This window comes from Rhinopithecus bieti, unplaced genomic scaffold, assembly GCF_001698545.2.
Source record: "Rhinopithecus bieti isolate Rb0 unplaced genomic scaffold, ASM169854v2 scaffold_9383, whole genome shotgun sequence".
Taxonomy (NCBI): Eukaryota; Metazoa; Chordata; class Mammalia; order Primates; family Cercopithecidae; genus Rhinopithecus; species Rhinopithecus bieti.
In genome coordinates, this window is record NW_016806471.1 from 51155 (window position 1) to 105229 (window position 54075).

The window sequence follows — 54075 nt, forward strand, 5'->3', positions numbered from 1 at the left end:
CTGACACATATTACTTAACACGTACTCTATTAATCAATAAATCAAAGCAAGTAATAATAATGTAAGCTAAAACATATCTAGCCCTGCTGTTTGCCAAATACTTTGCATTCTTTATCTCTTTTAATACAACAATTTTATGAAGATAATATTATTATTCTCATTTTATAAACTAGAAAAACGAGACCTAGAGAGAATAAATTTTGTTCAAAGTCATAGAACTAATCAACTCAGGACTTAAACTAAGTTTGTCTGACTTCAGAGTCCATACCTCAAGCCCCTGATAAAAGAAAATCTTCAGGTGAATTAAATTTAAAGGCGCCTAATTGAGCAATGAATGATTTGCGGAATCAGGCAGCCCCCAGAATCACAGCAGATTCAGAGAGACTCCAGGGATGCCTCATAGCCAGAACAAATTTATAGATTAAAAAGGGAAGTGATGCCGGGCGCAGGGGCTCACGCCTGTAATCCCAGCACTTTGGGAGGCCGAGGCGGGCGGATCACGAGGTCAGGAGATCGAGACCATCCTGGCTAACACAGTGAAACCCCGTCTCCGCTAAAAATACAAGAAATTATCTGGGCGTGGTGGCGGTCGCCTGTAGTCCCAGCTACTCGTGGGGCTGAGGCAGGAGAATGACGTGAACCCGGGAGGCGGAGCTTGCAGTGAGCCGAGATCGCGCCACTGCACTCCAGCCTGGGCGACAGAGCGAGACTCCGTCTCAAAAAACAAAAATAGGAAGTGACCTACAGAAATCAGAAGTGAGGTACAGATAGAGCTGGATTGGTTACAGCTGGGTGTTAGCCTTATTTGAACACATTTTGAACACTCAGCAGTGTATAAGCAGCTGAAGTACCAACTGCTGCGATTGACCAAGACTCAGCTACTGTTACAGGCGCAAACTCCTAAGTTAAGTTTTCAATTTTGTCTACCTATTAAGTTAGGTTGCAGTTCATCCACAAGGACTCAAATACGGAACTACAGAGTCCTTCTCAGGCCATATTTAGTTTGTTTTAGCACCTCTTCCCTTAATATTGTGCAGGCCCACCCACCTCCAGGTGATACTCTCTCTGTGTGAGTATATGTGACTTTTGGATATTTAATACACATTTTAGAAGAGAAAAATATTTTTCTTTCCAAATTGCAGCATCAATTATTGACATTGCTGCAGAATTTTCTGCTTTTTACCAATGTACGAACGTGTTTTACACTATTGCAACTGGTCTATATCTGTGCTCAGGTTTCACTCAATATTATTTTGTATAAATAGTTCCATATACTTAAATCCCATCAGCTATATATCATATTCATGTCAGTATCTATTAAATATACACTACTGGTGCAGTTTACTATTACTGGATATTTAGGTTACTATTCCATTTTCACTGTGATGAATAGCATTGGTATAACAAGATATAAACATTTATTCCTTTGGTTAATAATCCCATCGTTGAGATTACAGAATCAAATTATTGGATCAAACTGTGTGAACAAGTTTATGATCCCTAACCTATACCAGGTTTATTTCCAGAAGGCCTGGCCAATTTCTAAAGCTATCAGAAATGAGCTGGTGCAACGCTTAGCCCTGAATCCTGCCAACACTTAAAATAAATCATTTGGTCAGTTTTATTAATTTAACAGATATAGTAGAACCTCGTGATTATTTTAGTTTGGATTTCTTCATTACTAGAGAAACTAGAAATTTTCTATATTTTCCTAAATGTATTTTCTGTGCATATAACATTTTATTTATCCTTCATCTTTCTTACATATTAAGGGGATAATTTAAGTAAAAAAAAAAAAAAAAAAAACAAGGAAAAGTGTTTATATAATGTTGCTGTAAATAATTCTAAGAAACTCTCAATTTCAGTTGACTAACAATTTTGGGTTACTTGCACTTTGCACAGGTACCATCATAAGATCCAAATAAATTACACAATGTTTAAAAATGTAGTTGTCTGAGAAGTTAGAGATGGTGTCAAGTAATACCAACTATCTGACACAACTATTTGGCAATTTGATTAAACACTTGTGATTCCATAAATGGCAATACCACTCTCCCAATTCGTCAGTGATGCTTACTTGATTTTCTTTAAGAGTTTCAGGCTCCTTTGACAATCTGATAGAAGTCTGTGGGTTATTTCCACGGAAAATGTCCATATGCACACATTTTGCACAAGGTTTCACAGACTTCCAAGGGTCCCAAGTTAATAACCTCTGTTTTATAGCAATCTTGGACTTATTGCTATCATTTTTTTTTCATTTGAAATGTTTCTTGCAGCTGCACTGTGCTCCACATCCCCCTTGCCAATCCTCCATTCCATATCTAAGGTTACAGAGCGGAAAAGTGAAGGAGAAAGATATATAAATGGTCGCTCTTTAACGATATCACTATTGCGATGAGTTCTGTGACAGAGCTGAGGCCAGTGTGCTATGTAGGAAAGCCATCATCTGGTTTGAGTCTGTGTTGCTCTCCCAGACAATCACAATAGCTTCCTAACTGGTCTCTCGATTTTTCTCTTGTCTTCTGCACTAGTTCATATTTTGCCCGGTAGAACAACATGTCTCTTTAAAGCCTGATCAGATAATATTCCTCCTTCATAAAATTCTACAATCACTCTAAGAATATAATTCAAACTCCTATCCGCATAGCCTCCAGAGCTCTACATGACTTGGCGCTGCCCTCTCTCCTGCTGCTTTCTGCTTAGCTGTGTCCATTCTAGCCCCACTTTCCTTCTTCTGCCTCAGGACCTTTGCACTTGCAAAATCCTCTGCCTGTGCCACGTGTCTCCTGGAGCATCTCATGATCTGCTGCTTTCTCTCTCCATTCAGATCTCAGATGACTGAGAAGTGCATTCCCTGATCACATCATCTAAAATCTTATCTTCATCTTGATCACTCTTTTCTCCTTATCCTGTTTTATTATTTTTCATCATACCAGGCACTTTATTTACATGTTTGTTTTCTGACTTTTCTCCCTCCAATAGGTGGCATGAGGACAGAGACTTTGTTTATTTACAAATATATCTCCAGGACTTAGAGCAGCACCCCATATACATGTATATTTTCTCAACAGATGTTCATTAAATAAATGTTGGGGTTACCACTCTACTTATACACATTAGACCACAACTAATTTCTATTACCAGAGTAAAAAGTTTAAAAAAGGTATTTTAAAGTAAAAGCCATGAACTACTCCTAAAATAATAAGATAAAATTGTAATAACTAACAGTCTGATATTCATTTATGAAATTTACCTACCAGTGTGAAAATTGACATGAGAAGACTAGATTTGTAATATTTACTTTAAAAAAGTTGCCATGCATTGTATTTGAAAAAATTAGTACAAACACATGTTAAAGGAGTGAAACTACATAGAAAGATTATTAAATTAAAAATAAAATTTCTCCTGCCGTTTACATATTAATCTACTTTACATGGCATTTTGCAATTGCTTTTTTATTTTAAACCTGATAATGTGTCTTGGGCTTTAAAAAAAAAAACAATCTCAACATTTGAGGCTCCACTGAATTCTTTTCAAAAGTTTGAGAAATACCTTTGACTTAATAGGCTATAACTTATGAATGGGCATTTAGATTGTTTCTAGGTTTATGCTATTACATAAATGTTTCGTTGAATATCTGTGTGTATGTATACATAAATGTATATGTCTGTAGATCATACATAATAATATATACCATATAGTGTATGATGTAATGTATTATATATGATGGAAAATATTTGTCACATATACTGAATGGATAGATAGATATAGATATATCTACAAAGAGAGAGAAAGATAAGTTCCTAGTACCAAAATGTTTGAATGAGATAGCACCGAATTGTTCTTCTAAATATACCAATTGTGCTCTTATCAGTACAGTATTACAATTCCTGTTTAATTTTACTCGTGCCAACTTTGGACATTAAACTTAAAAATTATAATCTGCTGGGTGCAGTGGCTAACGCCTGTGATCTCAACATTTTGAGAGGTCGAGACGGCTGGATCATTTGATGTCAGGAGTTCGCGACCAGCCTGGCCAACATGGTAGAACCCCGTCTCTACTAAAAACAAAAATTAGCGGGGCGTGGTGGCGGGCACCAGTAATCTTAGCTACTTGGGAGACTGAAGCAGGAGAATCGCTTGAACCTGGGAGGCGGAAGTTGCAATAAACGGAGATTACGCCACTGTACTCCATCCTGGGCGACAGAATGAGGCTTCCTCTCAAAATCATCATCATCATCATCATCATCCATTCCGTTGCTCCGGCTTCCAGCCTGGGCTGTCATCCTACACTAGTCCCACCCCTTAGACAGCTTCCACATCTGTTCCTATTTTTCACACCGCTACGCACATCCTATAACAAGCCAATATATGTTTGTTGAATGGATACATGGGTGAACGCATTGGTAGGGAGTAAAGTGAACTAAATGATGCCACGTGTGTTAATAATCACTGAAACATGTTTTCCATTGCTTCTGTTTTTCAAAGCGGTTTTCACAGCTTGAATTCTCTCCATTCAGCGTCATGAAAGCCCATTCGAAATGGACATCAGCTGACGTTTGCCTGCACGCATTTGCCTTCCTCCCCTCCCGCTTGTCCGCCTCTCTTTTGGCTGGTTTTCCTCTTTCCTGCAATCTCCCCTTTCGCTTCCCTTCCCTCTGAGCCCGCGCCCGCCTCCCAGCACGCTGGTCAGCTCCTCTCGCCCGCAAGTCAGCCTGGCCCCGGCAGCGCGAAGTCACGAGGCTGGGGGCGGCCGGCGGCGAAGGGGGCGGGGCGAGGCCGGGGCGCCGCAGCGCGCATGGGCGGAGCCAGGGGCGCGGGCCGCTTTGGTATATCCGCGCGTGCGCGGCGTCGCTGCTGGGCCAGTCCGGACGGAGGAGACAAGATGGCGCTGCGGGCGATGCGGGGGATTGTCAACGGGGCCGCACCCGAGCTACCCGTGCCCACCGGTGGGCCGGCGGTGGGAGCTCGGGAGCAGGCGCTGGCCGTCAGTCGGAACTACCTCTCCCAGCCTCGCCTCAGTGAGTATCAGAGAGCAAGACGTCTCCGGTCTTTGCTCCCTAGCCTAGCCTTTGCTCCCACTCACCTGCTTAGCCAGCTGGTAGGGTGCAGGATTTATTTTTCCCTCCAGGTCTCCCCTCCGACGCTGACCCACTTGTCTCTTTAGAAGGAGATTTGCCTGTACCTAATATTTCCGGGAGGTGGGCTGAGGGCAAGAGCACCAGCAGGAACTTTTTCCTGGGGTTGGTGGGCTCCTGGCTATTGCCCTACACCCTTACCCCCTCCCCTCCCCAGCTTCCCTACTGGGGAGCATTCTCAGGCACTTGCTTCCCGTCCCCGAGGGCCACTTCTTGTCACTCCGATCTTAATCTTCCCCTGACTTCATTTGGATGTCTAGGGGTCTAGGGAACGCCCCTTCTTCTCCCCTTCTCCTGGTGAGGACCTCAGTGGGGTCTTCAGCTACTACGGAGGGCAGACGGTAGAGCCATCGCTGGCGTCTCAGGCCTTTCGTGGATGGAGGTCAGGCCAGTTAGCCAGAGGGAGATGTGGCTTGGTGTTCGGTGGAGGGGCTGCTCCACAGAAGGACACCTAGATATCAGAGAACGCTAGAGCTGAAAAGTACCTTGCAGGTCATCCAGTCCAACCCTATCATTTTACAGGTGAGAAGCCTAAGGTTCTGGAAGGGGTAGAATTTGCCATGCTTCAGACACTTATTGGCAGAGCAGGGACTAAAAATCCAGGTTCTTAAATTCCCGCTGGGCCTTTTTCTACCCTTGCCTCTTCATTTACTGACCAGTTAACCGAACTTGGTTGAATGCAAGGTTCTTTGGGGAAGCCAAGTGGCTTTGTCCATAGATGGTGTGTGTGCATAGGCTTGTTTAAGTGTTGTGATTATTTAAATAAAAAGACCTTAATGAACTAGGTTTAAGTGGATAGCTCAGCAATTCCGAAAGAAATGGTTCTTGATTACTAGAGAATGCAGTTGTGTAGCATCTAACTTCACAGCTTTCTTGGGAACTGGCAATGAGCCCTCGAAATAGACTTTTTTAAAAACTGGGAAAAGCACATGATGTTTCCCCGGGTGGTGAGGCTACATTTTCACTGGTTAATTGCCAGAGTGCCTGTCTGTAGGTGGCCGATTGGTTAAAAAGGATTTCAGATGAAGGGTGTTAGCCTGGGCGATCTGAAGCCTGACTAATCCACATCCTGATCTGTCACTGGGTCATGTGATGGCACTGCAGTGTGAAGAAAAAGGAAAACACTTGATTCGGTGGATTGCTGAGATGTGCCTTTTACCCTGGGAATTGTTCGAATTAGAAAATGTATGTTGGGGCTTATCTGAGCTGAAGTAGCTACTTCAGGAAATCGGCAGATGTTGCATTCTTATGCAAACCTTGGCAATAAATTTATATCTACGAATTACAGATTCTCTTTTATTAATTACGTTTGTATGCATTGCTTTTCTTTGGGCAGAACAGATGGACATTAGTGGTGCCTCTCAAAAGAGGTTGTAAAGGTGCAGTAGTCAGTTTCCATATAATTAATCATTTCAGAGAATAGCAACTGAAATAATGTTGTTTAAAGATACTCCCTGATTAAGATTGTAAACCTTTAAGAGAGATGAATGTGATTTCTCCATAGTTTGTACGTACTTAGCCAGTTGCTGAAGGATTTTTCCAGACGTTATTCTTGACAAAACTGTTGTAGCATAGGGCTTCACACTGAACTGTTAGAGGTCAGGGACCCTTTTTATCCCCACTGCCTAGCACAGTGCCTGACACATAAAATGTGTCTTGTAATTGTGTAACTTGCATTTAAACTCCTTGCTCGAATAATTCAGTGGATAGATTGTGGACATGGGTGGAATCAGAGCAGGGAGTTGAAATGCCTGGTTGAGTTTCACTTGTATATCCGTGTTATTCTAAAAAGCATAAATGATAGATATCATACTTAGGCTAGCAACTAACAGCATTTGAATATCTTCTTTTGCCATATTTTTCATTCTACTCAAAAGTTGTAATTGCTTCTGAGTAAATACTGATTAATGTCTTAATGTTTGTGGTTTTTTTTGTTTTGTTTTGTTTTGTTTTTTGACGGGGTCTCACGCTGTTGTCCAGGCTGGAGTGCAGAGTGGCGCGATCTCGGCTCGCTGCAACCTCTGCCTCCCCGGTTCGAGCAATTCTCCTGCCTCAGCCTTCCGAGTAAGTGGGACTACAGGCTCGTGCCCCCACACCTGGCTAAATTTTTGTATTTTAGTAGAGACCGGTTTTCACCGCGTTGCCCAGGCTGGTTGCGAACTCCTGAGCTCAGGCAGTCTGCCCCACTAGGCCTCACAAAGTGCTGGGATTACAGGCATGAGCCACCACACCTAGCCAACCTCTTAATTTTTGTAAATTGATTGATGATATAATTTAAGGGGATATATAATTATAGTTATTGTGTGTGTGTGTGTGTGTGTGTGTGTGTGTTAAGACAGGATCTCACTCTGTTGCCTAGGCTGGAGTGCAGTGGTGTGAGCTCAGGTCACTGCAACCTCCACCTCCCAGGCTCAAGCGATCCTCCCACCTCAGCCTCTCCAGTAGCTGGGACTATAGACGGACACCACTACCTCCAGCTAATTTTTTTTTTAATTTTTATTTTTTATTTTTGGTAGAGATGGGGTTTCCCCATGTTGCCCAGGCTGGTCTCCAACTCCTGAGCTCAAGAGATCCGCCTGCCTTGGCCTATCAAAGTGCTGGGATTTCAGGTGTGAGCTACTGTGCCCGGCCTAAAGCTTCACAATGAACCTTTAGAAGTCAGAGATCCTGGTCGGGCGCGGTGGCTCAAGCCTGTAATCCCAGCACTTTGGGAGGCCGAGGCGGGCGGATCACGAGGTCGGGAGATCGAGACCATCCTGGCTAACACTGTGAAACCCCGTCTCTACTAAAAAATACAAAAAACTAGCCGGGCGAGGTGGCGGGCGCCTGTAGTCCCAGCTACTGGGGAGGCTGAGGCAGGAGAATGGCGTAAACCCGGGAGGCGGAGCTTGCAGTGAACTGAGATCCGGCCACTGCACTCCAGCCCAGGCGACAGAGCGAGACTCCGTCTCAAAAAAAAAAAAAAAAAAAAAAAAAGTCAGAGATCCTTTTTGTGTCCCCACTGCCTACCACAGTGCCTGACACATAGAATGTGCCTTGTAATTGTGTAACTTATATTTAAACTCAAAAAGTGGTGGTTTTGAATGAAGAAACGGAGTAATGTTGACAGCTCCACTGTACAAATTAGATCCTTTTTAAAAAATAGCTTCAGCCGGGCATGGTGGCTCAAGCCTGTAATCCCAGCACTTTAGGAGGCCGAGACGGGTGGATCACGAGGTCAGGAGATCAAGACCATCCTGGCTAACCCAGTGAAACCCCGTCTCTACTAAAAAATACAAAAAACTAGCCGGGCGAGATGGCGGGCGCCTGTAGTCCCAGCCACTCGGGAGGCTGAGGCAGGAGAATGGCGTGAACCTGGGAGGCGGAGCTTGCAGTGAGCTGAGATCTGGCCACTGCACTCCGGCCTGGGCAACAGAGCGAGACTCCGTCTCAAAAAAAAAAAAAAATAGCTTCAAGATTATAGGACTTTTAACAAGAGATAGAAAACATATTCAGGCTTGAAATTAGGAAATTATCTTGAGCATTTTAGTTGAATTTCTGAAGTCACAAGGAATGAAAACTTGATTTTCTCTTAAAAGGAAAGGTTCAACAACATACGTAGAGCTTTTGGATGCTATATATTTTGAATTCGGTCGTCTCCATTTTTCTTGAGACCCTAAATCAACTGACCTTAAGTTTCTTATAAGGCAGAGCTAGCCCTGCAAAAAGTCAAAATAGGAATCTTCTCCTTGCTTTTTTTCTAGAACCTCTTCTTTAGGTGCCCACTGCTCATGGTGTGGATCTTTACTCTTCTTTTACAAGAGAGGATGATTGCTCTGGGGTTTTGTTTTGCTAATAAGGTGGAGGCTAAAAGACTAGGACACTTATTATGCAATGGCTGTCAGCTTTTTTTCTGAGTGTTTCATAATCATTAAATGGTGTTAGTAGTGTTGAACAGTCTCCTATCCTGCGGGAGGAAGAGGATGTCGTCTGACAAAATACATGCTCCTTAAAACCTGTGTAGATTTTGGGTTTTAAGTGTTACTTCATAAATACTTGTTGTCTGCCTGATATGATAGTTCAGAATCAAAGCCAAGACATTTTGGTTGTAAAATATGTTAAGAATGTAATGTATCTTCTGTGTTGTCAGAAGTTCTGATTATCCCCCCTACACCCACCTGCGGACTCGAATTCTTGTTCATTTGGAGAGAAGTGGTCAATATTTTGGTAAATAGAAATATTTAGGTAATTTGCAAATCGGTTTTTGCCTTTTTTGAAGGGCAACTTAATGTCTTTGACAGCCATGCTCTAAACTGGTATCTCTGTTTTGGGGTGTTAATGGTAATGATGAGGAAGTCTGGAAAATACTGTTGAGAGATAAAAGGTAGTGTTTGTTATCATTCTGCTTGGTTTTCTCTGCAGATAGTTTTAGTACCATGGAACAGAGCTGTAGTTTTATATAAATTGTCTTTTAGTTTCCACTTGTCGTCCAAGTGCTAGAAGCTGTATGATCTCCATACTTTTTAATTGTACTGGAGACTAAGGCCAGAAATAATATAGGGGTCATAGAGTACCAATCCTAAGATTAAAGGAAAACAAAACAGTTAGAAGCCTGGCTCCCCCATTGAAAAACAAACTTATCAGGACCTTAGTTTCCTTAGGGTGCATCAGCCTTGCCTATTGTGTTAGCCATTTTCTGTTCCTTTTAACAGAAAACCTGCAACTGGATCATTTATAAAGAAAAGGAATTTATTTCTTAAAGTTCTGGAGTCTGGGAAGTCCAAAGTGGAGGGGCCGCATCTGGTGAGAGCCTTCTTTCTGGTGGGACTTGAAAGAGTCCCAAGGTGGTTCAGGACATCACATGGTGATGGGGCTGAGAAAGCGGAGGCACTAGCGCAGGTCTCTCTCCCTTTTGTAAAGCCACCAGTTCCCTTCAGAGGATAACTCATTAACCCATGAATGGATTCATCCATTGATGAGAGCAGAGTCCTCATGACCCAGTCCCCTCTTAGAGGCCTAACCTGTCAATACTGCCACATCGGGGATGAAGTTTCAACTTGTTTTGGAGTTTCTGAGGGGATATTCAAACCCTAGCACCCACCTCATTGTGTTCTGTGAAGGTGAAATCAGATAGCCTATCTGAAGATGCTCTGTAAAAGCATGAAGCTCTTTACAGCTATAAAGCTGGGTCACATTTTTATCTTATTTGGATTATAACATGTCTTAGCTTCGTTTTTATGTCAGTTGAATTTAAACCAAACATGTTTAACCTCTGGTTTGTTTCGAAGTGTCTCCTCATCGCCTCATGTTTTTCATGATGTTCGATGTAGGAAAACGGCTGAATCACCTCCACCAGATATTCCGTTCTCTACTTAAACTCTTCCAGTAGCTACAACTCCATTGGAAAAAGATTGTTTTGCGATGATGACAAAGCGTAGACACAGGGAAATATTCGCTGGTGTGAACAGTAAAAAACTGTTTTTCATAGCTAAAATTGCAGGCTTGCGAAACTGTTTTGGGTGGTATCGCTTCATAATTCTTAGAAGATACCGTACCACAAGAAATGGACCGGTTCAGTTTTAGAATTTGGGCTGTAGTAGAATCAAAGAATAAGTGGCCCTGGAGCTAGAGTGTACACGTTCAGATCCTTGGATTCTTTTGTGTCCTTGGGCAAGACACAATAATTTCTCTGAGAATAATTTTTCTCTTCTGAAACTTAGAATAATGATAGCTAACTCATATGTCCGTTATGGAGATTAAATGAGAATTCCTGAAAAGTACTTACTAAATGTATGTTGGTGTTATCAGTTAACCTGCAAGGTTACTTATTGGCTTTTTTAAAGGCTAGATACATTGTTGCAAATTTAAAGACTTTTGAGGAAGTAGAATCTTGCCTTCTGTTAGTAGAAGTCAACTTGATTCACTGTTTCCAGGAAAAGCTGTGACTGGTGTTTCTTTTTCTTGGTCATACTTTTGCTCGTGACTGGCAAAATTTCATAGTTTGGAATGAGCTTGAATTTTAAACATGAGATTCTGAAGCTTTATTGTTGTAGAAATTAGATGTATAAAGGAGATACAATCTTGTCAAAAAAAAAAGAGAATTTTAAGAACCTGATGTATTTTACTGATGTTTCATTTTATTCAAAACAGTTTATTGTAAATCTCAGTACCATATCCCCTCCCCCACCCCAGCTGTTTGGTAAAGGTTTGGGAAAGGTCTACGTTTCTGCATTTCTGAAAACTGGTTTCAAGAAAACATATTTCTAATGTAGCTCACTTTCCATTTCCACTTGGCAATCTTAGAAAGTCATTGAAAAACAATGTTGGGAGTCTTTTTAAAATGAGAACAATGAAGAAATCTTTTAAAGGGTTGGAATTATGTTTTTTAAGAGTATTCGATCATTTTAAAACAGTAGGGATAGTTTTCATAAAAGTGGCAGAAAATGTGGCAAATGGGGTCTTTCTAGTAATCTAGGGGCATGATTAATCCTTTCACATGACCATCCCTCCAAGTAGCTTGCTTTTATCTAAAGTGAAAAACAAAAAACAGAAAAACACTTCCGCTGGGGGGCCTCTATTGAGACAGTTACAGTACAGTTACGGATATATCCAAGCAAATATGTGATGTCTGGATTTAAACGTCCTGTTAGCAGGAAAGATGGAAGCCCTGACAGCGCCGTCTGCTCCGTCCCAGCATTTGTACCAGGGCTCTGGCTTCCCAGCCTGAGGCTGAAGGAATTGTAATTTTAAATTCCAAAGCCCCTTGAGTGGACAGACTGGTCAGTAAATGGTTTCCTCATTCTTGGGAGTCCACATCTGTGCCAGGAATCTCTGTGCAAGCTCATTATAAGACCTCAAAAAAAATCTAGCAAGCGAAAAATTCCCAGTTGCTAGACAGCTTCATATTAATTATTTTAGGCCTTATAGTAAATTTTCTTCAAAACTTTGGTTCATGTATTTTTTTCAGTTCTGCTTATGAAATTTAGTGAATTTTGTAGGTGTCTGGTAGAATTACTGTCCCCTGAGTGTTCTTACACCTGATCCCCGTTTCACTTGCCATGCAGGTGTGATAGGTGAGGGCTTTGGGTAGGTAGAGTAGCAGTTTATTCTTAGGGCGCACTTTGCAGTGGAAAACAACAGTTTCTAACCTGGCAGTAACATTTGACTTTTTTTGAAAAGGATACTTTTCTTATCTTGTTTGACCCCTGGCCTTTCTTTCCATTGCCTACTCCCTCCTTCAAAAGCTCTTTTCCCTTAGTTTTTATGACACCATTTAATTGCGGCTTTTTACCTTGCAGGCTACATACAATTTCTCCAATTTCCTTTGTGACTTTGGTCACTTCTGCTTAACATTAAGAATTCCCTTTCCTTATCTACTTAGCTAAATGCCACCTCCTCTATAACGTTTTTACTTTTCTCCCTGAGATAGGAACTATTCCCCTGTTTCTGCTGTGCTCCCACAAACCCTCTACAGGCCATAGTTAGAGCCCTTATCCCATCACATTCTAACTCTACCCCCTCGGGAAAGACCGAACTTTCAAAGGCAAGCAGAGTCTGTCCCTCTGTGTCTTGTTTTTGTATGCTGGGTGCTTAGAACAATGACTTACTCTTACTAAGGATTCAAAATATTTTTGGTTGGATGACAGTGAGTTATGAAAAGTTCTATAGGCACAGACATTTTTATAAATGCATTGAAAATTTTGTAACTATTTGAGTGTTGCGTATTCTAATAGATATGATAACGTAGAAAGGATTTTTGGTAATGCCAGAGAGCTGATTTAAGCTTTTGTGCTGTTTGACTAAAGCTGACTCTTTTGTATTTTTTTCCAGCATACAAGACAGTATCTGGAGTCAATGGTCCGCTAGTGATCTTAGATCATGTTAAGGTAATACCACTATCTGTTATGGTCTATTTATGTAGTTAAAAATGTGGCATTAGGTCCTATTTAGTACACTTTAAAATTTTGTTATGATTTTTAAGCCATGCTTTAGACTGAGTGTCATTCACAGTAATTATACATTGGTTACTGGGGTAGGTCAAGGAGAGGTATACAATTACTAGTTTGTCGAGAGAGGTTAATGATGCATTTGTGCTTGGCATGTGACCCCTCTGGAAGCAGAAAATACATCGAGAAACATTTCTTAAAAGAAAGAGCAAAGTGCGTTGCCTCTTCCGCTTTATCACTAAGGTATTATCTTTGTGTGTGATAAGGTACCTGTAGAAACTAATCTCAAGATGAAACCTAGCGAGTTTACCTCCTGACTGCAGTTTGATATGTGCTGAAGATTGATTCAAAGCCATAATCAGACTTAAGTTGTACAAGATTTAGGCAGGTGCCCATTAACATTTTGTGAAAAAATACAGCCTACTCTTTTGTTTTTTGAGGACAATGTTAGGAAGCTTTGTTTGTTTCTTTATATTTTAATTGTTTTCTATATTCTTTGTTAAATAAACTTTTGGACTCATTTTAAAATACAAATTTTAAAATATTACTAAGTATATTATTCAAACAGCTCAAAAAATATTTGGGCTCAGTAGTGTTAAGTGCTGAGCCCAGTACAGAAAATAAAATGGTGAACAACAAGAATGGGGTCTCCCCTAGTTGAGCATAGTATAGTGGAGATGCAGATATGGTATCAATGTCTACTTGGTACGTGCTGTGAAGAGTCAGGTGGGTGCTATGAAGGATTCTACTGGGAAGGACTTAGAAACCGTCTCTGAGGAAGTAAATTTTTTTTTTTTTTTTTTTTTTTTTTTGAGACGGAGTCTTGCTCTGTCACCCAGGCTGGAGTGCAGTGGCCAGATATCAGCTCACTGCAAGCTCTGCCTCCCGGGTTCATGCCATTCTCCTGCCTCAGCCTCCCAAGTAGCTAGGACTACAGGCGTCCGCCACCTCGCCCGGCTAGTTTTTTGTATTTTTTTAGTAGAGGCGGGGTTTCACCGTGTTAGCCAGGATGGTCTCGATCTCCTGACCTTGTGATCCACCCGTCTCGGCCTCCCAAAGTGCTGGGATTACAGGCTTGAGCCACTGCGCCCGGCCGTTGAAGTAAATTTTAAGAGACCTAAAAAAGCTTCATTGACTGTTACATTGGGGTATAGTTATAGGTGAGGGAAGACTGGTAAATAAATTTTATGTAGTTGTAGAAAAATCCATTCAGACCGTGAGATTTATAGTGATTTGTTTTGATTTTAGATTTTGGCTTTTGTTTTTAACATAAAACATACAGGATCAAGGAACGGATAGTCTCAGGCAAATTATATCAGAATAGAAGAAGATGAAGCACTGCTGCCAACTGATTTTGTGAAGTTAGCATATCTTTGACTCCAAACCAGGAAAAGGGTAGTATTAGAAAAGAAAAATAGCTGTTCTCACTTATAAACACAGATGCCAAAATTCTGAATACATTCATGTTAGATATTAGCAAAAATACCTATGTAAAATATCAGCAAAAGTAGATAATTTGATGTTAGAAAATCTAACAGTGTAATTCAGCACATTCATGGAATAAACTAGAAAAAGCTTATATTCTTCTCAATAAATACAGAAAAAAAATTTGATGAAATTACTCATTTTTTAAAAGCCTCTTTGAAAATAAGGAATATAACAAACTTTTAACCTCTTAGTGAGTATCTACCATAACCTGCAGCAAATCGCATACTTAGAAGATTCTATAAACATTCCCATTAAAATCAGTGAAAGGAAAACAACCGTTTCCTCTCTACTGCTGTTCTCAGTATGTACTTCACTTCTGACACCAGATGTGTGTGTTTTTCCTGTAACAATTCAGTTCTTTGGCAAACACCTATTGGATGCCCTGCAATTAAATCAGTTCTGACACTCACTGCAAAGAGTTGGTGTGTACCCCACAGGTTAAGGCCTTAGTCCCACAAGACTGCAGTCCACTTCAGATGCCAATCAAAAGTAGTGGCTCCCCAGGTTACCCACAGCTTCTGTCCAACTTGGCTACAGATTGAAGATTCCCTTCTGAAGTTTGGTAATTCGCTAAAATAGGTTTCAGAACTCAGAAAACCATTTACTTACTATTACTGATTTAGAGTATGTTAATATATTAATATTACTATTACTGAATAAGAGTATATTGAAGGATACAAATGAATAGCCAGTTAAAGAGATTATCGTAGAGTGAGGTCCTGAAGAGTCCCAAGCACAGAAGCTTCTGTCCCTGAGGAGCTGGGGTGGACCACCTTCCTGGCACGTGGATGCATTCTTGCTGCCCAACCCAGAAACTCGACAAACACCCTCAGGATTTTTTTTGAAGACCTAAGCATGACTGGTCAAGTCCTTAGCAGCGATGATTAGTCAATTTCCAGTACCACTACTCTATCAGGAAGTCAGGGGATGGGGCTGAAATTTCCAGTCCTCACTCAGCATCACCTTCCATCTTTCTGCTAAAAACCCAGTGCTATGGGGAAAAGAAATTAGGGTACAAAGGGAGAAGAGAAAAGGAACCGCCATCATCATTTCTTCATAATCTGATTAAAGAATCAGAAAACCAGGCCGGGCGCGGTGGCTCAAGCCTGTAATCCCAGCACTTTGGGAGGCCGAGACGGGCGGATCACAAGGTCGGGAGATCGAGATCATCCTGGCTAACACCGTGAAACCCCGTCTCTACTAAAAAATACAAAAAACTAGCCGGGCGAGGTGGCGGGCGCCTGTAGTCCCAGCTACTCGGGAGGCTGAGGCAGGAGAATGGCGTAAACCCGGGAGGCAGAGCTTGCAGTGAGCTGAGATCCAGCCACTGCACTCCAGCCTGGGCCATAGAGCGAGACTCCGTCTCAAAAAAAAAAAAAAAAAGAATCAGAAAACCCAAGTCATCCAGTAGCAGACAATTAGAAACAATGGTAGAAAACAAGGTACTGGATACAGGATCAGTTTACAAAAAGTTCTAGTGTGCTGTATGCCAGAGTAACTGTTTACAGAAAACTGTAAAACATTGTGAAAGACCATAAAAGAAGACCTGAAATAAGTGAAGATTTCATGCCCATGAAGGAAAAGACTCAATTCTCCCCAATTAACACAATCAGAGAAGAGTAATTAAAAATGAGGATTGGGTTCAGGAATAAGCAGATATAACAGTGGAACACAGTTAAGAGCCCTGAAATCAACTCTTCACGCACAAGAATTCAACTTGGTGAGTTCAACATTACAAGGCCGTGGGGGACACTGTGCTGCTCAGAATATTGTTAGGGCAATTGGTTTCCCATATAAAAATGAGAAACATAAAATTAGTTACCAAAAATAAATCCAGATGGATTAAAGATCTAAATATAGAAAACAAAACATAAGTCTAATAGAAGAGAATACAGAAGACTGTTTTTATGACTTCAGACTGTTTTCCAAACAAGACACAAAAGGCAAAAATTCGTAAAGGACCACAGTATGTTTTATTACATAAAAGTGTTAAAATTTTGTATGACAAGATTCCATAAGCAAAGTCAAAAGACAGAAAGGAAACTAAGAGAAGATATTTGCACAAGGATTAATATAGAGAATCTATAAAACTTCTATAAATGAATAAGAAGGATTTACTGGATAAGTGAAGAAAGGATATTAATAAGCAGTTCATAGGAAATGAAGTAATATGAATGAATAGTTGACAATGATAAGCACGGAAAATTCCTCAGTATTGGTAGAAGTCAGGAAAATGCAAACTAAAAAGATGCCATTTTTATTAAAATGGCAAAAATTACATTTAAAAGCGTAGATGGGCAAAGATGGAAAGGATACTTTTTTATACTGCTAGGGAGATTGTAAATTAATAAGGTTCCTTTACAGAGTTAGTTTGGCAGAAAAGGGGCATGGCTTGTATGTGGCCCAAACTAAATTTTGGCTTGTGTGAGGAGCCACATGTAAGAATGCTCATTGTAACATTTTTGTGCTCGTGTAAATTTGGAACAACCCAGAACTCCACTGGTAGAACTGCTGAATAAAATGTGGTGTAGTTATCTGATTTAACTGTACATCTTCTAACATTAATTCTAAGGTGCCCATATCTCCAAAGGGTCTTACAACCAATGGCACATCATAGTTTAATTGGCAGTTTTTTATTTTTCCACATCACACAGAATAATGAGGCATCTTTCAATAAATTATGTTGATAAAATAAGTATTAACATGACGGAATGTCACGTTAATATCAGGTCAAGTGGAAAACAAATTGCAGAATGATAAGTACATTGCCATTTATGTAAATCACCAAACTACATTTTTTGGAGACATGTCTTTTTAAAGAGTAAGAATGGGTTAGAGGAATATGTATCTTGTTAGGAGAACTAGATTGAGGATGAGACTTAAGCATTATCTTATTATAATAGTAATTATTATTTAGTAACTTTTTTTTTGAGACAGAGTCTTGCTCTGTCAGCCAGGCTGGAGTGCAGTGGCGTTATCTTGGCTCACTGCAACCTCCGTCTCCCCAGCTCAAGCAGTTCTGCCCCAGACTCCTGAGTAGCTGGGATTACAGGCATGTACCACCATGCCCGGCTAATTTTTGATTTTTAGTAGAGACAAGGTTTAACCATGTTGGCCAGGCTGTTCTCCAACTCCTGACTTCAGATAATATGCCCATCTTGGCCTCCCAAAGTGCTGGGATTACAGGCGTGAGCCACCGAGCCTAGCCTATTTAGTAACATTTTATTCTTCCCCTATCAACCGCACCTGAAGCACACAGTTGATTATACACACAGCCTAGAAAACAATCATCAGTTCTAGGTGGTGGGAAGATGTTTATCTGTACCTTTCTGTAGCCTCAAAACTATAAAACATGCATGCAGAGGAAAAGCAATACATTTAATTGCCATGTTTTCAAGGATTTAAGACCCTTCTTCTGTACCTTATGCTTTGTTTGCTAATATACGTGTCAGTGATGTGTGTTGTAAGGACTTAAACTACCTGAGGATATTGAAAGCTCTCAGCCTAAACCTGTATCTGTGGAGAGTAGGGGGTTGCACATTCAGACACACCATGGTACAGACAGAGCATGTGTAGTAATTTGGAGGACTTTTAAAATGGGGGTTATTGATCCTTTATTTTTTTTCTCTTTAGTTTCCCAGGTATGCTGAAATCGTCCATTTGACCTTACCAGATGGCACGAAGAGAAGTGGGCAAGTTCTGGAAGTTAGTGGTTCCAAGGCAGTAGTTCAGGTAAGTTTCACCTGGCCAGCTGAACTGTTGCCTAGCTGCTGACACAGGGAACACTACTTGTTTCTTTCTGTGATGATCATTGTGTAAGTGTTTTTAGAGTCTTTAGAGATTGGTTACCGGCTGCAGGGAAAAATAATTATCATTGCATGTTTTGTTGTTCAGTGTCAGCCACCTAGCTCCACTTAGTCCAACAGCAACACTAAAAAAATGGCTTTTTTAAAATGGATAGAATTAGTCATGTAGAAGGAGAGAGATGAAAAGCAGAATTCAGTGATGATGTGATGAAACCAAAAGAGTATCTGTCTGAGTCTCTTCCTTTAAATTGTCTCATACAGTTCCTAGTTTTTAATGTTACCTCACTATGGGTGATGGCAGTTTTCTCAATAACATGTTCCCCTTAAAAATAGTCTAAAGCAGGGATTGGCAAGATTCCTGTAAAGGGCCAGAGAGTAAAGCTTTTAGGCTTTGTGGGGCCAACTAAATTCTCTTACATATTCTTCCTTCTTTTTCTTTCTTTTTTGAAACAACCCTTTAAAATACATATAGTAAAAAATTTAAAAAAAAAAAAAAACATGCTTAGCTTGTTTATCAGACTTGGCCTGTAGCATGAACCCTTGATCTACAGGTTGACAATTTGATTTATTATATGTCTTTGCTCATTATATCAAAAGTAGTATACATTCGTGTATTTTATTTTGTAAGGACTGTTTAACAGATGGATAAAATGTAAATGCCCATGATCTAAGTTACTTTTACTCTCCTGATTAATTCTTTTTCTTGATAGGTGTTTGAAGGGACTTCAGGTATAGATGCTAAGAAAACATCCTGTGAGTTTACTGGGGATATTCTCCGAACACCAGTGTCTGAGGATATGCTTGGTAAATGCATATTATTCATTCTAAGCTGAGATCTGTTTCCTTTTAAACATATTTCCATAAGGTCTTTTAAAATTATGAACGTTTGAAAGTCAGCATCTACTTTGTCCTGTCTTGTTACTGATTTCTAGGTCGAGTATTCAATGGATCGGGAAAACCCATTGACAGAGGTCCTGTTGTACTGGCTGAAGACTTCCTTGATATCATGGGTAGGGACAGTAGATGGATTTCTGTGTTTGGAATAAAATAGCCTCTCTCTGTCTTGTACCTTTGCCAGATAGAGAGTGGTGTTTGTGTTATCATTTAAAGTAGATAAGCAACACACTGCATAGGTTATAAATTATTTTATTATTTAATTATATTTTCTTAGAAATTATCTTAAAGTTTTATGTATTAATATTTTAAGATACTGTAAAATATCTAGGATGTGTCTGAAATGTATATGGTAAAAATGAGGTAAAACATGAATTTGAATTAGATTCTCGGCAGGGTGCGGTGGCTCATGCCTGTATCCCGCACTTTGGGAGGACGAGATGGGCGGATCCTAAGGTCAGGAGATGGAGACCATCTGGCTAACCGGTTGATACCCCATCTCTACTAAAAATACCAAAAAAAAAAAAAAAAATTAAGCTGGGCTGGTGGCAGGTGCCTGTAGTCCCAGCTGCTTGGGAGGCCCAAGGCAGGAGAATGGCGTGAACCACCGGAGGGCGAGCTTTGCCACTGGCCCCCCGAGGGTGGGGGGGGAACACTGGACTCCAGCTGGGCAACAGAGCGAGACTCCGTCTCAAAAAAAAAAAAAAAAAAAAAAAAAAAAAACAAAAAACAGACATTAGGACTTCTCTCTTATTTGCTATACCTTTATTTTACTTTAGGAACTTGAATTCTATTACCCTATGTTTTGTGCGTCTACAAAAGAGTAAAGGAAAAAATTATTTCAAGTTTCGTATTTGAAAACTAACTGATTTTTTTATTTTTTTGTAATAGAGAGCTGCTTTATGTAGTTCTGGTCTTCTGGTGCTTTTTCTTTTCTTTTAATTTGATATGATTTCTAATTTCATTCATGAATATTGTGCCAACATGTTAAAATTTTCCTTTCTGGAAATACATTAGGTCAGCCAATCAACCCTCAATGTCGAATCTACCCAGAGGAAATGATTCAGACCGGCATTTCAGCCATCGATGGAATGAACAGTATTGCCAGGGGGCAGAAAATTCCTATCTTCTCTGCTGCTGGGCTACCACACAATGAGGTGAGGACTGGGATCGGTTTGCTATGAAATGTAGCAGGCAAGAATTTCTAAATGCTCCACTGTTACTGAGAAACCAAGTAAAGGGTTTTCAAAATAAATACTCAGTGTTATTATTTGTATAATCCAGTTACCTTAAATCTTTATTTATGCACATGTCTTCTTGCTTACTCTTGCATATCTTTGCAAAAAGTACAAAATAGTTTCATTGAATAAATCCCCTAAAATGTCCTAGTTTCATTTATGATTCAATTCCAAAAAGTTTACAGTAAAAGTTACTTTGTTGTAGAAATGTTATTTTAGATTTCAACTGAATTATTCTACTTTGCTCATCAGATTGCAGCTCAGATCTGTCGCCAGGCTGGTTTGGTAAAGAAATCCAAAGATGTAGTAGACTACAGTGAGGAAAATTTTGCAATTGTATTTGCTGCTATGGGTGTAAGTAGATTTGTTTGTTTTAGTATGATATATAAAATTTTGCTTGTGTTATGAGAACAATGTAGTAAGCTGTACATATATTGTTGAGTTTTTCTTTAGGTAAGGAATTTGCAGTCTGGCATTTTGGCCAAACTAAGGACTAAATTTGGCATTTGACTAATTTGAAATTTAAAAATAATGTTGTTTGTGCCCCAAACCGGCTTTTTGTTCTATTGGCTTTTGTGAAAACTTTTGGGGTACTTGAGATTTTAAAAGAAGGAACAATTCAAATCTGTAGCTTGGCTTTTATCACAAGTAAATGTTAAGGATTTTTCTTCTCCCAGCACTGATGAAGTTATTGTTATTTAGGTAAACATGGAAACTGCCCGGTTCTTCAAATCTGACTTTGAAGAAAATGGCTCAATGGACAATGTCTGCCTCTTTTTGAACTTGGCTAATGACCCAACGTAAGTAAACAGAGCTATTTCTTTCTGTGGCCCAGACTCGGGATCAAAAATGTTTCTTAAGGTTGGGGAGGTAAACTGTGGTAATAACAGCGTTTGGACCTAGCGGTGAGGTAACCCTGTATTTAAAGTCCAGCCCTGCTTCCTGATAGTTATCTGGCATTGGGCAAATTACTTAGGTTCTGAAGCTTGTAAAATGTGGCAACTGATACTTGTCTCATGGAGTTGTTTTGCATATTAAATGAGATCATACTTAACATATTACCTAATACACAATCAACTCTCTGTAAATGATTTCTTCCTCTTACCTGAAAAATCTGGCTTTCATTTGTTCCCTGTCTTTCTCCTTCCTGCGCCCCGCCCCATGACGGTGTTGAGAAACCATACAACTGAGAAATTTGAGACATTTATAAATAACTGTTAATACCTTACTTAAGAATTTGTAAAGTAACAATTGCTTTACTCTCCTGAATTTATTTAAAACTTTAAAAAGGGGAATTGTACTGTTGTTTCCAGAATCATTTCTTTTGTCTTTTCTTTTGGTCTTTTGGTTTGAGTGGCCTAAGACTTATTAAGTTCCCTTTCAGCATTGAGCGAATTATCACTCCTCGCCTGGCTCTAACCACAGCTGAATTTCTGGCGTACCAATGTGAGAAACATGTATTGGTTATCCTCACAGACATGAGTTCTTACGCTGAAGCACTTCGAGAGGTAACTTGTTCATGTTTTTCCCTCAGTTAAACAAAATTGATTAATTTTCAGGGTTAACTTGTCGCTTTGCAAGTTTTCATTATTCTTCAATTATGGTTTTTTAATTCCACTGTTCATATATTAGTAGAATGGCTTAATAAATCAGAAAGGAAAATACTTCCTTTTTGTCAACGTGGTAGAAGTGATTAGAGGATAAGATTTAAATGGTTAGCCTGTGTATCATACTGTCACTATCTCCATGGATTAAGAAATGATTGTAAAAGGGAGTAAAAAATTCAAGCTGTTTATTCAGTTACTCTCCCGGGAAGTTCTGTTTCTGTCCAGACTGTTAATTTTAACCCTTTTATAATTCCATTTTTAATGAAGTTAATATATTATAAAGACCATACTCTGACAGTACTCTCTTCAGCACTTTTTTCTTCAGAAAACCCAATGTTTAGGAACAGTATTAAGATTCTAGCAGGCTGGGCATGCACAGTAGCTCATTCTTGTAATCCCTGCACTTTGGGAAGCCAAGGCAGGAGGGTCACTTGGGATCAGGAGTTCACGACCAGCCTGGGTAACATAGCAAGACCCTGTCTCCACAAAAAATTTAGAAATTGGCCGGGCATAGTGGCACACACGCTTGTGATCCCAGTTGCTCAGGAGGCTGAGGTGGGAGGATAGCTTGAGTCGAGGAATTCGAGGCTGCAGTGAGCTCTGATTGTGCCACTGCACTCCAGCCTGGGCGACAGAACGAGACCTGTCTCTCAAGAAAGAGATTCTGACAGTTACCCCTAGAAGTTTTGGGGTATTTTTTCTAATACAAGTTACTGAAATTTTGAGTAAGTTACTCTTTTAAGCACATAAAAAGACTTCTGAAGAGACAGGCTGTATCAATACCTCGCTTCTTAAAATTCCCTCAGTGCTGTCACCATATCTTGCTCCGCTATATTGCTGTTTTAGACTAACTCTAGTCAAGGACTAACTTTTCTCCCCCATCCATTACAGACCAGTACTTTTGTAAAATACAATAAAAATGAGTTATTACAAAAGTGAAGTTTTAAATAGATATATAATTTACAAATGCAGATTTTAAAATTAGTAGATTCAACAGACATAAAATTATTCTGCCAGATTGCCCTGAAAGTTTCTAAGTGCTTATCTTGTTTTCTCTGTGATGATTGCATGTTGATAACAGCTGGTCTGCAGACCGCACTGCGAGGAGCACTGCTGTAGCAGGCTCCTTTGAAGATGCTAGAGTAGCACTTAGAAGTTGCATTTCATAATGCTTTAGGGTTCTAGTTGATTGTAGATTAACATGCATGCCTGTAGTCTAGTATCCATGTCTCTAAGGGAAAGATCGTTTATCACCATTCTTATTTTGTGCAGTGAAATGGACTCCTGACTTTGTGACCCTCAGAAATTGTTTAATTTTTCTGACCCTTGATTCCAACTGTAAATTGGAGGTAATGCCTTCCTCATAGGGTTGCTGTGAGGATTAAATTAAATAATGTTGTAAAGCGCAGCAGATGATTCCTGGTGTACATTTCCTTCCCTTTTGACCTTTTTGGGATTAGGTTAGATAAATATGGCTAGTTCCACCACGTGGAATAAATCTTGTGAACCAACAATCTTTTCTGTTTTAAAATTAACTTCCTTTGATTTATAAAATTGCAAACAGATTTTCTTCTAGCAAACTATTTGAAAACTTACATTACAGAATACTTTGAATTCATGTTGCCGGGAGATTTTTCTAAATCATTCTTAAGGACAGTATTTAAAATGAACATGATGGGATTTTCAACTTTGTACTTTGGCATGTTCAAACAAACATGTTCTAACCAAGCTCATTATAATCTGGTATGTGATATTCTTCTCCTTGACCTGCTGTCAGGTTTCAGCAGCCAGGGAAGAGGTTCCTGGTCGACGAGGCTTCCCAGGTTACATGTATACAGATTTAGCCACAATATATGAACGCGCTGGGCGAGTGGAAGGGAGAAATGGCTCGATTACTCAAATCCCTATTCTTACCATGCCTAATGATGGTAAGTTTTGGTATTTGGATTATAACACACCTAATCTTTTTAAGGAGAGAGAAGACCCATCTTTCTTTTCGAGTTGAAATTATTTTGAGAACACATCCCCTAAGAGTTTATCTTGGTTATTTGTGGCTAAATAAGACATTTTTCATTTGAAAGTTACCCATAGTTATTATCCTTTTGTGGAGGAAAAGCAATTTTCTTCATAATTTAAGTTTTTAACTTGCTTTTATTAGGTACTATTGAGTGTCTGCTGTTTGCAGGACACTGTTCTAAATGTAAAGAATTTTTGAAAAGAATTTATGGTTTCTACTTAATGTAAGTTACTCAGTCTAACTGGGGATGTTTTTTATGTGTGTGCCCCAGTAATTTAAGATGCCCATGTTAAGTGCCACATGAGGAATACAGGTAGAAGCTCCACAAGACTTAGAGACAGATTTTTTAACCAAGGGCTGGTTAGAAATGACTTTCCAATGCCTGTCGGCGTGTGTGCTCAGGGTGGCTCCTGGGGTACAACTGTTTAGAATTCCTCTCCTGTATTGCCTTTTTGTCCTTATTTCAGTTTTTCAACAACGCTTTTACAAAATACGGTAAGTTATTACTTACTGTCATCGAGCACAGCACTGTTCTGAGTGCTTTATAAATATTCACTCGTTGCTCCTCATAGCAACTTTGAGGCAGATGCTGTTTGAGGCACAGGGAGGTAAAATGATTTGTTGAGGTCAGCAAGTGATAGATTTAGGACCCAGTTTGAGTTCATAATTCACACTGTTACTCTGTACTGCCTCTGACTGAAAATGATTTGTTCCAGGGGAGTAGCTACAAAATGATGTAATGTAACAGATTTGGAAATGTGTTGCTTTGTGTGACCTTTTTGGTGCAGCCTGGCTAGTGTTTACCTCTCTGTGTCACATGCCCACATTTTGCATGGTGAAATGTTGTGTATCCATCTGACATAGCTTATGAGCTAAGAATGTTCTCAGTATACATCAGGTTGGCAAATTTCTGTAAGGGAACTTTGGGTTTAAAATGAAACTTTACTTATATTGAGAGGGGAGAGCACTTACCTAGGGGAGAGTATTTTTTATGAATGCAGCCAGTTTACCTCATAGAGCCAACACGCATCTAACTGCTGCAACCAAACTCAACTGGCCAGTATAGTTGCCATTAGCCACATTTGGGTATTTAAGTTCAAGTTAACTAAAATTAAATAATTGAAATTAAGTTTTTTCAGTTTTGTTAGCCATGTTTCAAGTGTTAGATAGCCACATTAGGCCAATGGCTACCGTACTGCACAGCACAGGCACAGAGCATTTGCAGCATCACAGAAAATGACTCTAATAACTACTCTTCTAAGTAATGTTATAGGTAGTACAGATGGACTTCTTGTGGATTTGGTTCTGGGAGATGGCTGCTTTAAAACTCATAACCTAAATATGCCATGCTTAACGTCGACTGTCTTCCTCCGGTAGATATCACTCACCCAATCCCGGACTTGACTGGCTACATTACAGAGGGGCAAATCTATGTGGACAGACAGCTACACAACAGACAGGTACTGGACGCGAGCAGTGCTCTGAAACTTGCAGGCTTGCTCATCCATTACTCTTCAGTGACTTGGATTTTGCTTTTGGGAATTGCTTTGCTTAGAAAGTATCAACTTGAATTGTTTTTAATGTGGCTATCAAATTGTCATTTCTGTTATCTTAAATTCTGGTGTGGGCAGAGCACCAGAATTAAGAATCGTCACTTTTCTTTATTGTGTCTTAAAATGGAGTCACTTGTCTCCAACAACTTTTTTGGGAATTGTGTTCCTTAACGGTATCATCTACCAATCTTGTTATTAATAGAAAAAAATGACTTTTCCATGCTTCTCTAGTAGATGCTGACTTCTAAAATCAGCTTTTAGGAATTACAGTTGATCTTTTTATTTCGTATATAATTTTTTGAGTCAGTTCAGAAGACCATTTTGACTCAATAATGTGGTAGTACTTACCAAACAGATATTGAAAGTTTAGTTTTTTAAAATAGTCTTATACAGTGTTATAGATGAGACTTTTTTGGATTTGATTCTTGAAAGAAATACTGTGCCATAAAGTGTTTCTTGCTACCTTTTCTTCCCAGGAAGAGACAGTAGAATTCATCTAGGAGACAAATGCAGCAGTTTTCTGTGATTTAAGAAGTAATAATGAATTTCAAATGCCTTTTGTAAAACTTGAGTATTGTACTTAAATATAGTATTTTTTCCCCTCTCATTCTACCCAAGATTTATCCACCTATCAATGTGCTGCCCTCACTCTCACGGTTAATGAAGTCTGCTATTGGAGAAGGGATGACCAGGAAGGATCATGCCGATGTATCTAACCAGCTGGTACGTACATTCTTCTAAGAACGGTGTTTGAAAAAAATGGATGTCTTTCTGCTGTCTTCCATCTCTTGTTTTTCACCCTTACCACTTTTCCCCATCCACATGGAATTTTAGTGTAGACTTGGTGTGAAATACATAATCATTCATTAGAACCACAGCAGCCTTTTCTCATAAGGATAGATGCTGATGATCAAGGTTAGCTTGAAACCCATGTCTCATGCTATCATGTTTCCAAATAAAAAGCCAAGCAATGAGGTTGTTTAAATTTTTTATTAGCAATTTTAGTGTTAATTATAGAGTATTCCTGAAAGGCTGCTCTCACCTGTTTCTTGCTCAACATACTAAGCCATCACCAGAACACTAAAGTGTACAGTTTTACGTAGGCTCTGAAATCCTTGATTTTTATAGTCATATGAGATTGTACACTAACACAAATAAAGAAAAATACTATGGCCATAAAGTAGAAGTGGTAAACTTAGTGATATCACAGATTTTTTTTTTTTTACTAGAACTTCAAGATGGATTTCTCCATGGTTTAACTATGGGTTCTGATTTTTCAAGTGGTCTACAAATTTTGAGCTCATTAACATTGAAGAAGTGTGTTTTTTGTAGAGCATTAGGAGTGTCTGTGTATTGTATGCCTGAAGACTCCTTTCTGAGTGAGAATATAGTCCTTCTGGTACTTTCATATGAATTTTATGTGAATTGATTTTGTAAATTCCTTCTATGGGCTCTTGTGAGGAAAACTGGAGCAGTACATTCCTATATCCCAGAGGACTGAACATTTTGAGAGCCTCTCTCTGCTGATGGGAGCCTTTCTTTTCTTTAGTATGCGTGCTATGCTATTGGGAAGGATGTACAAGCCATGAAAGCTGTCGTTGGAGAAGAAGCCCTTACCTCAGATGATCTTCTCTACTTGGAATTTCTGCAGAAGTTTGAGAGGAACTTTATTGCTCAGGGTAAGATGACTGTTGTCTTACAAACATAAAATGCCTCGTATGTAATTTTGAAAACTGCTTTCCAAGCCTGAGGGAATTCTCATTGGTTTCTATACAGTTATTTCTCTGGTTAGAGAAGAGGCTCTGTCACCTGCCTGCCTTTTAACCTCTGGCTTCTCCTCTGCCTTCTAAATAACTTGGGAAGATCTTGACTTGATTTTCCAGTGACTTAGCTGCCATCTCACTGTTTTCCTTCTTCCATCGCCCTTCTGAATCCTCCTTCTCAGGCCCTCTGCTGTGCAGCTTCATTGCCAGTTCTCCTTGCTGCTGACTTCTTAGCAATGATCTGCTTTGACATTTGGGGCTTGGGACTTTCCTGATTCATCCATATTTATCTCTTTTTCTCATTTCTTACCTTCCTGCCTCTTAATTGTTAATAATCGAAAAAGCTCAGTTACCTGTTCTTTCTGCTTTCCCTCCCAGTGCCCACTTTTCACTCTGCTGTGACTCTACAATGTGTGGGCCTTTACCCGCTGTGCGGACCTCTGATTCCACATCTCCAGCTGCCTTAGGAACACCATGTTGTTTATGCCACCATCCCGAGGCTCAGTGTACTCAGATCAAAGTTTTTTTTTTTTTTTTTCCAAGTGACCTGCCTAGCAGTGCCCTTTCAATTTTTATCTACCTCTGGTATAATCATTGTTCCAGTTAACCCAAGCTCAGTAACTGGGCATTATTCTTAACCTTCTTTGCTTATTCTCCAGTGATCAATTATTTACTGATTTGTGTTGTTTTCCTTTGAAATATCTTACCCTATTCGGTTTTTATTTCCATTATAATACCTTAGTCCTATATTTCTTAAACGGTAATATGCTTTTGAATCAGCTGGAAATCTTGTTAACATGCAGATTCAGATGGAGCAGACCTTGGTGGGGACAGAGATTTTGCATTTCTGTGAATTCCTGGGTGATGTTGAAGCTGCTGGTCTCTGACCACGCTTGAGTCCAAAGGCCCTAGTCCAAACCTTTGCCCCATCACCCTTGGCCACTGGTGCCAACATTTTCACCAGTCTTCTTGACTCCCTGTGTGCCATTGCCAGAGTAAATATATTACTAATTTTATTGGTTGTCCCTCTATTAAAAAAACCTGTAATGGTTTTTATGACGTAGCATAGGCAGGATTTTCAAGCTGTTTTGCTTGGTCTCTCCCATCACCCCTGCTAATGCTAGTGATACTCTCTTAACATCAGTGATGGTTACAACAGGTGTGTTTACTTTGGAATAAATGCATCAGGCTGTATGCTTAGGATGTGCACCTTTCCAGTTATATGATACATTATTATTCAAATCCCCAAAATATTCATGATTATTGGAATGTTTTTAATGCAGAACCTGAATATCTTAAACAAAATAAAGTTTTCATCTAGAGAAAAGAACCCAGACCTCCAGCCTTGGAATCAAAGAATAAGATTTATGTGTGGGGATAAGGATGATTCTGCCACCAAAAATAATTTTAACAACTTGGAAAACCACTGACCTTCAGATAGTGATGCCCTGGAGAGGGTTGCGTGTATTCAGGTGCTTGACTGGCATTTATGGCCTTCTGAGCATCTGTGTTAGTTGCCTTCAAATTCAGCCTTTTCTCCTTGTGTGAACCTTCTGTGCTAGGGAGACTTTTCTCACTAATCTCTGGACAAAACATTGATTCTAGTTACCATTGCTCAGGTATGCTACCCGGTTGTCAAATCTCAGATCTATCTCCCCATCCTCTCCTGCAAGACTGTTCCTGTCTCGGCCCACCCGCCTCTTCCGCTTCTTTGGTTCCTTATTGATACTCACTGTCTGTGTCCCCTTTTCCTCACTCCTTCTCATTTAGTCTTGGGAGCCCCAACTGTTTTTTTTCAATATATATTTAATACACTGCTAGTCATGTAACAATACATACTGAATAACACTGCTAAGTTGGAAGTCATTTGCATTTATTAATTCAATCTCAATTTTTTAAGGTCCTTACGAAAATCGCACTGTCTTTGAGACTTTGGACATTGGCTGGCAGCTGCTCCGGATCTTCCCCAAAGAAATGCTAAAGAGAATCCCTCAGAGCACCCTGAGCGAATTTTACCCTCGAGACTCTGCAAAGCATTAGCTGCTGCTTCTGCACTGCCCCACACTCTTGTGAAATACTGGTTCTATTTTCTTTATTCCTTTTGCGCTCCCCAATCCCCACCTTTGTGTTGGAGTTTACCGTGTTACCCTGTAATTAAAAACAAAGAATAGGTAACATATTGTGCCAGTGTTGCAACGTTTTAAACTGCTAACAGACCTTAAAATATCCCGTTCAGAAAACCTGGGTCCTCAGTGCTATGTTTAAAGTAGCTGCAGGGATGGAGTGGCGTTTTCTTATTGCTGTATGTATTGTACATAGTGGAGTAGTTAGTTACCTGATAACGGTCTCATTATTTGGGTCTCTTAGACCTTACCTCTCAACTCCCTCAAGAGTCTCTGAAGTTGTAATGCTTTGGTCTCTACATTAGGGGCAAGATCCGGTCTAAAAGAAGTCTCCTTTGAGAAGGGCCAAGAGGCTCTTTCCTGAGTGTTCGCTTTCGGTTTGTTGGTGTGCCTGTGTTGCTGGGCTGTGCTGATGCTTGAAGCAGATGGTTTTGACTGTCTACTTGCTCTTTCCTGTATAAAGAATAGATGAGTGAAAGCAGTTTTCTTTTTCTCTTTAGTACATATGTATTGGGATTCCTGTGTCTTACAGCTCTCCCTCTCCAAATAATACACAGAATCCTGTAACTTTTCCACAGCTGGTGTCTGTCAGGTAGCAGTGAGGCCCCTTGTCTTGTTGATCCTTACTGGGTTTCCAAGCAGAGGAGTCACGTGATTAAAATCGCTAATAGAGTTGTTGTTTGGGGTACAAGATAAGAAGAAAGAAAAACCTACAACCTTTCTACATTTTGACATACTAACAGTGGTTTAAGTTTCTAAAGTGTTTACCAGATGCCGAAGGCAAGGTGGGGGAGCAAACGCACTTATGTTTACGGATATTTTAAACTCTGTTAGAGAGTAGCCTTTGAAAATCCCCAATTTTGTTCTGCCTTTTGACCTCTCTCTACCTTTTCAGGGTAATCTTTGTGGCACAAACGATAGCATTTCCAAGCTTTAGAGTTTTCTGAATTCCTGCGCCTTCCTGAACGTGAGCCCTGAGCGATCTTCTATGCAGTTCTCTGCCATGTGTCCTGTTTGGTCTCTCTGTGTTCTTTGTTACTTGGGTGCAATAGCGACTTCCCTACTCCGTGCATTCCATCTTTCATGTCGTGTAAAGTTCTTCACTTTTTTCTTTGAGGGGTTGGGGGTGGGGGTGGGGGGAGTCAGCATGATTATATTTTAATGTAGAAAATGTGACATCTGGATATAAAATGAAATAAATTAAATGGAAGTTAACTAAAGTGACTCTGTATCTTCTAAGAACGAGGAAAGCAACAAGCAAATATGTAATCACGCATCTCTTCAATTCACAGCTCTGAGCATCATAACCAGGATTGGGAACCAGCCCTTGTGTTGTAGGGACAAGGCTTCCAGACTGCCCTTGCCGCTCTTTTCAGTACCGTCCCTTACAGCGCGCTGTACTTTGATCCAGGGCTGAGTGTTCCTACAGGTGCTCCCCAGCATTCCTCATTTCAGACCTTATCAGACCTGTAGAGCCCATCTGCTGTGAGCAAAAGAGGGTACTAAATAGTGAAACACAACTTGAAGCAAGCCAAAACCTGTTTCACATAAAATCTCACGTGGATGTCCAGTGTATAAAGAAACCTGGTGAAAGCACCGGACATGCTGTCATGGAGCCTCTCATTTCTCCCCACTGCAGTTCAAGGTAGCTTTCAGGAGATATAGAGGAAAAAGCTTCATCATAAGAAGAACTCGGTAGACCTGAGTTCTCTTTCTGATTCTACCAGTACTACATGGCCTTGCTTAGTTATTGAACAAATTCGAGTCTGCTTGTCTGCTTGTATGCCTTTTAGGGTTATTGTAAGGATTGGAGATTTTTGTGTGTAAAACACTAGGACTGTGCCTGGTCCGTAGCAGGCCACTGTTATTAGTAAACCTTTTTAAAGATAAATTTGCCTTATTACTCTTACATAATACTTAGGATTTGTTGGTTATGTAGCACTCTTATTAGTTTGTAACTTATTTTTTAGTGAAAACATTTTCTTAAGGAGCCTTTTTATTCCGGAATAAGACCTAATGAAAAGACCTGTTAGGAAGCCAAGTGTTCTCAAAGGTCAGGCTGACTCAGTGACTCATTCAGCATTTATCCTTGCAGTTGACGGCCACTTCGTTGTGTAAGATTTCGTGTAAGTGAAAAAATGTTTTCAGACTAATGTCATAAATACCTCGCTAAGATGTTTTATTTTTACCAAGTGTGGGGGTACAAATCGTCTGAGGTCAACAAAGCATCCTGTGCTCTTGAAATTTTCTGTTACTCTCGTAAGAGAGAGTTAGCTTAATTCAGTATTAGGAGCCAACAGATAATAGTTCCCCAGACTGCATTTAAAATAGCACTTAGAGACTACAACAAGAAAAACTTGGCAAGGCAGTTCTTGAGGGAAAATTATCCTTTGTGGGGCAACCTAAGTAGAAGGAAGTGAGTTTTCTTAAATGCAACAGTCATGTTCCTTACTCAGCTACCAACTGTAGTTTTATTTCGAGCCATTTTTCCAGGTTGGGGTTGAACACCTGCCTCACACTCAGGCAAACCATGTGGTGTCCCCAGCTGCCCCCTCCCATATGAAGCCCTGCAGTGGTAACAAGGAGCGGGTGACTGATGTTTGGAAACAATGAGAAATCGCTTCCAGTCACTAATGGGTCACAGAGCTTTGCATCCTGAGCTAGTGGCCAAACTCGTCCAGAAAACTTAGTAAATGTTTTTCAGACACGTGTGAAGGCGAGGAATTGTGGGACCCTCCCTGAACAGTCTGCTGCATTTCTACTTAAGGGAAAAGCAAAGCATCTGACCGTGGCTCTCCCTGACGCCGAGGCACACGTGAACAATGCCTCGGTCTCCTTTGTAGGAGGCTGAGGGTCCCTAACCTAGAATCAAGCCCATGGCTCTTTGCTGTGATTAGCAGCTACAAGTAGTGCACATGTGATATGCCACTGTTCTCTAAAGAATTTCATCTCCAAACTGCTAGAGCATTTTCTAAATCTAATAAATTATAGCATTCCAGGTAACAGTGGTCATATAGCCCTTTATCCGCAGATGCAACTAGAAAATGGCTTGTCTGGGGTCACAAGGGAATGGCAGAACATGAGCTGGAACCTGGGTCTTTAAACCTGGGCTAATGCTCTTCCCAAAGCACTATGTTAACATCCAAAGGCCACTCCACGCATCAAAATGGCATTCACAAATGTCAATCTTGCTAGAAACCAGGATTTTGTATTGTGGCTAAAGTTCCGTATCCTGGTGGACAGAATGGTGGCGGGAACGTAAACCAAAGGCCCTGACTCTCTGGACCTAAGAACTTCAGGGCCCACACTAAAAAGTTAAGCTTTTAGGGGAAGGTAAGATGGGAGTGTGTGTACAGACAGTAGCCTCCAAATGCATCTAATTTCTTTTCTAAGCAGTCATATTCTTCATTTCCACAAGAGGGCAGCAGCCCCTGAATGGTGTGACAATGGCTAAACATTGAGTTCCAAAAACAGACACTTTCGGCTCAGGCAATCAACAGTTCGCTGAATCAAACGGTGCTCTTTTTGGAGCTGCATGTTAGTCTGGGGACTATACGGGAACATGCTCTGATAAAAGATAAACTGAAATCCGTGTAAGGAGCCCTGTACTGTGGAATCGGGAGGTCGGGGTAGAGAGATGGCAGGGAAGATCTGGTCCAGCCCTTTCCTGATAACTGAAGGGCTTTCTGAGCATCTGAAGCAGTGAGATCCAGCTTCTGGTGAAGGTGGGACAGTGTCAGGAGGCAGTCCACTCGGGTGGGCATCTCTGGTAGTTGCAATTGGAATAATCTTCCTAAACCAAGAAACTTGCCTCCCTCTAACTTCAGGGAGGGCTATCCTTGGGCTGTCCACTAGGGCTCTCCCAAGTGTTGACCCTCTACCATTCTAAAGTTAGTTGTCCACTTTTAAGTCTTCAGTCTAAATGTTTCTAGTTCCCTTAACCATCCCTCCCTTTACGAGTAAGGGAATTACTCATCTCTCTGGTAACTGAACAGGTTTAGAAGTCAGATCTAGCCTCCTGACACAGTACTTTTGTTCTTGAGTCTGTGCTGTCCATAGAAAATCTTCTCCAAAATCTAGGAGCTCAGCTCTTGGAAATCAAGGCCTCTCCCAAACGGGAAGCTGGAGCTGGAGGCAAGCACTGACCATGGGCCTTGGGACCAACTCACAGAGGCCGGGACTCTGATTCAAGCTTAGGTTGCTGGAAACCTCAATATGCTCTGACCTAAGACATTGTATTCTCTGGTTCTACTATACTTTTCCGCAGGATCTACTATTCAGTAGCACTCAAGTGTGGCCGTAGCACTAAGGAAACTTCATTAGTGGTTTACCTACTAGACATTCATTGTTCATGTAAAACTTGGAAAGTACAGGTAAGCATGAAGAAGAGAGTTCCATAATCCTATGACTTTGAGGAAATTTAACATTTTATCATAAAGAACCTTTCAACAATCATGACTTTACCAACTGTGGCTTTGCCCTTCTGTCTTGTTAAGCCAAAGCCCACGGCATTTCTGGCTGCTTTCTCCTTATATATACCGTGTATATATAAGATAATGGGAATCGTGTCAAGAAGATATGTATTTAAGGTGTAAACTTTCAGTGCATGCGATTACAAAACAGCCATGTAGTTTAATCTGAGGGGTCCATTGAAAAACAAAAATAATTTCAAAATAACAAAGTTCTACTGAATTCCTTAGATTACGTGTGCCATGAGGGGAATTGTGGTCCTTTAGCAGTACTTCTCAAAAGCCCCTTTCTTCTTCTTTTTTTTTTAAATGTCTCCCTTTGTCACCCAGGCTGGAGTGTAGTGGTGTGATCTTGACTCACTGCAGCCTGCAACCTCTGCCTCCTGGGCTCAAGCAATTCTCCTGCCTCAGCCTCCTGAGTAGCTGGGATTACAGATGCACACCACCACACCTGGCTAATTTTTGTATTTTTAGTAGAGACGAGGTTTCACCATTTTGGCCAGGCTAGTCTCGAACTCCTGACCTCAAGTGATCCACCCGTCTCGGCCTCCCAAAGTGTTGGGATTACAGGCTTGAGCCACTGCACCCGGCCAAAAGCCCCTTGCTTCTCATGGGTCTGCTGCTGTTTCCTTCAGCCACTTTGGTTTTGAGGGAGGTTTCAGGAAACCATCCTCCATTGTGCTTCTTGCCTTTGCTAGCCCTGTTTCCCATCATGAGACCCCAGGAACTGAAGTGGTGAGGATGAATCCTGTGGGACGATGAGGAATGAGACCAGGCTGAAGTGTGGACTTGGCAGAAGCCCTCCTCCACCTCCACCAGAAGGCAGGGGCGGAGTAAGGGCTGAAAGGTTTGAAGGTTTGTATGCACATTTCTGCGTTATCCAGAGAGGGGAGGAGACAGAGATAGAAAGTGAGTGAGTTACTAGTTACTGTGTGTGTGTGTGTGTGTATTTAACAGCTTTACTGCAATATAATTCACATACCATCCAGTTCACCCACTGAAAGTGCCATTCGATGATTTTTAGTCACAGAAGTCACCGAGTGTGCATCTGTCACAATCAATGTTATAACATTTCCATATTCTCTCCCCATCCCCAAAAGACTGTACTCATTAGAAGCTACTCTCCATTTCTCCCCAACCCTACCACTGATCTTTCTGTGTCTGGATTTGCCTGTTCCGGAGTGTGTGTGTGTGTGTGATGGAGTCTCACTCTGTCGCCCAGGCTGGAGTGCAGTGGCATGATCTCAGCTGACTGCAACCTCTGCCTCCCGGGTTCAAGCAATGCTCATGTCTCAGCCTCTCGAGTAGCTGGGATTATAGGCATGCACCACCGTGCCTGGCTAATTTTTGTATTTTTAGTAGAGATGGGGTTTCACCATGTTGGCCAGGCTGGTGTTGAACTCCTGACCTCAAGTGATCCGCCCTCCTCGACCTCCCAAAGTGTTGGAATTACAGACATGAGCCACTGGCCCGGCCTGTTCTGGATATTTCTTGTAAATGGAATCATACAGCGCTTCTTTCAGTTAGCACAGTGCTTCCCAGTTTCATCCAGGTCACGACGCATCATCAGGCTTCATTTCTTTTTATTACCAAATAATATTTCATTAGATGAATATACTACTTTGTGTGTATCCATTCATTGGTGGACAGACATTTGAGTTGTTTCTGCTTTTGGGCCATTAATGCTGCTGTCAACATTCATGTGTAAGTTTTTGTGTGGATGTATGTTTCATTCCTCTTGAGTATATCCCTAGGAGTGGAACGGCTGGGTCATATGATAGCTCCATGTTTAACCATTTGAAGAACTACCAAACGACAGACCAAAGTGGCTCCCCCATTTTATATTTTCATTGGCAGTGTGTGGGGGTGGGGTTTTTATAATGCCCAATCATCAGGTTTGTTCAGGAAGCAAGTAACTTCTAGCTTATTTACTGAGCTTTTAAAGATACACTTAATGTTGTTTCTTAAGAAAAACCAGGTCTTTATTTACTATGAGACTCCAAGTGTTTTAATATAGTTGAAACTAAAGAACCATAAATTTTACATTCTGCCTCTTAATTGCATGGGAAACTGCACTTATTAAGTATTCAGTTTAATGACTAACACTTTATCATAAATACACCCTTCTTTTCTCTGTTGTTTAACATTTACCATATTTTCAACTTTTGCTTACACTGTGATGGATTTGTTGGTACATAAATATTCATCTGTGTTCTGGGATATTTAAGAGACTTCCGAAAGTATAGGACAAAGAATATGAACAGTACCAAAGCTCATGACTTATATTGGCTCCACTGCTCTAAAAAAGATGTATGACAGCCTTTGGTCTCACCATGATTTCGTTGCAGCCTGTCTAGCACTGGGTGCCCATTCTTGTTAAAACACTAAAACCAAAAACACCTTAATTTTAAGAAAATTTTATTTTAGAGTAACATACATAGAAAACTGCACAGATCATTACTGTGATAGCTTGACACATTTCCACAAAATAGACACACCTGTGTAACAAGACCCAAGTTACTAGACAGGACATTTCCAGCCTCTCAGAGATCCCCATCCTGTCCCCTTTCAGTGACTAACCATCTCCTCTTTCTCTCCAGAAACCACTATCCTGACTTGTAATAGGGGAAAAAAATCCTTGCTAATTTAATGCATTAAAAAGTATACTGTATTAAAGTAAGCCAAGTTATCACAGAATTCCAACATTTTTAAGCCATCTGTATTTCTTGTGGAAATCCAGGGCCTAGCCATGTACTTTGCAAAGCTAGCTTTCTTCCTTTTAAGGTCCCCAAATGGGTGGAGGACAGGGAGCCCACGTGATTTCTACAATCCAGGAAATCTAAATCTGGCCTGCAGCCAGTGTGCCGTGGCTGTGCCCAGGATCCCTCTTGGGCAGCACATGGGACCTCTTTCTTGCCACATTCTCTAGGTAATGATGGACTTTTTGCTGTCCCTCCTATATCACCAAGTCAAACTCCAGGGGATGCCAATCCAAGACACAAAGCCAGCAGCAGAGCTTTTACACGATGAATGGACCGTTTCACTCAGGGCAGGACACTGCTGAACTCACCGTTCCACTCCTGATCAATTTTTCTGAGGTAGTGAGCTCCCTTTCTAGAACAGGATAGAATAAATACCTTAGGGGGCCATGGCTGTTTCCCCTGCAGACCTGTGCAGAAGTCTGGAATGGGAAGCTCTGGCTTCCCAGCTTAAGGACAAGAGGATCTTTTTCTTCCAGACCTGGCACTTTTCCCCAGGTCTGCCTCATGGACTCTGTTCCCTGGTCTTCCCCTTGCTTTGAAAAATACAAATACCAACATACAGGAAGTGACATTAACACATTCAAGCAATTGGAGCTCTTTGGGGAGGTATTTAGTACTCTGCTGCTGCCATGTAAAAAGAAGGAATAAGGAATAGAGTTTTCCTCAAGAGCCCAGGAGAGATTCCAACTGCGTGGCTGTTGTCAGCACAAACCCCCATGCCCACCTTGACCCACTTCCTCTAATATTGAAGATAGGGCAGGGGGAACATTACTGCCCGCTACCTGAGGTTCGGGGAGGCCAAGTAACTGACCCAGATTTAGTGGAACAACTGGGATTGGAACTCCAGGATGCTGAAATCTAGTGGAGATTCCTTCTGTCACTCTGTTCCTGCTGTGCAGAAAGGTCCTGGGATTGTGGTAGCCTAACATGGAAAATCATGGGCTTTGGAAAACAGCAGATCCAAGATGAATTCTGTGTTCTACCGTTACATTATGAGAATTTAGACAAGTTGTTTACTATCTCGGACCCTATTTATCATATAAACGGAGAAAATGAACTGTTAAAGACTAAGTGAAAACACTACAAAATGGCGACCAGAGTATCTGGGTTTGAATCCTGGCTTTGCCTTTTTCTAATTAATTGCACAACAAATGGCAGAAACATCATACAGTAGAAATGAGAGATGAGAGGTCCTGTAGGTGAGTGGGAACTGTTTAATCTCATGGCCTTCATTTCTACATCTCTAATAATATACCTTAAAAAAAAAAAAAAAAAAAAACTTAGGGGCCAGGGGCCAGGTGCAGTGGCTCACACCTATAATCCCAGCACTCTGGGAGGCCAAGGCGGGAGAATGACTTGAGCCCAGGAGTTTGAGACCAGCCTGGGCAACATGACAAAACCCTGTCTCTATAAAAATAAAAATGAAAATTAGTCAAGCCTGGTGGCATGTATCTGTGGTTCTAGCTACTCAGAAGGCTGAGGCAGGAGGATCTTTTGAGCCTAGCAGTTCAAGGCAGCAGTGAGCTATGATCATGCCACTGCACTCTAGCATTGGCAACAGAGCTAGACCCTGTCTCTGAAAGAAAAGGAAAAACAAGCTTTATATTTTTGTGATAAAATGAATTCACAGTTTTGAGAGATTTAAGGCCCATTCCTCAATGACTATGTCATTTAGCCTTAATTTCCTTACCTGTAAAGCAATCTGAGCAGGGATTATCTCTGTATCACCGGTTGATTGTAGACATCCAAAGTAGGTGCTAACTTTGGCAGCAGTATACTAAAATTGGAACGATACAGAGAAGATTAGCATGACCCCTGCATAAGGATGACATGTTTTTAAAAATTTTTTTTAAAGAAGAAAGAAAAAATCGAAAGTAGATGCAAACTATTTTATGATCTCATGATCTCAAAACAAAGGGAAAAGAGTAAGATTCCTTGTCTCCTAGAAGAATTAGTGATCTTAAGTTGCCATGAGTGTCTAGAGGACGCTAATGTTTTATTGTGTCTCTTACGTGGCTGATGAGAGATGCGTTCTATTTTATTAATGACGGTACTGAAGCCAGATGTTCAGTAACTTGCCCAAGTTCACAAAGGTAGTGTGTGACCAGCCTGGCTTTAACTCACGGCTTGTTCTCCAAAGACCATGGTTTTTTGTTTGTTTTGTCTTTGTATTGTAGGGTAAGAAGGTTATGACCAGGCCCTTAAGTGTTATCAGAGAAATAAGGTCAATGGCTATAAAAGTGGGTATGCAAAATTTCTTAGTGGGATGGCTAACCTTAGGGCTACCAGAATTGTATTCCTAAGTAAAACTATTTCAGGAAAGACAGGCTTGGGACTGGCACCCTTTTCATAAGAGCAAAATAAAATACCAAACTCTACTGACCTTGTACTATATTCTCTCCATGTCAATCACCACAACTCCCAACCATATTAAAAGAGAGGCCCCCTGAGGGTGGTCGGCATGGCAGCTGGAAGGTCTGATGCACCCACTAACCCAGAGGACCTCTCATTTCTGCTATATGACACCCACCAACGAGCAGGTCTCAGAGGACAGGGATGGGTAGTTACTAGAGAACTCTTAGAGCCTGAGGACAAGACAAGATCCTTGTGGCTCCTGAGGGACCCAGGAAGGCACAAGGAGCAGGTGTCAGCTTCAGAAGCCTTTCCCCTGCAGGCCCCCCAGTCTTGGTGGCACGGCCCTGTCCCGTCAAGGAGCAGGTGCCCTTCCCCAAGGAGAGGCTCCAGGGAAGGCAGCCCTGGGCATCACCCCCAGGCAGCAGCTGCTCATGCCTGAGAGAGGGCGCCTACCTTCCCCAGCTCTGGCTGCGCCCTTAGACCCCAAGGCCCAGCCACCGCAGCTCAGTTTGGTCATTGACGATGCTTAGAGATTGTGTCACCAGTCCTTCCAGAGCAAGAATTACTTCTCAGCTCAGTGCCCAAAAAAGGGAGAACGGGCTTGAATCCTAATTCCTAGATAGGTGATTGACCACCTCATGGCATCCCCAGGAAGTGCTAATTTTTTAATAGATTTCAAGAAAGGACCAGATATGTCCTTCTCAAGCTGTTCCCTCTTCTTCTGTTCCTCTTCCCCCCCTCCCCACTTCCTTTTCCCAAATCCAAACACTCGGGTGCTCAGAATGACAGAGCCAGCTGTGCTGCCCCTTTTTGGGTTGGCCGGGGCAGCCTGGTTTTCTTTCGCTATTTGGAGGACATAGGTGAGGAAGGCATATTGTAATCAAGCAGCAGCAACAGCTTCTACTCTAGAGATTTTTAGGCCCAGAGAGGACTGACTCTCCCCTCCTTTTTTCTTCTTTTGAGGCAGAGTCTCACTCTGTTGCCCAGGCTGGAGTGCAGTGGCGCGATCTTGGCTCACTGCAACCTCTGCCTCCCGGGTTCAAGCGATTCTTCTGCCTCAGCCTCCTGAGTAGCTGGGATTACAGGCGTGCGCCATTACGCCGGGCTAATTTTTACATTTTTAGTAGAGACGGGATTTCACCATGTTAGCCAGGCTGGTCTTGAACCCCTGACCTCAAGTGATCTGCCCACCTCAGCCTCCCGAAGTGCTGGGATTACAGGCATGAGCCGCCACGCCCGGCCTGACTCTTTTCTGAAGCCTTCCCTGGGATTGACCTGGCCCTGAACAGAAAGACACCCAGCAGCAGCAGCACCATCATGGACCCCAGCGTAAAGCCCTCATAAATTTCAGGTCTGTGTCAGTTGGTATATGTGGGGAAACTTAGAGTGGCCATAGGCGCAGGTATCCATGTGTCTGAAGAGGCAGCAGTACTTTTAATCCTGTTACAGAAGTAAAATTAAAAGAAAAACACACACATACACGCGCGCACACACACAAAATCTTGCAACTCTCGCTGCATTTCCATTATTTACCATCAGGTGTCAGTAGACCACACGGGAAGAGGGAGCTTTAAGAGCCGGGGTGCTCAAGTCAGTGCCTGGGGAGGCAGCTCCTCCTCCGTATTCCTGTGGATCTCTTAGTAGGAGTCATCCTAGGCATCTCCTTTCCCCGTGCCCGCTGCCCTCATTCCACCCCTGGTCTGGTTTGTCCTTGTATTCCCAGCAATTCTACACTGTAAGATGACTTCTGTGTTCTCTGCAGGGCATCCCTCCCTGACTCGGGCTAGCAATGGCCAGAATTCATGCATTTACTGTGTGCCAGCTTGCCCTAATCATCTGATTTACTTATCAAAACAGCTGTCTGACATAGGCACAACTAGTTAGGCAGATTGACAGATCAGGAAGGGGCCTGGAGAGATGAAGGGCAGCTTGGTGGGATGCATGCATGTGGACTTTACATGGGCGGTTTCCCCAGAGGCAGAGCCATGACGCAGAGGCATGAGGCCACTCCTCTCTCCAAATCGTGCTAGATTACTGGGCTCTAAGTCAGCTCACAGGACAAGTTGTTTGTTTGTTTGTTTGTTTGTTTGTTTGTTTGTTTGTTTTTTGAGACGGAGTCTCGCTCTGCTGCCCAGGCTGGAGTGCAGTGGTGCGATCTCGGCTCACTCCAAGCTCCGCCTCTCGGGTTCACGCCATTCTCCTACCTCAGCCTCCCGAGTAGCTGGGACTACAGGTGCCCACCACCACACTTGGCTAATTTTTTTTTTTTTTTTTTTTTTTTTTTTTTGTATTTTAGTAGAGACAGGGTTTCACCGTGTTAGCCAGGATGGTCTTGATCTGCTGACCTTGTGATCCGCCCGTCTCGGCCTCCCAAAGTGCTGGGAATACAGGTGTGAGCCACCATGCCCGGCCAGGACAACTCTTAATAGTTTCTGCTACCTCATGGCAAAGCCCAAAGACTGACCTTCTAATTCTTCCCAGCACATTGCACAGGCAGAAGAGAGACAGCGATTATGCAGGGAGGGCAGCCTCCTTCCTGCCCCAGAGGCCCTGGCCCCAAGCACACCAGTTTTTGTTTTTGTTTTGGTTTTGGTTTTTGTTTTGTCTTCTCCCAAATAAGTCATACTAGAAAGCTCTCTTGCCCTAGCTTTAGGAGAGCAAGTATTAGGAGGGTGCTACTTCTTTGGTCAAAATCCAGCCAGGTGTGGTGGCTCACTCCTGTACTCCCAGCACTTTGGGAGGCCAAGGCAAGTAGATCACTTGAGGTCAGGAGTTCGAGACCAGTCTGGCCAACATGATGAAACCCTGTCTCTCCTAAAAATACAAAAATTAGCTGGACGTGGTGGTATGCACCTGTAATCCCAGCTACTTGGGAGGCTGAGGCAAAAGAATCACCTGAACCCAGGAGACAGAGGTTGCACTGAGCCGAGATCAGACCACTGTGCTTCAGCCTTGATGACACAGCGAGACTCTGTCTTCAAAACAAACAAATCCTACTCCACACTTAAGTCCAGGTTGAGTAGTGTCCCCTGCCAGAAACTATATATTTCAATCCTAACCTCCAGTACCCAGAATGTGACCTTATTTGGAAATAGGGTCATTGTAGATATTAGTTAAGATGAGGTCACACTGAAGTAGGGTGAACCTCTAATCCAATATGACTGGTGTCCTTATTTAAAAATGTACATGTGAAGACAGAGGCCCTGTGTGAAGATTGGAGTGATGTGGCTACAAGCCAAGGAATGCTGAAGGTTGCCAGCAAACCACTGGAATCTGGGAGAGCTGCAGGAAATAGATTCTCCCTCACAGCCTGCGGGAGGAACCAGCCTTGCTGACACCTTGATTTTCAGACTTCCAGAACCGTGAGAGAATACATTTCAGTTGTTGAAACCACCGGGCCTGTGGTTCTTAGTTACAGCAGCCCACCCAAGCAAAGGAATATAGTTCCTATTCCAATGCCTTCTCTTCAGAGCCACGGGGTCTTCCCTGCGGCAGGTCGGGACTGATGTCCCAGAGGAACCCAGGAAGGCACAAGGATCAGGTGCCAGCACCAGGAGGCCTTTCCCTCCTGGGAAAGGACAGGCACAGCTCTATCCCTTCCAAGGAGAAGCTCTGGAGAAGGCAGCACTGGGCATCACCCCCAGGTGGCAGCTTTGCATGCCCGAGTCCACCTTCCCCAGCTCTGGCTGGGCCTATAGACCCCAGGCTCCAGGTGCCAGTACTGGGAGTTTGTTCAGAGCACTCTCTCAGTGAACCTTGAATTTCAGGGTGTCTTGCTCAGCCTAGGAGCTGTTCAGGTTGGCCTTGTTTTATCTCAGCCAAGACAGATCTGCCCCACTAGGGCCCTAAAAGAGGCAGGTAGCCCAAGAGGTAACGCGGTCACGGCTGAGAAGGGGGCAGATAAAGGATCTGGAGGGAGGAAGAAAGAAAGAAGCCATCCCTTCTTGAGCAAGGTCTGAGCACAGGAGGCCAGGATGGGGCTACCTGGTGGTTTTCTCTCACCTGACCTTACCCATTTTTGCGGGGGGCGGGTGCCACGACTTAGCCCTTTCTAGAAGCACCTTGGGTCCTAGTGAGGAAAGACTATGTTGAATATTATTGACAGGTGTTTTACATACACTTTCTCATGTCCACCCTGTAACGACTGATTCCTGTTTCACAGATGAAAAAACTGAGGTTTGGGTTAGATAACTTAACCAAAGCCCAATGGCGCGCTGGGTCTCACCGCCAGTCTCCATAGCTGCTCCTGCTCCTGCTCCGTCTGGTTCCCAAGCCCCAGCTTTCAGAGCAGAATCCTCCTGTCAGTGGTGTTGGTTTTGACTTGTCTTGTGGAGAAGCTCTGGGGTTTAAGGTGGAGCCTCATGGGTGACCCTAGAGCAGCCAGCTGGGACCCTCAGCCACAGGGGAGCCTGGCGCTAGGCATCCTTATCACCAGGGTCACTGCTGATTGTTATCAAAACCACCAAATGTCCCATCCTCCTCCTGCGACCTGCCTGACAGCCTGGGGCTCCTGTAAGTGAGCTGCTGTTAAACAAAGGGCTGCTCATGCCACCCTCCCCCCACCCAGGGCCCAGTGGGGACAGCAGGTATCTAAGCAAATGGGAGCGGGACCGCAGCTGCCACCCAGCACATTAAACACACTGTTTTCTTAATTCCCCCTCCCTGCTAAGTGCTGATTACCGGGTCTGCCTGGGGCCTGATCCTCCAGCCACCTGACTTCAGCCAGTGGGGCACCCAGAGAACGAGAGCAGCTGGCGGGTCGCACTTCAGGCAGGGCAGCAGATGCAAGACTGATTATTCTGGGAGGGCTGCACCCAGGGGCCGGCATTTGCACTTCAAAGGGGGATGGCCCCCTGTCCCTCACTCTTGGGACCTGGGTCTATTCTGGGGGAAATCATGTTGCTTTGAGTGAGTTACCCACCCGGGCCCCACCCCCTTCTTAACAGAGGGCGGTTTAAACAACCTCTCGGAGTTCACGGGCACTCGCTAGACGCTCCCTGGGACCCTCCCCCGTCTGGCAGCTCTCCTTTTCATGGGGTCTGCTCCTATCTGGACGGAGCAGGAGGGACTTGGGCGTTTAGCAAGCCCCAGGAATCTCAGTCCTCCCAATGCCCCTTTTTATGGATTGAATTGTGTCCCCCAAAAAACACTGATGTCCTAACTCCCAGGATTTCAGAATGTGACCTTATTTGGAAATAGGGTCACTGCAGATGTAATTAGTTAAGACGAGGTGACTCTTAATCCAATAGGAATGGTGTCCTTATAAGAAGAGAGACCCAGAGGGAGAAACACCACATAGAGACACAGAGACAGGGAAGAGATAGCCGTGTAGACAGAGGTGAAGATGGGAGTGATGTGGCTACAAGCCGGGGAACACCTGGGGCCACCAGAAACTGGAAGAGGCGAGGAAGAAATCTCCCTTGGAGCCTTCTGGGGGAACGGAGCCCTGGACCAAGCACCTCAATCTTGGACTCTCAGCCTCTGGAACTGGGAGAGGATTAATTTCTGTTGTTTTAAGCCACGTGGTCTGTGTAACTCATTATGGCAGCCCTAGGAAACTGACAGACCCCTGAACTTCGTGGCAAAGTGTCACAAGGATCTCGCTATGGTGTGATCCCACCCTGAAGCATGGCTGCGATAACCAGCCCTAGGGCTCCCACCCCACCCACTCCCCATTTCCCTCCTCCACCCCCCCACCTTGTAATTAAACCCCGAAGTGATTAAAGAGTAACCAGTGCCCTGAGACCCCATCCCGAAATGGACAGATTGGACTAGACGCAAAGACCACTCCTTCTCTCCCCGAAGGGCAGGCGTTGCTGGCTTCCCTTCCTCTCAGGGCCTCTGAGAGAAAGCGGGGTCCGTCACTGTGCCCGCCCTTCCGGGGACACAAAGCAGGGGGAACCCCACCTCATGCTAAGCCTGCTCCCAGCTCCCCCCACCCCCAGGGTGCTGAGGGTCTTCACGGCCTCCGTGCAGCAGCACGTCCTGCTGTGGCAGGGAAAGCCCTCAGCTCTCGCGACACCTCACCCATGGTTGCCGTCTTTTCTGTCTTCTCTCTGTTGAGTACAATAGCCTGGAAACAGCCGCTTTCTCTGTCATTTCCTGCCTAAAATGGCGGCCTTGCCAGGCAGCCCAAGTCCTTTCCGGGTCACCATGACCCTGTGGGTAGGAGGAGCTGGGCTCCTGGAGGTCAAGGGATTTGCTCAAGGCCAATATGGAGAACTGGCCACGGAGCTCCTAGGAAGTCTGACTCCCCGTCCAGAGCCCTTCCTGCCCTCCTACTGAGCGCCTGCCGGGGGCCAGTGGGTGCTGGGCTGGCTTCTGGGGCCGATGTATTGAAGGGTAAGATAGGGCCACCTGTCAGGGGTCACCTACAGCTGAGCTGGCTCTCAGTAAGGAGCCTGGTTCTTGGGCAACCCACAAAACAACTACAAGGAGCCACCTCCGCCCTAGCCCTCTTCCCTCGCCAGCCCAGACTCTGGCTGGACCCCGAAGCACATTGGAGGCATTCAGCCAAGGTTCCTTCTCCCGGAGAGTTTGGTTCCTGGCGGCCAGTGTCTGCAAATCTCTACACAGTTGGCTGTGGGGCAGGAGGAGGCACGTGAATGTAGCCCATGCTGCAGCTTGGCCCGGGATGTGCGGTTTGGTATTGATGCCATCCATGGAGGGCTTGGGGGGTGGGGACTGGTGAGGGACTCTGCCACATCCATTAGGCATTGGTTTGTGGGGCAGGGTTCAGAGGCGGGGGGGCGCGGCAATGATGAGCGCAGAGAAGAGGGGAGAGAAAGGAGGGCGCGGGGGGACTCGAGGGTGATCCCGATTCCCCTCCAGGGAGAGGCTTTCATTCCCCAGCTGTCGAGAGTGCAGAGCTGTGTCCCTCTTTGAGGCTTGCCCTTGGCTGGAGAGAGCGTCCTGGCCCGGGCACACGCCCATCCTAGTTTGGGGAGGGGCCCAGGCACTGGCTGGGGGCTGGGATTGGGGTAAGAGTGGGGACGTCAAGGCCTAGCCCTCCCACCCCACCCCAGGTGAGGAGCAGCTGGGCCCTCCATTGTGACTGCCCCGTGGTGAACTCGCCTCTCTACCCATCCTTCTGGCTTCTTTTCCCCGTGGTCTTCCCCAAGGAGTAGCCAGAAAAGATTCCCTCAGACGGGTCTGCGTGCTGCGTCCTCATTTGCATCATAGGCACCTCCGTGAGGTTAGCAAGCGCCCTGGTGCTGGTGGGGGTGGGGATGACAAGAAAGAATGGAAGGAAGGCAACACTTTCCATATGCAGACACCCTCCAGCCCCTCCCACCCACATCCACACATCCACTCACACACATCCACACACACACACACAATCACACCTGCCCTCATGTATACATGCGCGTACACGCAAATGCATACACACACCCATATACATATATACACATAGATATGCACATATACACACACCCACATGCACACTCACACCTACCCCCATGTGTACACACATACACATACACATATATATACACACACAGATATGCACATATGTACACATACACACACCTACCCCCCATTATCACACACAAATACATACCAACACATATACATACACATATATATACACACATACAATATGCACATATTATACACACACACCCATACACATTACCTACCCCCATTTATACAAACATCACACAAATACACATACACATATGCGTACATACAACACACGGATATGCACATATATACACATACACACATACACCATATGCACACACCTAGCCCCATTTATACACACACATACATACACATATACCTATACAGATATATACACACATTACACACAGATACGCACGTTCATATGCCCATTAAAACAAACATACAGCATACACTCACACCTACCCATGTATACACACACATACAAATACACACATACACATATACAATATATACACCAGATATACACATACATACACATACACACAACTACCACCCCCAACATACATACCATATATATGTACACACACAACACACAGATATGCACACACATACACAGTATACACATACACATATACCACATTGATAGGCACATACAAACACACACACACCTACCCCCATGGATACACACACATGTAAAGTACACCATATACATATATATACACACAGATATACAACATTACCTAAATATACACATCACAACCTATCACCCCACGCACACATATCCATAACATATGTACACACACACACACACTCTCACAACCTCCCCCGTGTATACATCACACAATACATACAACATTACACATACCACACACACATGCACATAGCATACACTCAACGCCACCCCAATGCACACACAATTTACATAAACATATACATGCATACACATAATATATACACATAGACCTCACACCCCACAATACATGCATGCAGCAGTTACATATGCACACTCACACATATACATGTGGACATACACATGCATGCACACGTACACTCAGCCCATATATACACATGTACACATATACATAGACTCACACATGCACAGCTATATATATGCATACACGAACACATATACATACCCACATACATACACAAACACACACAAAAACACATGCATGCACACACACAAACACCTCTGAAAAACACATGCATGCACACACACAAACACCTCTGAAAAACACATGCATGCACATACACAGATACCTTTGAAGTCCTAAGTTTAAAAGACATCTAGAAACTAGAGAAAAGGAGCAGTGTGTGTGTGTGGTGTGTGTGTCTACAGGAAAAGCACATTTGCTTAATAGGCTTTTTCCTTTTCTGATATAGCTGTACCCTTTGGGAATCTATAAGTAGGGAAATTCCCAATTAAACTATAAGATTGTAAGACAGCAGCAGGAAATCGGGCCTGGGCGCGTTCACTGCTCTTGGGCTCAGGAAGCAGGGGGAGGCAGGCCGTAACTGGATTGGGTGGCGGGAGCGGGACTTTGAGTGGGGGACTTGCCTTTGGCTTTCTGCAGCATGAGTCTTGGGTGATGCCAGCTCTCCCTGGAGCTGGCCCATTGGCAGGGCTGTGTCCTCTCTCACTTTCTAAGTATAGTCTTGGAGGCCCAGCCAGATGAAGGCTGGAGCCAGAATTTCCCTGGAAAGCTTTTGCTTCACAGGGGAGGGGCCTGGGAAGCTGGTGAAGGAGGCAGGTGAGGTTGACAGTGGGCAACTGCGCTCAGGCAACTCCTTTCCTCTTTCCGAGGGGTGGGTGGGTCCCAGGCAACCTTCCTGCCCTAGCATGGCAGCAATCCAGGCGGGCAGAGCAGGCCAAGCACCTCCCAGCTCAGATGGGTGTTTTTCAGGGGCCAGAAGAAACGGTGGCCTGGGAGAGCTGGGCCACTCTGATGCGTAGCGTGGGAGGACAGCCAGGTGACCCTGACCACCACTGTGTCTCTTGTCCACTGCTGTAGCAAGGCTGGGAGGAGGAGGCAGTCTGGCAGCAGACCAAGAGCATGTGCCTTGGCCACAGTCGCAGGCCTGGGGCTGCAACTATCCACTGTGCACAGTACGATTTGCCTTGAAGGTGTAGAACACAGGGCTGCTGTGAGGGTTAAATGCAAGTGACAGGACTGAGAAGTCAGCCAGCACCCAGCCCAGTCAATGCCAGGGACTCCAGGGCACTTCCTTTCTATTTGGTATGGATAATACCCACCACCCCCAGCCTGCTTTGCTGAGCCCCTGGAGTCTCTGCCTGGAAGAGCCAATCAAGCAAAGGGAACCCTGGACCTTGAAACCCACAGGCTATGTGTGCACGGCCCCTGCAACCCAAGAAGGGACCATTTGAGTGATGGGCCATGGCAGGCAAATCGTCCTGTTATTTTTGGTGTAAAAAATTTAATTCGCTTCACATGTCACTGATTACAACTGCTATCGTGAGCCTATTTACCTCTCAATTAGCTGTAATTGAGGCAGTGGGGGGCAAGGGGCAAAAGGAGAATACAGGGGGGTGGGGGCTGCATGTGTGCATGCTTGTGTGCGTGTGTGTGGATGTGTGTGCATACGTATACACTCAGGCTGGCACTATGTGGCAGAGCTGAAAGAGGAGGGAGAGGGAAAGAGGGGCCAAAGGTGGTGAATACCCCATCTCTACTAAAAATACAAAAATTAGCTGGGCGTGGTGGCGCACACCCGTAATCCCAGCTACTCAGGAGGCTGAGGTGGGAGAATCGCTTGAGCCCTGGAGGTGGAGATTGCAGTGAGCAACCTGAACTCGTGAGATCGTGCCACTGAACTCCAGCCTGGGCGACAGAATGAGACCTTGTCTCAAAAAAAGAAAAAAAAAAAAAACAAAGGTGGTGAATAAGGATTAAAACCAGCTCCCTTTCAGTCAGTGTCACAGTCACAGGCTGGCCCGGCCCAGCCCTGCTTCCTCACACCCCCCAGCAAATCCCTCCTTGTTCCTTTCTTTCCCCGGCTGCGCCTTTGTATGGGGGCATACCCCCATAAGGCAGCCTTCTGGTGTTGAAACCTGGAGAGAAAAGATTGCAGGGTGCTGGGGAGACAACTCATCAGAATAAGATCAGTTGTTTCCCACGGGGTAGAGCTTCACCAGGCCAAGGGAACCTGGGGCACCACTGTAGCCCAACATGGCCTGAAGCAGGGACGTTTTGTTAACAGATACTAATAAGTATCACGTCACTAAATTGTGGTAGTCATAATAAACAGTAGCAATACTTTAACTTGTATTGAGTATTATCTCATGTAATTGTCAAAACAACCCTGGGAAGCCCAGAGAGTTTAAGCAATTTATTTAGTTTATTATTATTATTATTATTATTATTATTATTATTTTGAGACAGAGTCTCACTCTGTCACCCAGGCTGGAGTGCAGTGGCGCATTCTCAGCTCACTGTAACCTCTGCCTCCCGGGTTTAAGCGATTCTCCTGCCTCAGCCTCCTGAGTAGCTGGGGTTACAGGTGCGTGCCACTGCACCCAGCTAATTTTTGTATTTTCAGTAGAGACGGGGTTCTCAACATGTTGATCAGGCTGCTCTCGAACTCCTGACCACAAGTGATCCACCCGCCTCGGCCTCCCAAAGTGGTGGGATTACAGGCGTGAGTCACTGAGCCCAGCCTAAGTAACTTACTTCTTTTTTGAGACAGGCGCCTGTCTTGCCAAGGCTGGAGTGCAGTGGCGCCATCACAGCTCACTGCAGCCTCAAGCTCCCAGGCTCAAGTGATTCTCCCACCCCAGCCTCCTGAGTAGCTGACACTGCAGACGCGCACCACTGCGCCCAGCTAATTTTTGTAATCTTCCTGTCTCAGCCCCCAAAGTGCTGGGGTTACGGGATTTCAGGAGTTACTTAGGCCACCATGCCTGGCCTAAGTAACCTTATCTAACGTCACACAGCTCAACAGCAGAGGAGTTTGGACACGAATGTGGTCAGCTGATTCTCCAGATGAAGGACTTAACCTCTGAAGGACTTAACCTCTGTACGTGCCGCCTCTTTGGGAGCGTCTCAGGTAGAACACAGGACTGGGCAGCAGAGTGGGGTCTTTTCATTAAGATTGTGATGGACAAGAGGAATCCCTCATTGTTGATGGAGCTAATGGTGATGATAGATGTGATGTTTTAGGGAATGTGCTCTGGCCCCTTCCATCAGATTCAAGTTTGCAGAGGTGGGTGTTGGAACCCCATGAAATGGAGAGACCTGAAAGCCAGCTAAGAGGGCTGGAGGTGATTCTGAGGTCAGTGAAGAGCCACTCAAGCTTTTGGGCAGAGCAAGGTTGTGATGGCAGCAGCACTGGAGGCGTAAACCGGACTGTTGTGTGTGAATGGGTTTAATGGGCCAGAGTGCAGGCCAAGAAACTAGCAGGGTTATTAGAGCTGTCAAGACCAGGTCTGTCATCCACTAGCCGTGTGACCTTTAGAAATCCCTCTTGTCTTTCTGGGTCTCCCTTTTGTATGTCTATAAAATTGAGGTGGTGAGAATTAGAAGATGTCTAAGGTCTAAGATGACTTGGATGTTTTGCAATCCTTTGGATGACCTCAGATGAGCTAATAGATGTAGAAAGAAAAGAGGGTGATGGGGAAGGCTGTAAGGAGTGGATAGAGCCTGCAGGATCTACGATCTGATTGGACAGAGAGGATGATGGAGAGGCAGGAGTCAACAATGGCTCCAAACTGCAGTGAGAGACGGTAGGATAGAGATACCCAGAGGGAAAGTCTGGATTATACAGTAGGCAGAATAAACTTGCGCTCGGAGCCCCAGTAAACACATCCCTCCCACCAAAACAAACAAAAAATACATAGATAAGTTGGTGGGGCATGGTGGCTCATGCCTGTAATCCTAGCACTTTGCGAGGCCGAGGCAGGAGAATTGCTTGAGGCCAGGAGTTTGAGAGCAGCCTAGGCAACACAGTGAGACCTCATCTCTACAAAAAAATTTTAAAAATTAGCTGGGTTTGGTGGCTAGTAGCTACTTGGGAGGCTGAGGCAGGAGGATCACCTGAGTCCAAGAGTTGAAAGCTGCAGTGAGCTATGATTATGCCAGTGCACTCCTGCCTTGGTGACAGAGACTGTCTCAGATAGATAGATAGATAGATAGATAGATAGATAGATAGATAGATAAAGTGAATTAAAGCTGAACATTTTTTAATTGTTACCTAGAAACTATTTTAATTTCTGCATCTCTATGAGAATCGTGCCATTTCACAAAATTTTGTCTTTAATATCATATGTGAAAAGAACAATGTTTAATGCTTAAGGCTTTTCAAAGGTCTTTGTTAGCAGGTGGTGGGAGGGGTTTGTTTTAGATGGAGAGGAAGGTAGAGATGTCCAGGGGGTGGAAACAAGAAAAGCTGAGGTTAGGGAAGAAAAGTTCAAGTCCCCTGGTAAGATAAGAAGGTACCTGCTGAGGGCTGGCCATGGCGGCTCACGCCTGTAATCCCAGCACTTGAAAGACCAAGGCAGGTGGATCACTTGAGCTCAAGAATTCGAGACCAGCCTGGGTAACATAGCGAGACCTCGTTTCTACAAAAAATACAAAAATTAGCTAGCTATGCTGGTGTGCGCCTGTAGTCCCAACTACTCAAGAGGCTGAGGCAGAAGAATTGCTTGAGCCCTGGAGGAGGTGGAGGCTGCAGTGAGCTGTGATCGCACCACTGTGCTTCAGCCTGGGTTACAGAGTGAGACCCTGTCCTGTGTGCCTGTGTGCTCATACACACACACATACACACACACACACACACACAGAGACACAGACACACACAGACACACATATTTATCTATTGAGACCCCCAGAGAAGAGATCTCTTTTTTCTTTTTTGAGATGGAGTCTCCCTCTGTCTCCCAGGCTAGAGTGCAGTGGCACAATCTCGGCTCACTGCAACCTCCGCCTCCCGTGTTCAAGCAATTCTTCTGCCTCAGCCTCCTGAGTAGCTGGGACTACAGGCGCCTGCCACCACAACTGGCTAATTTTTGTATTTTTAGTAGAGACGGGGCCAGGCTGGTCTTGAACTCCTGACCTCGTGATCTGCCCGCCTTAGCCTCCCAAAGTGCTGGGATTACAGGTATGAGCCGCTGCGCCCGGCTGAGAAGAGATTTCTAAGAGAGAGAATTTGGCACAGAGGGTGGGAAATCCAAGTTAGAAAAGGACAGAATGGGCTGTCAAGATAGTGACATAAGGTGATATTTGTAGTTCTCCGACTTTCCTTTCACAGTACCAGTTTCCCCACTTCACTCACTCCGCTCCAGTTATAGCACCTCCAGTTTCTCCACAGACAGCTTATATCACCCTCTTTATTTCCTTTTTAGCACTTATTATAATGGAAAATTATTTATTCGTTTTCTTCCAAAGTGTAAACTTAATCAGGAGAAGGGACCTTGACTGCTTTGTTCACCTCTGTATTTCTGGCATCTAGAACAGGGCTGGCAAAAAGTAGGAGTTCAATAAATATTTATTGAAGGAATACATGCATGCATGCATGAAATTGTGATATTTCAGGCCTTGTGGCACCTGGGTTGGGGAGATATTTGGGGACAGCATGACCTTCCTTAAATAACTCAGAAAACACCTGCTGCTGTGAATGCCTGGGGAGGATCACTGACTGCCTCCTTCTCACAGGCTCAATTGTGCACTGAGTCCGTCTGGGGCTCGATAAAAATATTCTGAGACTGTGCATTCTGTGCGGTGGAGGCTGAGGATTGAGCTGCTTGTTGTCAAGAAAGAAGGAGTCTCTCTCCTTCTTTCCCTTTTTCTTTGTCTCCTCTCTCTCTCTCCTTTCCCTTTTGTTCTATTCTTTTTCCTAAATTAATAAGCAGAGGGCTGAATGGGGTGGCTCATGCCTGTTATCCCAGCACTTTTGCCAGCTAAGGTGGGAGTATTACTTGAGGCCAGAAGTTTGAGACCAGCCTGGACAATATAGTGAGATCCCATCTCTACAACAAAACAAGACAAAAAATAAAACAATAAACATGTTTGGGAGGCTCCAGAGAGGCTCTGTCCTAGGCAGGGCTCTGGAGGAAATGGGGTCAGGAAAAGCCCTAGTTTCTCCACTCTTTTGTCCCCTTTCCTCACCGCTTCTCTTCCAGCTGGAATGGTCTTTCCCACGGCTCTGTGCTTTTCTTTATCTTTTGTTTGTTTGTTTGTTTTTGAGACAGAGTCTCACTCTGTTGCCCAGGCTGGAGTGCAGTGGTGTAATCTCGGCTCACTGCAACCTCTGCCTCCCAGATTCAAGCGATTCTCCTGCCTCAGCCTCCTGAGTAGCTGGGATTACCGGCTTGCACTACCATGCCCAGCTAATTTTTGTATTTTTAGGAGAGACAGAGTTTTGCCATGTTGGCCATGGCTGGTCTCGAACTCCAGACCTCAGGTAATCTGCCTGCCTCAGCCTCCCAAAGTGCTGGGATTACAGGTGTGAGCCACCACACCTGGCCAGCCCTGTGGTTGGTTTTCTAGGGGTGCATTTTTTTTTTTTTTTTTTTTT

The 54075-nt window shown here is 43.4% G+C and overlaps 1 protein-coding gene across 1 annotated transcript; it reads left to right on the top strand.

Annotated features, from left to right (window-relative positions):
* Positions 1–4678: 4678 nt before the first annotated feature.
* On the top strand, positions 4679–30762 carry ATP6V1B2 (ATPase H+ transporting V1 subunit B2). The gene is made up of 14 exons (XM_017876742.1): positions 4679–5021; positions 12948–13003; positions 18185–18283; positions 19068–19161; positions 19290–19367; positions 20269–20408; positions 20742–20843; positions 21192–21289; positions 21874–21997; positions 23874–24024; positions 25491–25573; positions 26285–26389; positions 27216–27345; positions 29330–30762. The coding sequence occupies exons 1-14, from the start codon at positions 4799–4801 to the stop codon at positions 29467–29469; spliced, it is 1623 nt and encodes a 540-aa protein (XP_017732231.1). The 5' UTR covers positions 4679–4798; the 3' UTR covers positions 29470–30762.
* Positions 30763–54075: the final 23313 nt, after the last annotated feature.

Excerpts from the sequence above, each read along its gene's own strand:
- ATP6V1B2 (XM_017876742.1), top strand. The coding sequence starts at position 4,799 with ATGGGCGGAGCCAGGGGCGCGGGCCGCTTTGGTATATCCGCGCGTGCG. Across the intron at positions 13,004-18,184 it reads TGATCTTAGATCATGTTAAG|TTTCCCAGGTATGCTGAAAT; the intron begins GTAATACCACTA and ends TTTTCTCTTTAG. Across the intron at positions 18,284-19,067 it reads GTTCCAAGGCAGTAGTTCAG|GTGTTTGAAGGGACTTCAGG; the intron begins GTAAGTTTCACC and ends TTTTCTTGATAG.